This window comes from Adiantum capillus-veneris, chromosome 3 (genome assembly GCF_014529385.1).
Source record: "Adiantum capillus-veneris isolate H3 chromosome 3, ASM1452938v2, whole genome shotgun sequence".
NCBI classification, from domain to species: domain Eukaryota; kingdom Viridiplantae; phylum Streptophyta; class Polypodiopsida; order Polypodiales; family Pteridaceae; genus Adiantum; species Adiantum capillus-veneris.
In genome coordinates this window covers 134,968,611-135,040,699 of record NC_140933.1, presented here as the reverse complement: position 1 = coordinate 135,040,699, position 72,089 = coordinate 134,968,611, and the positions used below count along the sequence as shown (strand labels likewise).

At 42.4% G+C, this 72,089-nt stretch overlaps 2 protein-coding genes across 4 annotated transcripts in view; both read left to right on the top strand.

The window, feature by feature from the left end:
* EMB2799 (NAD(P)-binding Rossmann-fold superfamily protein) overlaps positions 1-12,094 on the top strand; it is a 40,726-nt gene extending 28,632 nt beyond the window's left edge. Inside the window, exons 3-10 of one of the 2 annotated variants that reach the window (XM_086509216.1) lie at positions 7,283-7,410; positions 7,491-7,663; positions 7,754-7,847; positions 10,734-10,845; positions 11,032-11,120; positions 11,196-11,281; positions 11,515-11,579; positions 11,665-12,094. In XM_086509216.1, the coding sequence (XP_086365342.1) occupies positions 7,283-7,410; positions 7,491-7,663; positions 7,754-7,847; positions 10,734-10,845; positions 11,032-11,120; positions 11,196-11,281; positions 11,515-11,579; positions 11,665-11,774 (857 nt within the window). In that variant the 3' untranslated portion in view covers positions 11,775-12,094. Of the gene's footprint in view, positions 1-7,282; positions 7,411-7,490; positions 7,664-7,753; positions 7,848-10,733; positions 10,846-11,031; positions 11,121-11,195; positions 11,396-11,514; positions 11,580-11,664 lie in introns of both variants that reach the window. The other variant, XM_086509215.1, reaches the window with a different exon arrangement.
* Positions 12,095-58,467: 46,373 nt separating this feature from the next.
* LOC147461759 (putative serine/threonine-protein kinase PBL7) lies at positions 58,468-66,870 on the top strand. 2 transcript variants are annotated; one of them, XM_086509213.1, is made up of 8 exons: positions 58,468-58,918; positions 59,084-59,273; positions 59,619-59,854; positions 60,001-60,190; positions 60,346-60,737; positions 62,372-62,488; positions 62,587-62,643; positions 65,638-66,870. In XM_086509213.1, exons 2-8 carry the CDS (start codon positions 59,156-59,158, stop codon positions 66,172-66,174), a joined length of 1,647 nt encoding a protein of 548 aa, XP_086365339.1. In that variant the 5' UTR covers positions 58,468-58,918; positions 59,084-59,155; the 3' UTR covers positions 66,175-66,870. The 2 variants fall into 2 exon arrangements, with proteins under 2 accessions (XP_086365339.1, XP_086365340.1); XM_086509214.1 differs by lacking the exons at positions 62,372-62,488; positions 62,587-62,643 and having other exon boundaries at positions 58,475-58,918.
* The last annotated feature ends 5,219 nt before the right edge of the window (positions 66,871-72,089 follow it).

Below are 72,089 nucleotides of genomic sequence, written 5' to 3'. Positions count from 1 at the left end.
GGCACATGCTTTGACGACATGATAATCTATTCGAAGAATGAAGAGGAACATAGGCGTCACTTGGCCATTGTGTTCGAAGAGCTGCGCACATGTTACTTGTCAATCCTAAGAAAAGTGAATTCTTCTCGGAAGAGATCCACTTTCTTGGCCACATAGAGTCAAAGGATGGTGTCCGAATGGATCCCGCAAAGGTTGGAGCCACTAAGACATAAAGAAGATAAAATCTTACCAGATGGCAGTGTTGTTCATGTACAATGTGTTTAAGTACCATAGTATGCCACAATGGATTGTCAGCGATCGTGATTCTCGCATGAAGAGTTTGTTTTGGGGAGGATTGTTTGAGAACATGGGCACTACGCTCAAGTTCTCGACTTCGTTTCATCCACAAACTGATGGACAATCAGAAGAGGCTAATTCTATTTTGTGTCAGATAATAAGAGCAAGTGGGAACAGTATTTACTTATGCTTGAGTATGCGTACTAGAATACGGTGCATTGGTCCACAGGCAAGGCACCTTTTGAGGTTGTTGAAGGGGGTAAAAAGGTTCCTCCCTTTTTGCATACAAAGGACAAGATCTTTGAGGTAGATCGATATGTTGAGAACATGGATGAAATGTATAAGAAGATTAAGCTTACCTTGGAGAAGACTCAGGCAAAGCAGAAAAGGGTTGTTGATCTTTACCGTCGTGAATTATTGTTTTCACTTGGTGATTGGGTACTTTTACGGTTTGAAAAGGCAAGGTTAAAGAAGATGAAGGGCAAGGAAAGCTTGTTTCCGAAGCTCAGCATGCGTTACTATGGGCCTTTTCAAGTGCTTGATAAGATCAACGATGTTGCTTATAGGCTGAAATTGCCTAACACTTGGAAGATTCATAATGCGTTTCACGTGAGTCTTATAAGACCCTTTGTGGGTGATGTGCCAGAAGATATGCCATAGGAGGATCAACCAGAAGTCGATGAACTTGATGAGATCTTGGTACGTGAGGAGATTTTGGCACATAAAGAAAGAAAAGTAAAGGGACAAGTTGCAAGAAGCTATTTGGTGAAGTTCAAGAACTATCCACCTATGGATGCAAAGTGGATGGAAGAGCATGAACTCTCAGAGTCACCAAATGTATTGCAGCTTTACCCTGAGGCCTTTGGGTTACAGCCTACGCATGCCCCAACCCAATGCGTGCAAAGGAGGGGTAATGATGGAGCTAGCACATCAAATGTACATACGGATTCAGTGCAATAGAAGTGTGCATCGCTCTTCAAGAGTTAAAGGTATTATGCTCACTTCTATTTAGATTGAAACGACAAAAGTATGAAGGTCTCATCAAGTCATTTGTATCTATGTGCTATAACCTTTCTTGCATGTACCTGTGATGATAAAAGCGTGCTAACAACACAAACTGATCAATGGCATTTATATATGGCATGCATCGAGGACGTTTGCGATTTCAAGAGGGAGATATGTCGCGAGGACGTGGCAAATGCTAACCTTAGTTGTTGGTTTCTTTCCAATGATTTTTATTGAATTTTTGGGACCCTCTTTTTAAAGTTGCAAATGGCCGGACATTGTGGCCAGTATGAAACGTCCGATGGCCGAGAGTTTTACCCGCAAACGAGAAGGCCTTGTTGCCACGATTTGGTCAGGCCGACCGGCACTGGAATCCGAGCAGTAAAAGGGTGTCTAGGCTCAATTCAAAGTCATTTAGGCCCCTTTGCTACACTTATAAGTCGGTGGGTACTAGGAAAATTAACTCAAAGAGGCATAGTGGACACTTGGCGGTACCAGAGCGTGCAGAAGACTTCCCACTGCCACCTCAGGCTGGAGATTGCGCAAAAAGTCATTTGGGGCTGCCTCTCTCTCATTGTGACTTATAGTGTGTGTGTGTGTGTGTGTGTGTGAGTAGTTGGTGCAGGTTCATGCGAGATTGCCAGAGGCAAGAGCCTCTTGCACAAGCACTGGATTAGCTAGTTGCTAATCCCCCGCAAGTACAGGTGAATCCGGAGAGATTCCATGCGAGAAATCTCGTCCGATTCAGCCCTACAGGTGCGGGAGCTCGAGGACTAGCTACGTATGCGACCGGCTCGCGAAACAGAGCCCAAAATAGAGAAATACAGCCCTCTGTGTATTTTTGCAGGTTTAGGGTTTCGGCCCTGAACGGTCCTTAATACCCCCAGGAGGTCCAGGGACTCGAGGGGATTGCCGACCTGGTGATCTTGCGCATTTTCAGGACAGAAAACAGAGAATTCAGCATGCTGCAGATTCTCGCCAGGTTTTGCAAAGTGTCCGTATGCGTCGGGAAAGTCACTTTTTGCGTGTGGATGCTGTCTGTGAAGCGTCCTAGTATAGTTATGTTGCCAAAATCTGGTCAAAAGAGGTCATTTTCAGTCCGGATTATGCAGGGCAGCTCGTAGGAAATCGCAGGTTTTATTCCCTCTTTGAATACAATAAAAAAATACTGAAAGGGGTGCCAGTCTTTGGGGCCAACAGGTGTCGGCGTATGCTTGGAGCACTCCAGCTTCTAAGCTGTGTGTGTTGAAGTGTCAATTCCCGTTAGAGGGTTTATCTGCAAAGTTTCTTTGTGTCCTAAAGTCTAAATTAAGGTTTTGGGTGAAATCCAAAGTCTTCCGCCGTACGGGCCGGTTTCAGGACCAAAAGATGGGTTGGTCCCCCCCCCCTTCCCCCCCCAAACAGAATCTTTATTAGGGAGAAACTTTTTTTACAAGTAGAAGAACCAGAGTGACCCCTCGGTTCTAGTTCATTAGTCTCGATGGTCAATTCCTTCCCTTGCGGGAAATTCCGGAGAGACAAGCACTCAATTCGGTTTCCGTCTGTTCCTAAGCGTGAAGCTCCACAAACCGTTCCCGATTCCATTCCCGATTCCTCTGAGCATAGGCCGAGGCCTCCTTGCTCCTTCTCCGTGATGGAGTACTTGCAAAAGCTCAAGCACGAAACAATAAACACATTTCACGAATTCACAATTGGTATCTGTAGCTCTGAGTACGTGAAAGCGAATTCCGAATACCGGCGTCTCTCGGTCCCTTGCAGATTCCCGCGGGTACTTCCCGTTGCTGCTAGCGCTGAGATTTCTGTGAAACTGAGAGAGAGAGCGGGTTGCTTTTATAGGCTCTTGCACCAGGCAGGAATAGCCAGTGCGGATGAAACCGGCCCGTGGGGCGGTAGACTTTAGCTTTCACCCTATCTTTAACACTTGACTTTATGATACGAAGCAATGACTTAAAAGGAACCTGTAACTGAGACTGGAATTACACTTCAAAACAAAAGCACGGCCAGGAAGCTAGAATGCTTCCAGGCAGATAGCGGCACCTGTAGGCCCCAAAGGTTGGCGCCCCTTTTGGTATTTCTTTATTCTTTAACAGAGGAAATAAAACCCGTGATTTCCTACAAGTTGTCCCGCACAATCTGGGCTGAATTCCATTTGTTCTGGCCCGATTTCGGCAGCATAAGTGTACTAGGACGCTTGACAGTCAGTATCCCCACACAATAGATGACTTCCCCGACGCATACGTACACTTTGCAAAACCTGGCGAGAATCTGCAACACGCTGAATTCTCTGTTTTCTGCCCTGAAAATGCGCCAGATTACCTCTACAGTGGTCCCCTCGCGTCCCTGAACCTTCTGGGGGTATCAGGGACCGTTTAGGGCCGAAACCCTAAACCTGCGAAAATACACAGCAGGCTGTAATTCCCTCTTTCGGGCTCTGTTTCGCGTGCCGGTCGCATCCATAGCAAGTCCTCGAGCTCCCGCATCTGTAGGGCTACTTGCCCTTTGAATCGGACGAGATTTCTCACGTGAAACCTCTCCGAATTCACCTGTACCTGCGGGGGATTAGCCACTAGCTAATCCAATACCTGTGCAAGAGGCTCTTGCCTCGGCAATCGCGCATGAACCCGCACAATTGTACATTGGTCAAATGAGAAGCCCACTTGAGGGGCATAACATAATTGCTCATAGGGGAGAGAGAGAGCAGTGCGTAGCGTGTAGGGCATCACCCCTGGCACCGTACTGTACATAAGAGGGAAAGGAAGCACTCCATAGCTCTTGCACCTGCTGCAATCTGCCTGTAGCTGAAAATGGCGCCCCCTTTCTCTTTTAGACTTGCCCAGAGTGGCAGAAGTGCTCACAGAGTGACACCTCGCCCAGTTTTCGACTTTGGCCAACTTGGCTAAAAACTCAAACTGTGCGTCAATTGACTTGGCAGCAGAGCAATAAAATGTTCCCCTCATCATTCCAGAGCTAATGACGCGAACACATTTTTAGGTCCAAAATAGCAATTCCCTAAATTTCAGGAGATGCTTCCATGGCACTCACACAGGTCGTCTGACCATCAATCACCACTGGAACCACATCGAAAAATGCAATGTCGGCCAGCTATCAGGTGATTTACACTCGTAGCCCCACCATGGCTAACCTTAGTCCATTTGCCCAACTTCAGTGCTCATTGGCCGTCCGGCCTAGACTCTCACTGTCCGCCTCACACCATGCAACTCGGGCATTGGCATTTCCAGAGGGGTGCTTTAAAACAAGTCAAATAAAATTCCCCCAAAAAGAAATCAACAAGTAAAGTTGCCACAGACTCGTGACAGCGGAGCCGACTGAAATGGGGGTAGCCAGGTAGCGCAGCGCTAGTGGCTGAATTTGGCGAGTGCAGAGAGAGAGAGAGAGAGAGAGAGAGAGAGAGAGAGAGATGGTTGCGTAATTTTCAGTCGTAAGCTTAGCATGGGCTTTTTTTGAAGAGGCTTTTATTATTATATATAAAGTGGGCGGCTGGTTACTTTTTAAATAAATGTGAACCTGGACAAAACTCAATAAAACTAAGTGAGCTGAAAATTGATGCTATACAGCCACATTCCAGGCGTCCCCGGATGGAGTTCTCAGGGCCCAGGCACAGATGCAATGTAAACATAGACTCCTCGCGGGAAAGCATTCACTTTTCCCGGAAAATACATAAAAAAACATTCTGCTTTTTAGAAAAAGCTTCTTAGAACCCATCTTTATTCTTTTGCTTGCGTCTTTACGCATATTCCTTTTTCAAGTTCGGATTTCGTGCCAGACCAAAGGAATATTCCCTTTTCGATTCCCTCTATCACCCACCATGTGACGAATGAGGAATATCCGTTTCCCGGTCTCTCCTACCGAACTAATGGTACAACCTCTTCGTGATGCTTAATGTCACCCATCATATGACACATGAGAGTTGTCTGTTCCTGATGGATTTTAATAATTCTAGTAGATCTACAATTCCTAAACTTACGGTTGAAGTGCACACATTTAAATATCCTCATTTCAATAAAAAGAAACTACTAAAAAAAAAAGAAAATAGTCTATTAGCAACATTCCTCCTGAAGGCATCCCAAAGTGTTGTGGGCCGCCATCTGTGAAAATGTAGATTCCTACCTAGAAATTCTTGGAAGGGTGACATTTGCTGTGTTTTGCTACACAAGATTGGCCACCGAGTTGGATCCTTCTTGTTACTCGACACTTTTGTTGTTTATACCTTCACTTTTGCTTTGTGTTGATGATTGATCATCCCCTTCCATTGTTGCATGGTTGTGTTCATTGGCTTGATCTTTGTATACTTGGCATAATGTTGGTTCCGAGAATAGGCAAGAAGATGCTCCATGAGGAATTTGACTTCGTGGGGACTTTGTGTTCCCCGCTTTGTCCACTTCAACTGGATGATGTTGTAGCTCCCACTCCCCCGCTTGCCTTTCATCCACTTCAACTGAATGATGTTGTGCCTCCAACTCCCCCGCTTGCCTTTCATCACCACTAGCCTCATCCTGTTCCTTCTTGTCCTCAACCTCTTGTTCCACTTCCTCTTCCATTGCTTCCACATCACTCATACTCCTCGTATCTTGATGATCAGGGGGTGCTGCTTTCATGGCCGATTGTTGTAGTTCTGGACCAGATTATTCTAAGAAGAATAATTGTCATTTGATCTTTGATACCACTAAAACCGGCAAGCCACCTAACAAGGCGATAAAACTGTGCAACAATATGTAGAAAAGATGCACAGAGTGGCGAAGTTCCACTCTTAGAAGCATTGGCCCCCTCAACAGGTGCCCTAGTCGGTATTTCTTTATTTTTTTGATGAATTGTAGTGGTTACAATTGATCAAAGTGCACACACACCCTGTCTAATAGAATCAGAGTCACAATTTGAGACTAATGGTACCATGGTCTCTCTTTTATAGGCAGTTGGCCCCAAAAGTGACTTTACAAAGTACATTTTGCTATTTTCATTTGTGCTAAAAGCACATAAATTTGATATTAATAAGTGGTACATAAAAACAGAAAGTCTTTTGCTTCAATGATCTGGCGTGCAAAAGCAACCTCCAGCGTAGAAATCAGCCTGATCCATACACGGCACATCCGTCACACCAGCATCCCTTGATCTGTGCCATGATTTGTGGGCAGCTCCGCTCAGATTTGGCAGGCTGGTTTTGCTCCAGTCAGGTATGGTCTTGCCACATCACCACTTTTTGAGAGCAAAGCTAGAGAAGGACCTTCCAAAGACCAAAGTTAAAGCTGTTCTCAACAATGTTGGAGTATCTTCTCTTGTCATGGGAGAACCAGAGGATGATATTTTATGAGCACTCTTTGTTAAAGAATTCCATTGTATTTTCAGTCTTCTTATGGAGATCAATCTCTGAGTTTGTGTGTTGGTGCTTTGAGCTAGGGGGAGGCTGTCATTGGAAGTGTATCCATGTAGGCGTTGTCTGCTGCTACTCGTTGTTTGTAAAAGAGCTTGTCTTGTGCTACCCTTAGTTCAATGTCACGTGCTCAGGCTGTGTGCGCCATGTGGATATGCTACATCGGCCTCTAGAGCCAATCTTGTGCAAAGCAATGTGTTAGCTGGCAATTTTGTGAGACTGTTTGCAGGACATGCATGTCAGAACAAGTCCATTAGATTACATTTCCCTGTTTTAGAACCCTCCTTGCATAAATGGTTTGTACACTTGTTTTGGTGGATATTATTATTGAGACAGTTTTTTTTTAACGCCATCAGTGTGTAGCAGGGATTAAATGTTGTTATAAACTTGAGAGCTGGACAAAGGACTGGTAGAGTAAGAGAGTAACCGTAAGGCTTCTTGGACATATGCTCCTAGCATTGGTTCTGGTGCATACATTTCTTCAAGCCTGGCCTGCGCAGTGTTTTTTTCAAGCTTGCCATCACATTCACTTTTCTTTTTTGTTATTAATGAATTGTCCTGTTAATGCTTACTGGAATTCAAAACTCTGACTCTTAATGGCAAATGATTTGGCAGGCTTTATGGCATCATTGTCATCTGCAACTTCCAATGCCAAGGAAGATTTAATATCTACTGCTTCCAAGGATCTTCTCGTCATTGGACCTGGTGTTTTGGGGAAACTTGTGGCAGGGTTGTGGAGGAAGGTACCATGATTCATATAGATTCTATCATCATCCTTTTTTGTAAAGTTCTGGTGTAATTCTTCACATGAATTTTCGGACAGGAATTCCCAAGCTGTTCTGTAGCTGGCCAAACAGTGACAACCAATCATCATGAAGAGTTGCAATCACTAGGAATAAATCCAGTATTAAAAGGCAATCACAATGAACAACACTTTCCATTTGTTATATTTTGTGCGCCCCCATCTGGAAGTGCAGACTATGCTGGAGAGCTCAGGCAAGTGCAAATGTCAGCCATACCATTTCTTGTTGAGTGTCAGCAGCTCTGTGTACGGTCTCACAGTACTGTTTTTTTTTCTCTTCATAGGCAAGCTGCACAGCAGTGGAACCGAGAGGGTGTTTTTCTTTTCACCTCCAGCAGTGCCGTGTATGATTGTATGGATAATGGGGAATGTGATGAGGTAAAAGATTGCAATCTGGCAGGGGCTTGCTATCAGGCCTTTGCAAGCAGTTGATAGGCATTGATGCATGATCCCATTTTCTTAATTGAGGGTATTCTGGAAGTTAATGATTTTGAGCACGCTTGTAGGTTTTGTGAACCCTTGCAATTTTTTTTTGGGAGGTGTAAATAGTTACACTCGTGCGACGCTCTAGATGCCATTGATGTTTACAGCATGCTACAAGGGCCCGAAGGTTGTGTGTCCAACCAAAGACTCTGGAAGACAATTTCACTAAATGACTTGCAAGGGTCACATATAACTATGAGCAGCAGGGCTATGAATTTGGGGGAGATTTGCACCAATTTGATGGCTTCACTTGGCTTTGACAACAGTGCCAAGGAAGTTGTATGGACCACCAACCTGTGTCTCAGGAAGCCCTAATAGTTTGATTGATTGAATGCTCCTAGATATAGGGTTAGATCAGGGATTTGATACGGACATCCCTGGTCATCACGGATGGAAGCATTGAAGATATAATTTTGATGAAAAGAGGCACTGTTGCCATTGTATCATCTTTTGAGGAGTGCCCACGTTCTGATTGCCTGTTATGCTACGCTTATCTATCCCCCTTCAAGCAGGATTAACATTATTTTAATCTCATTAGATCCTTTTGATTATCTATGCTGGATCATTAGGTGAATTCCCTCTGTCCTAATAGTTCTTATTGCTCGCTGTTAAGTGTAGCACCATTAGCTAATAAATAATAGGATATCTCATCGTCAAATAGGTAATCACTCTCCTCTTACAAATTAGGAAAATTGCACATAGCTGACTTCCTTTGCTTCTCTAGCTCAAACAATGCCGAGTTTAAACACTATCTGCCCACCTGTGTTTTGGACAACCTTGAATGTTCCACGTCCCTGCCACATTTGGGGAACATCTTTCCAGTTTGACCTTGCAAAAGTGGAATGCGTGGGCATTCTGGCCATTTTAGAAAGCTGGGGACATCTGGAACAGCGCTCCACCCTTCGGAGGTGTTGGAACGGCATTCTTTGCTCGTGGTATGAAGACTGATTATATTGGCCTTGAGGACAGATACAAGTTGCCTCCCTTTCCACTTAAACTATCTTTTCCAGGGCTAGCGGCTCAAAGCCATGCTATTTTAAAGAATTGCCTCTATCTTTAGGAAGCTTTTACCAGCTATATACAGCTTGAGTCGTTTGTGTCCTCCTTAGAGTGTCGATGGTTCCACAAAGGTGCCAGAACTCTTCCTAATCTAACTGAACTGAACCTTGTCATGAAGTAGCTTGTCCACGTATACATAGGGTTAGATGTGCACGTGACATAGTGTGGTCCTATAGGTCTCGCATCGTCATGCAGGGCGTCGCTCCAATATCACCACCTTTCCATCCCTGTAAAACGCAATCTTCACTTTTTCCTTGCTGCTCTAATTTCCGGCATTACTTCTTGCATATGAGCAATATGCGAGAGGGTGAGGTCATCTCCAAGAAAGATGCCAGTCTTCTTTAGAGTCGGTCTCTTCTTCAAGAAGTCCTTCTTCGCTTCCATGGAGGGGAAGCGGAGAATGAGTGCCCTTTCCTTCGAGGTTTCTCCATTGCTCCCACTTTTCTTAGTGCCCACTCTCCAAGCCCTTGTATGCGTGTGCACGTTGACCCCCCACCAGAGTCGTGAGTTCTTTCACCTCTTCATCCACATTATCTTGGTCTCTGAGGCCACATATCCTTACGTGTAAGGCCTGCACACGTCTCCTTTGCTCCTCTTCTAGTGTCAAGTTGATGATGGTTGGTGTGGGGGTGGGGGTTATTTCCTTGCCTTTTCCTTTCTTGACAATCTCGATCCATTTTTCGGTCTTTTCTGCTTTTAGTTGGGTCTTTGTGATGACATCTATCCACGAGGTCGTCATTTCTTTTTGTTGCTCCCCACCTTCTTTGATGGCCCGCACTTGTTCCTTGATCGTGTTAAGCTCTTCAATTACTGAGGATTGAAGCTCTCCCTCTTCAAGGACATTCTGCGATCGCACCTGTGCAAGCTCTTTGTTGAGTAGTCCGATTTCCTCATCTTGGGCCTTCACGCGATCCTCAAGTGTATGTATTGTGCTTTCCTGTGCTGCCACACGCGCGTCGAGTATATTAATAGTACATAGGAGGTGGCGGTTGATCTTGCTGATGGACTCGCTCAATTCTTCTTTTCATTGTTGGATGGCATCCTCCACCAGGTCATCCTTGCGATTCTGCTTTCTCATGATTGAAAGGCCGCAACAGGAGAGGGAGAGGGGTATAGAAGTGAAGAGGAGGTCCCCTCCCCCCCCCTTTTCTCTCTCTACACGGGCAGAGGCTCTCTCTCTACCCTTTCTCTCTCTATGCTATTCATCTCTCTCTCTCTCTCTCTCTCTCTCTCTCTCTCTCTCTCTCTCTCTCTCTCTCTCTCTCTCTCTCTCTCTCTCCACAACTTTTCCCCCTCTTTCTCTCTCTACAGTTTTCCTCCCCCCCTCTTTGTCTCTCTACGCAATTTCTCTTTCTACACGCTAGGTTGGGGAGTTGCAGGAAGAGGGCGAGGGAGAAGTAGGGAGCGGGGGCAGGGGCACAACTCCTGGGAGCACAGAGCGAGAGGGGGGAAGCGCGTGCGAGCAGCAGGGAGCGGGGGCAGGGGCAGCGGGCACAGGATCACGAGTGGGACTAGCAAGTGGGGGGTGGAGCGTGAGCGGGAGCAGTAGGGGAGCAGCAGAGAGAGAGAGAGAGAGAGAGAGAGAGAGAGAGAGAGAGAGAGAGAGAGAGAGAGAGAGAGGGGGCGGGGGGCTCTCCTCCATGCCTTTGCACTTTCTATGGAATTTGAGCGTGCACAAGCTTAGCTCTAATCCCCCTGTTTTACACATAAATCACCTTGCAGGACACACCCATTGTATCACTAGGACGGAGCCCACGTACAGACGTGCTTCTACGGGCTGAACAGGAAGTTCTTCAAGTGGATGGAACAGTAGTAAGGTTGGCAGGTCTATACATATCCTTATGCAGGAACGTTTTTTGAATTCTGGTTCTTGGGATTATTGACACGGTTGCTTAGGTGGATGGATGTCTGAAACGGGGATTCTCTACATTCTAACACTTGGGAAAATGAAAGCTGAAAGGGCTTGTGAGGCTACTTCTACCTGAATGCTTTTAGATTTGTCTTTAACACATGCTTTACACTAAGGAGCGTGGACCGCATGCTTATTGGGCTAAGAAAGGCATTGTTGATGCTAGGCCAGATCACATTTTGAACCTCATCAACTACGAGGTAGGGATACTTGCTTCGCTGCTGGCATATGCTCTGGCCAGCACCGTCTTTGATATATGATTGTTTTCGATGCAGGATGCAGCATCTTTGTGTGTGACAGTTCTGAAGAAAGGCTTTAGGAAGGAGGTCTTCATGGGCTGTGATAACCATCCCCTTTCAAGGTCAACATGTCTGTTTATTTTGGGAATGCAAGATCTTAAGAGCCCTAAGCATGAAAGTCATTTTTTACTCATTCTTGGAGGTCATCGTTTAAGCTGGGCAACACCCTGTACAGAGTGAGCTTCTGTCGAGAATTATAATCAGGATTTCTCACGTGCATCCCCTTCCAGGGTTCATATGCCTGTTTATATTGGAAACAGCTTCTTTCTATTGCGAACGTGTTTTGGTTTTGTAGGCAAGAGGTTATGGACATAATGAATGGGAGTGGAAAGTTCAAGGACAAGTTCAAAGCATTTACAGGTATGGGCTTTGCTTTAATGAGTTGTGTAGGCAGATTGGTGAGGATATAATCTCTATCCAATTGCAAGCATACATGGTCTTATAGGCAAGGACGGACCCCTTGGGAAAAAGATGAACTGTGACAAGACTCGAACCAAAACGGGGTGGCAACCGAAGTACACAAGTTTTGCTGAGTTTATTCAAAATGTAGCCTGAAAGCGTTGGATCACCATGGATTCATAGCAAGGAGACCATTATAATCTCGCTGAGTAACATTATCCTCTTTGTAAAACCATCTACCACAGGCCTTCCTCATTTTTTCCCATAATTATTTTGTATGAAATAGCCATGCCAAAAGAGGGCATGCAAGCATCTTATCCTCATTCCCTGCTGTAGGCATAGTAGGTCACAGCCTTGTAACATGCCACATGTGTTCTTGTGAAGTATCCCTATTGTTGAAAGACTAACAGACTCAAGCCTAACTTTGTCATGGAGCTTCCACTACTTTGTTATGGAGCTTCCATAATTTCCACACCTCTCTCTCTCTCTCTCTCTCTCTCTCTCTCTCTCTCTCTCTCTCTCTCTCTCTCTGTGCATTACATCAACCCGTAGACATAACAAGACAAACGCACTTGGTAGCGAGAAAATCCCTGAGATATACAATTACAACTAACCATAGGGAAAAAACTACCAGTGATATAGAGTTGCAAAAGATGGGTGACACATCAAAGGCTTGGAACATGGGAGTAAGGGAAGAAAGTAGCGTAAAGAGCTTCAGGAGACTCTCTCTCTGTCTCGAGTAGTCACAAAATGGGATTGTAAGCTTACCTGCTCTCTCTCTCTCTCTCTCTCTCTCTCTCTCTCTCTCTCTCTCCTCTCTCTCTCTCTCTCTCTCTCTCTCTCTCTCTCTCTCTCTCTCTCTCTCTCTCTCTCTCTCTCTCTCTCGCGCTGCTGCTGCCTGGCTTGCGCCCTGCCCCCCCGCCTCTGCCCCTTGCGCCCGCCCTGCACTGCATCCACGCGCCCGTCGTCCTGCACCCCCGCTTCTGCCCCGCGCGCCCGTCGCCCTACACCCCCGCCGCCCTGCCCTGCTCGCGCGCTGCACGCTGCCCTAGCCCCCCAACCTCTACGCGTAGCATGTCTCCCCCCCCCCCCCCCCCCCCCCCCCCCCCCCTCTCTCTCGTAACTACCGTTTTCACCCCCGGGCCGTATATCTACCATACTTATCCCCCCTCCCCCCCCTCTCGTAAATAACGTTTTCACCCCCGGGCCGTACCGCCTCCGCTCTACCACTCACCGAGACCGCTGCGTGTGTGGGTGCACACGTGCATCTAACCCCCCCCTTGCGGACATCGATCAATCATGAGGAAGACAAACGATAAAGCCGACCCCCTAGAGGATGCCATTCAAAAATGCAAAGAGGAAATGATGGAGACCATCACCAAGTTGAACCGCAATCTCTGGGGCACAATAAACATCCTCGAAGGACGTGTGCTGATCCAAGAGAGCAAGATAAGCACGCTGGAAGACCGAGTGACGACCCAAGAGGAAGAGATCACGTCACTCAAGAAAGAACTCGCCGAAGCCCGATCAAGAAACACACTGGAAGAGGGCGAACTGCAACCCTTAGTAATTGAAGAAATCAACACGATCAAGGAACAAGTACGGGCCATCAAAGAGGGAGAAGAACAGCACAAAGAAATGACGACTTCTTGGGTGGATGTTCTTACCAAAACCCAATAGAAGGCAAACGAAGCCGAGAAATGGATCAAGGTGGCCAAGAAAGGAAAAGACAAGGAGATAACGCCCACATCCACACCCAACAACATCATTAACCAGACACTAGAGGAGGAGCAGAGGAGAAGGGTGCGCGCTTTACATGTGAGAATTTGCGGTCTTACAGACAAAGGCAATGTGGACGAAGAAGTAAAAGAACTCACAGCCTTGATGGGGATTTATGAGCCGACACACACAAGGGCATGGAGAGTGGGCAACATAAAGAAAAGTGGAGGCAGTGGAGAAACCTCAAAAGAAAGAGCACTCATCCTCCGTTTTCCCTCCATGGAAGCAAAGAAGTCATTCTTGAAGAAAAGACCAACTCTTAAAGAGACTGGCATCTTTCTTGGGGACGATCTCACCCTCTCGCAGATCGCTCATATGCAGGAAGTAATGCCGGAGATTAGAGCGGCAAGGGGAAAAGGCAAGATCTCTTTCTACCGAGACGGAAAAGTAGTAATACTGGAGCGACGCTCCACATGACGGTGCGAGACTTATGCGACCACACTCAAAGTAGCTGCCTGGAATTGCAATGGATCTATGCGTCTTGATGTGGGTGCTTTTGAGGATAGCTTTACTCGAAGAGACATCATCTTCTACTCTGAGACACACCAGGCCTCGGGGCAATCCATGCCTCACATCAGTGGATATAGGTGGGAGACAGCCTACAGACAGGAGACACGCTTAGAGCACAGAGGGTGGGGCTCGGGAGGAGTGGCAGTGTTATTTAGAGAGGATCTGCAGCCACTGATACATATAGCCCGCAGGGACGAGCAAGCCAGGTACATGTGGGTGAGACTGAAAGCAAAGACAGGCAGATACCTCTATCTAGCTATTTGTTACTTTCCCCCGAGTACATCAGTTTATGCACCACCCAGGGGACAATCCCCTTTCTCTATTTTGGATGATGACATATGGGAGTTCTCTAGGGACGGTGACATTATCATCCTCGGGGACTTCAATGCTAGGACTGCCCATCACCAGGCAGTGTTTTATGATACTTCAGAGGAGATGCTAAGAGAGATAGATGTGGCAAATACGGGCCTTTCCAGACTATCACACGATATGGAATATACTGAGTATGGGCGACACTTGATAGACATGGGCACTGCACATGGATTAGCCATCTTGAACGGCCTACAGAGATTTCTTGCTGCGGGAGGTTTTACATGCTTCCCACACAGACATGGAGCCAGCACGGTGGACTATGTCATGGCACAACCGAATCTCATCTCTAGTATCCAGGATCTCACAGTTGGGCCCAGACCGGTCGGGGTGGCAGTGGATCATGCTCTGGTGTCAATGACCATCTCTTTCCAATTCAGTGTAGCACACAGGCCACGAGTAGCAGCCCCTACTCGATACACATTCACAAGGGCTACTCGATACACATTCACAAGGGAGACGGACTCTGTATACATGGACGGAATCTACAGACGCCTATGCACTGAGGACCCGGGGCGACTTCTGGGAGGAGCTAACTACTATACTGACACAGACATTACATGAGGCAGCAGCAGAAGCATACCCACACACCCAGCCTGAGCAGAGCTGCCGATCTGGGAGCATGCCTCAGAACAGCTGGTAGGATGAGGAGTGCTGCCAGACTAGAGCTAGACTTCAGAGGGAGGTGCTGTTGGGGGACGTCACTCACAGACAGTTACAGATCGACTTTCGACGCCTGGTGCGGCGGAAGAAGAGGGCTTTTTTGGCTCAACTCGAGTAGGATCTATATCAGCTATTCATGAGTCAAGACTCGCGTGAGGCGTGGCGGCTCTTTCATGAGCAGTCCCCCCCCCCCCCCCCCTGCTATTTCCTCCACAGAGACCTGGGGTCTGTACGCATCATCTTTCTACACAATACCTGAACAGCCGCCCCTCCCCAACCCCCCTGACCCATGCCCACATACATGATTCTTTTTCACCGTTGAGATGGTGAAGAAAGCTATTGACAGGATGAAGACTGGGAGAGCATATGATCATGAGGGCCTAGTAGCTGAGCATTTCATGCATGCCAAAGACCTAGTAGCAGAGCTTCTAGCAGTTATGTTTAACTGTGCCATGTGTGAGGGCCTATCGGACACTTGGAGCCTATCTACGATCGTACCTATCTTCAAATCAGGAGACCCCATGGAGCCTGGGAACTATCGCACTATTATGATCGGGCACACACTGGCACGGTTGTATGCATCCATTCTTGAGCAACAGCTGAGTAGATGGGCAGAGAGGGAAGGAATGCGTGCAACTGGGCAGGCAGGATTCAGGAGAGGCTTCTCTACTCTTGACCATATCCTAACACTTAGGGCCATCATCGAGGAAGGCAGATCTCATGGGAGACGGATCTATTGTAGCTTTGTGGACTTCCGCAAAGCTTTCGACACGGTACCCAGAGCTAGACTGATGCGCAGATTACAGGAAATGGGAGTACCCACAGAGCTCATTTGGGGGATCATGGCATTATGCAGATCAGTAGTAGGGCATGTACGCACCCCGGAGGGACTCTCAATACCGGTTCACTCCACTATTGGGGTGAAGCAGGGTTGCCCTCTCTCTCCTACTCTTTTCGGTATGTATGTGGATGAGGTTTCTGACTACATTGATAGGGACGGGGATAAAGGTGCACAGTTGGCAGGGACATGGATTCCACTTTTGTTATATGCGGACGATATTGTGTTGATCTCCGAATCCCCAGAGGGAATGCAACGCCAATTGGATGCTTTGCATACATTTGCCCACGAAAGTGGTTTGTCTGTCAACCTTGGTAAAACCAAGGTTATGGTGTTTAATACCACCCCACAGTGGATCAGGAGATCAGCACCTACATTCACATATGGCCAGGAGATTGTGTACACAGACGCTTACACCTACCTTGGAGTGGTTTTTACTGGACCCACATTCTCACTCAGAAGAGCAGCAGAGACCAGACTGACTAGAGCCCACGAAGCATTGGGTAGATTGGAGAGGATGTGTTCGCAGGTTCAGTTTCACGAACCCCGGACGAAGCTCTGGCTCTTTGACACCTTGGTGGCCTCAGCATTGCTCTATGGGGCTGAGATATGGGGACCTTCATTGGATCACCACGGGAGGCCGGGTCGCACAGACGGATGGGGGAACATGGAGAAGCCTCTTGTCTCTATGATCTCGCGGCTCATTAGAGCCAAGGCATCAGTACCACGGGCCATTATCCGAGCAGAGCTGGCGCCCCCCCCACTAGTGGTAGAGGCGCTCACTAGATCAGTCTCCTTCATAAACCGCACATGGGAACTTCCCAGAGACAGATATGCTCGCATAGCACTTGAGTCCTCCCGACAGTTAGCCATACAAGGAGATACAACATGCTGGTATGGGGAGATGACATCATGGTTTCAGGCGCATGGGTTCAGCATAGACAGGTTGCCACCATTCCAGTACTCATTGGATGCACCATCTCTCATTCTTACACAGTCGGAGATCACCAAGCTCATCCGCCAAGACTTGACCCAGCTAGACACCAGGAGGACATGGATACAACCAACACAAGAACTGGGCACGAAAATGGCTTTCTACAGAGACCACCTTCTCCAGCTTACGGAAGATGGTTTTGTGATGAGACCCAGATACATGGATACCCACCTGTCTAATGGGATACGGTGTGCTATTGGCCAGTTACGCACATCGTCTCACCAGCTGTGGATTGAAACCGGGAGATATAGCGGAGTACCAGCAGAGGCCAGGACATGCCCCTTGTGCGACATGGAACCTGAGACAGAGCTGCATTATACATGCCGCTGCCCCATCTACTACGAGATACGAGGCCGCTTCCATTGCTTGTTCAGAGAGGGTTTTGGACCACTCTCAAGAGTAATGGGATACGAAGATCAAAGATGCCTAGGTTTGTTCTTGCTCGAGCTGCGCAGACTCAGAGAAAGCTTGATGAATGGCGAGGCTAACTAGTCTCAAAGACGGATTACAGACTTCTTCAGAGCAGACACGGGACAGCCGCAAGAGCCACTCCCACAGCAGAGCTTCCCCCCGTCTCACACCAGAGGCACACTGATTGACCGAGCGATTGAACTGGGGAAATCCAGGCGCCCACGACTGCGCATGACTACACAGCATCGACGGAGGCTACGTCAAAAGATTCAAAGCACGCTGGCCAGGCATGCACGACGCCCGGTCAGACTACTAACCATGGAGGAAATTGATGAGATTCGCCAACGATCGATGCTAGATCTTTTGTGATTCAGCTATCCCAACTAGCCGCCCATTTTTGCTTAGTTTTTCGGCTTAGCTCACATCGACCTATCTAGAATCCCATAATATATATCTTTGTTCTGTACTGTTGATTAGGTTATTTTGTTACTCTGACTTTGTATCAGATCCACCACCTTGTAACTTTCTGGTCTCATAGGTCACTATGGCCTTTTGAAGACGTTAATATAACATTTCATTTTCTCTCTCTCTCTCTCTCTCTCTCTCTCTCTCTCTCTCTCTCTCTCTCTCTCTCTCTCTCTCTCTCTCTCTCGTATTCACATATGGCCAGGAGATGGTGGAATATACAGATGCTTACACTTACCTTGGAGCGGTTTTTAGTGGACCAGCATTTTCTTTGAGGAGAACAGCAGAGACTAGATTGACCAGAGCCCATTCGGCATTGGGGAGACTAGAGAGGATGTGTTCAGAGGTTCAGTTTCAGGAGCCTCAGACGAAGCTCTGGCTCTTTGACACTTTGGTGGCTTCTGTATTGCTCTATGGAGCTGAGATATGGGGGCCTTCATTGGATCATCACGGGAGAGTAGGTCGTACTGATGGATGGGAGGACATGGAGAAGCCTCTGGTCTCTATGATCTCGCGGCTCATTAGAGCCAAGGCTTCAGTACCATGTGCCATTGTCCGAGCAGAGCTAGCTGCCCCCCCACTATTAGTTGAGGCGCTCACCAAATCTGTTTCCTTCCTACACCGCTTGTGGGAACTTCCCAGAGACAGATACGCCCACCTTGCACTTGAGTCCTCTCAACAGTTAACCAGGCAGGGAGACACAACATGTTGGTATGGGGAGATGACGTCATGGTTCCAGGCACATGGATTCAATATAGACAGATTGCCCCCCTTCCAGTACTCATTGGATGCACCCTCTCTGACTCTTACACAATCCGAGACCACCATGCTCATCCGCCAGGACCTGATTCAGCTAGACACCAGGCGGACATGGATAGAGCCAGCACAGGAGCTGGGCACGAAGATGGATTTCTACAGAGAGCATCTTCTCCAGCTTACGGCGGACGGTTTTGTGACGAGGCCCAGATACATGGACACCCACCTGTCTCATGGGATACGGTGCGCCATTGGCCAGATACGCACATCCTCACACAAGTTGTGGATCGAGACTGGGAGATACAACAGAGTGCCAGCAGAGGACAGGACATGCACCCTGTGTGACATGGAGCCTGAGACAGAGTTACACTACACATGCCACTACCCCGTCTACTACGAGATACGAGGCCGCTTCCACTCCTTGTTCAGAGAGGGCTTTGGACCACTCTCGAGAGTCATGAGGTACGAGGATGAGAGATGCCTGTGTTTGTTCCTGCTCGAGTTGCGCAGACACAGAGAAAGCCCGATGAGAGGAAGGGCGAGCAAGTCTAAGAGACACATCATAGTCTTCTTTAGAGCGGACACTGGACACCAAGAGGAGCTACTACCACAACAGATCTTGTCGCCTCACACCAGAGGCACATTGATCGATCGAGCGACTGAGCTGGGGAGATCCAGACGCCCGCGATTGCGGAGGACTACACAGCATAGACGGAGGCTACATCAAAGGATTCGGATCACTTTGGCTGGACATGCACGACGCCCCGTCAGACTACTGTCCATGGAGGAGATTGATGAGATCCGCCAGCGAGCGACTGATGCTGGATTTCTTGTGACTTGTGATTTAGCTATCCCAGCTAGCTGCTTAGTTCACACCTACCAGTTTAGGATCCCATAGTACTTTTATTTTATCATTTTGTTACTCTGACTTTGTATCAGATTCACCACATTGTAACGCTTTGGTCTCAAAGGTTATTTTGGCCTTTTGAAGACGTTAATATAACATTTCATTTCATTTTCATTTCTCTCTCTCAGCACAGTCGTGCCCTAGCTCTCTCAGCTTCCCGCTTACACAATCTCCCCCTGGGCGAGGGCAGCCCTATGGGGGGGCGTTAATCATGAGCCTCGCCCTCCCCTCCCCAGCCCACGACCTTCAACCCTGAACTGCCGACCTGCTCTGCCCACTGGTCGATGATTTGCCTCAGCTGCCGACCTCGTCACTTCGTGTTGATGCTCCGCCGACTTTGTCCTCGACCCAAGGGGTGTTGGTGACCGGCCGACCTCGACCCAACTGCATCCTGTGTCGATTCTCTGTGAATGGAGATTCCCACACAAGACCTCTCAACATTTTAACACAGAAACCCCACTCTCAGCGAATCGGAGTTTCCCACACAAGTTTTGAGCCTCATTACACAGAAATACCCCAACATTCTGGTTCGACTCTCTGTGAATCGGTGCCTGCAGACTTTCAGCTCTCCAGAGGAAAGATGACGACCCCAAAGACCCTTGTGAAAACACGGCCGAGTTTTGCGCCATTTTAGTAGCTCCGAACAAATCCGATCGAATCGAGCGCCTCCAAGCAACCCTTGACCGGGTCATGGAAGAGAATCGCGACCTCAAAGCTCGCCTTTGCAAGCTCGAGGCACGATTTGACTCCATGGTCGATCTCGCCACCAACAAAGTGAAAGAAGTCGAAGCGAAGGCCATCGAAACCCACTCGGCAACAATTGCGAAGGTGAAGACATGCGTGGCAGTAGAGCTTTGAGAACGACAACTCCAAGAAGAAAATGCCCTCAAGGTCCGCATTGGTGGACTACCTCAAGCATGGGATACGACCGAGAAAGACTTCTCGGCGCGCATCAATTTCCTCAACGAAACTCTCCAACCGATCAAGCTGAGTACAACGCAATAGAGTGTATCACTTCGGGAGGCCCTAACAAGCCCATACCAAGTGGACACGCCATCCTTGAATTCGAAAGTCGAGAGGGTCTGCTCAAGCTTCCTTAACAATCACGTCTTCTCAAAGATACCAAGCTTTGGATTACAGAAGAACTCACTTCGTTACAACTCAAACACAAACGTGAAGAGCTCAAGAAGGTACATGAAGCCCGCAAACAAGGCAAATGGGCAGTCTATCGAGGCGGTAAAGCCATCATCTAGGAGTTTCGAAATCCCAAACCGGCCCTCCCCACAGTTGACTCCCCCTAGGTTTCTATTTCTTCTCTCATCTCCCTAACGGACCCTGAGTCCTTAACTGGTATGTATCGTCATCTTTGGCTTAATGCGCAATCGTTGTAATGTCTGCTTTTGGTCCCATAGGTCATATTTGACCTCCGTAGACGATAATTCAATCTCTCTCTCTCTCTCTCTCTCTCTCTCTCTCTCTCTCTCTCTCTCTCTCTCTCTCTCTCTCTCTCTCTCTCTCTCTCTCTCTCTCTCTCTCTCTCTCTCTCTCTCTCTCTCTCGTCACCTAGTGCGATGAAAGAAGAGGGCTTATATATCTCAGTTAGAGCGGGATCTGTATCAGCTATTTATGAGTCAGAACTCGGGTGAGGCATGGAGGCTATTTCAGGAGCATTCACCACCACCACCCATCCCTCCATAGAGACATGGGGGGAATATGCCACATCTCTCTACATTGCATCAGGGTAGCCACCTTTGCCGGACCCACCAAAGACATGCCCAGAGACGTGTACTTTCTTTACTGCTGAAAGGGTAAGGAAAACCATTGACAAGATGAAGACAGGGAGAGCACATGATCATGATGGTCTGGGAGCGAAGCATTTCATCCATGCCAGAGATATGCTTGCATAGCTTCTTGCTATGATGTTTAATCGAGCCACGTATGAGGGTTTTCCTAAGACTAGGGGTATGTTCACGATTGACTCTATCTTCAAGTCAGGAAATCCCATGATTCCTTGGAATTATGGCACAATCATGGTTGGTCACACTTTGGCTAGGCTGTATGCATCTATTCTTGAGCAAGAGTTGAGTAGATGGGCAGAGAGAGAGGCCATACGAGCTTCAGAATTAGTAGGATTCAGGATAGGTTTCTCTACTCTTGACGAGATTTTGACACTCAGAGCTATTATTGAGGAGGGTAGACACCATGGCAGTAGGATCTATTGTAGCTTTGTAGATTTCCGCAAAGCTTTCGACATAGTGCCGAGAGCCAGACTTAGTTTGGGGATCTTGGCTTTGTACAGGACAGTGGTGGGCAGAGTACGCACTATTGAGGGCATGTTTGACATGGTCCACTCCACTATTGGGGTGAAGCAGGGATGCCCCCTATCTCCGACTCTTTTTGGGATGTATGTGGATGAGTTTTCAGACTATGTAGTGCGAGAGGGAGACAGAGGTGCTTAGCTAGCAGGGACATGGATTCCGTTGTTGTTATATGCTGATGATATTGTGCAGATTTCAGATTCTCCAGAAGGGATTCAGCGTCATTTGTATGCATTACATGTGTTTGCCCAAGATAGTGGAATGTCAGTGAACCTTGGTAAGACCAAGGTAATGGTGTTTAACACCATGGCATAGTGGGTTAGGAGGTCAGATCCCACCTTTTACATATGGTCGAGAGACTGTGGAGTATACAGATGCATATACCTATCTTGGGGTGGTCTTCAGTGGCCCAATATTCTCCTCGAGGAGAGCAGCAGAGGCGAGATTGAGCAAAGCTTACGCAGCAATAGGGAGACTGGAGAGGATGTGTTTGCATGTTTAGTTTCAGGAACCTCGAACAAAGCTTTGGCTTTTTGACACTCTAGTGGCTTCAACTATGCTTTATGAAGTTCAAATATGGGGACCCTCGGTGGATCACCACGGCAGATGTTGGTAGCACTGATGGATGGAGATGTATGGAGAGGCCTCTAGTCTCTATGATTTCTCGAATGATTCGAGCTAAGGCTTCAGTGCCACATGACATTTTTCAAGCCGAGCTAGCTGCTCTTCCCCTTGAGGTCAAGGCACTTACCAATACAGTATCCTTTATGCACAGTTCATGGGACCTCCTTAGAACTTGGTTGGCCGTTGAGTCCTGCAGACAGCTAGCGTTGCAGGGTGATACAGCATGTTGGTATGGACAGATGATATCATGGTTTCAGTTACATGGATTCAGCATGGACGGATTGCCCCCGTTCCATTACTCGGATGCACCTTCCCTATCTATCACGTAGACAAAGATCACTAGACTCATACATCAGGATCTGATTCAGCTAGAAACCAGGAGCACGTGGATACAGCCAATACAGGAGTTGGGCACGAAGATGGCACTCTATAGAGAGCATCTTCTCCAACTCACGGAGGACGGATTTGTGACGAGGCCTGGATACATGGATACACACTTATCTCATGGGATACAGCATGCTATTGGCCAGATACGCACATCCTCGCATCAGCTTCAGATCGAAACTGGTAGATTTCGAGGAGTACCAGCAGAGGGCAGGATATGTCATATTGAGCCAGAGACAGAGTTGCACTACATATGTCACTGCCCTGTGTACTATGAGATCCGTGGCCGCTTTCACTGCTTGTTTAGAGGGGGTTTCGGACCACTTTGTAGAGTCATGAGATACCTAGACCAGAGATGCCTAGGCCTGTTTTTACTCGAGCTGCGCTGACACAGGGAGAGAGCCAGACTTATGAGGCAGATCACAGATTTCTCTACACCAGACAATGAGCAGCCAGAGGAGTGCTCACCACAGCAGAGCTCAGCTTCAGATCACACCCATGTCAGAGGTACGTTGATCGATCAGGCAATTAAGCTAGGAAGATCCAGACGACCACGATCGTGGGGGGCTTCATAGTACCGGAGGAGGCTGCAACAGAGGATCCATATCACCCTAGCTCGACATGCAAGGTGCCCACTCAGAGTACTGAATATGAGGATATTGACGAGATTCGCCACCGACCGATGAGGGATTTCTTCTGACGACCCCCCCCCCCCCCCCTTTTTTTTTAGTTGTACTTGGACATTGTACTAGATTCACCACTTGTAACATTTTTGGTCTCATACGTCACTTTGGCCTTCTGTAGAGATTAATATATCATTTCATCTCTCTCTCTCTCTCTCTCTCTCTCTCTCTCTCTCTCTCTCTCTCTCTCTCTCTCTCTCTCTCTCTCTCTCTCTCTCTCTCTAAAAAGTGGGGACAGAAATCAGCCAGAAAACTATCGCACTATTATGGTTGGTTCATGCATGGCAAAACTCTTGGGTAGCATTTTGGAAAAAGAGATCAGTGTATGGCAAACGTGCAATTGGTCAAGCAAGCTTTAGATGTCAATAGAGCACTATAGGTCACCTCATGTTGCTCAGAGTATTGATGGAAGAAAGCCGATTGAAGGGCAAAACTTTGTATTGTTGTTTTGTGGACTTCAAAAAAGCGTTCGACACAGTTTGCAGAGATGGTTTGTGGAAAAGAATGGAAAACATTGGAGTACCGATACACCTTAGAGCGGCGGTGGCTCGTCTCTACAAAAAGGTGAGATGCATGTTGAAAATGCAAACGGGTTTCTCCCAAGAGTTCGAAAGTAACATGGGAGTGAAACAAGGCTGCCCTCTGTCCCCAACACTTTTTGGATTACGCATAGATCAGCTTGAGGACTTCAGACAACAAGCACTCGCACAAGAAGAAGATAGACCAAGTATTGGAGCTTTCATACTTTGGCTTCTCATATATGCGGATGATGTAGTCCTTTTTGCATGCAGTTTACAAAAGATTGAGGATGAGACACATGTGACTCTAGAATGCCCCGCATACACCGACATACGTGCTGATTTTCAGCAGCTTACAAGGGGATGCACTACTATTGAGGAATTGCTCTCTAAAACCGACCCATCTCCTACAGCTCTAGGCATACACCTAGCTAGTATTCTAGAACATCACACACTACTCATGGAAAAGGCAAAGGGTGCTACACACCACACACCCTCGCAAGGGGAGTTTGCTTAGAGTTTTCGAGGGTCCCATGGGTCATTTTGGCCCCCCGAGGACGTAAATATCAAGTCAAATCAAATCTCTCTGTGGTACTTCTTTGGTACATTGTGTCAGATTCACCACGTTGTACTTTTTGGTCTCATAGGTCATTTTGGCCTTTTGAAGAGGTGGGTTAAATAACATTTCATTTCATTTTCATCTGTGTGTGTGTGTGTGTGTGTGTGTGTATGTGTGTGTGTATCACACACACACACACACACATTGCAGGTATATTTCATGAGATCTGTTTCTTACAAGTATCAATTTTATTTAGATCCACTTTACTATGGATGGATTTACAGCATCATTTAATATCAAGCACTATCTTCACACACACACACACACATTGCAGGTATATTTCATGAGATCTGTTTCTTATAAGTATCAATTTTATTTAGATCCACTTTACTATGGATGGATTTACAGCATCATTTAATATCAAGCACTATCTTAGGAGATTACTGTTCCAAGTTTTGTTTCCATCACATTTAGTACTAAACATACGCGCTGTTTCCTTGCATACACTATTGGGCACTGCAAAATAGCAAGGGAACATGCTCAATATTGGTTGATGAACGCTTTATTGTAGCACTTAAAGGTGATTTTCTTGCTGTTTATACTCAATACATTCAGCATGACATGTTGGGTACAGGAGGGGATTTTCCGAGTCCTTAGTTCACAAACTATTAAGTACGTCTTGATTAATCAAAATGTTTTCCAGGATATATGCCTTGAACACATGTAATATAGTGGATTTACATTTAGTAAAAGCTCTAAGTGATGAGTTTAGGCACTCTATAATTCACCCACTGATTTTGTCTTTTTAATAATATTTGTAAAAAATTTATTAGTCTCAAAGTTTAGTGTTTACTTTTTCTCCTTTTTTCTCTTTCAAAAAGGTTTAGAACATTTCTTGGAAGCCCAACCCCAATGTAGCAAATTCATCACATGTGGAGTAAAAAGTGGCTTAGCTACATAATTAGAGGCTTTGCCCTTAGGTGCCCAGCAAAACCAACACCTTTAAAGATAAAACATATTGTAATTATCAAGTTGCAAGTTGCTTCTGAATCCATAAGCTCCTATAGCCATATTTAGTTCAGCATCTTCAAAAAGTTGAGATACTAAGGCTCCATTTGACTCAAACCCTCTATTTGAGCATAAGATTTATGGAGGGAATATGGGAACTAGACATATTGCAAGACCACACTCCTATAAAATACTATTCATTGTGGGTTTATATGATGCAACATGTTTTTGTTGTGGAGGGCTTAGAGAACATTGTGTAAGTTTTTGATGTATGATGCAAGCTTTTGTGGATACAAGGTCTATTGAGGATGGTGCAAGTTTGACAATTATGTTGCTAGAGTCATTTTGCTTAGTGTTGAGCAAGCACACACATATGCATAGATTCATATGTTGATTGCACTCTTTGTTAAAAGTTCCTTTACTTCACACATTTGTTCGACAAAGACAACTAAATATTTTAGCTTCTTAGTATGCATATCGCATCAAGACAAAAACTGCTTACATGTGTAAAGAGTTAGAATCCAAACTATGTAGGAGGATGATATGGATAGATTTCTTGGAGAAATTAAAGATTTGAAAGAGAAATTGATTGTTGGTTGTAAGGTCATTCTTGATAGTTCCCTTGTACAAAAAGTTCTTGACACATTACTAAATTCTTTTCAAACTTTTGCCTCCACTCTTGTGTATTTGTATTGCATGAGGCTTGATCTAGGAAAAATAGGCCTAAGCAACATGCTATTCATAAAGCCTTTGTAATTGCTCAAGAGAAGAGAAGTGATATTGCCACCTCCAATGCACCTTCAACAACAGTAAATTTTCAGAAATATGGTGATAAAGGCAAGAAAAGCTTAAATGCATTCATTGTAAGACAAAAGATCATGTGATTATGCAATGCCCTAAGCTAAAGGCTTAAGAGGTCATAAGGAAGAGCCAAATGCAGGTATTGTAGATTTTGCTAACGTCAGCAGGAAACAAATGGGTGTTTAGTGCACTGTAAGTATGACCCTTCTAATCATGATGCATCTATGGCACTACTATGGATTCTCATGTATGATGCTTTGATAGTGATGCTACAAAGCAAGTTACATCTCATGATGATATGTCCCCTTCTCTTGCTGCCCTCTCTAGAAGGAATACATTCTTTTGTGCCGACAATGTGAAACTAACAAAATTGCGCTTATTTTTACAAGTGGTTACGACTCCACACTTTTTCATGCATTGTATTATACCTAGAATCATGCATAATTGATTGTCTATCTTTGCCTTTGCAAGACCCAATCTTGTTGCCAAATTTTAGGCCAAGGTAGATAATGTATATGGTATAAGTTTAGGTGATACGATTATGGAGTTGGACACCCTATTTCATGGGCTATATAAGCTCATTGCATATGACCAATGAATTTATTATGCATAGTTTTTTATTCAAAGGCTATTGTAAATGCAAAATTGTGGCACACACATTTTGGTCATGGTAGTTTTTCCCACTTTGTGAAAAGGCTAAAATACGATCATTATAATGCAAAAAATCACATTGTTATGAAATGCCTTAAGCCAAATGCTCAGAGGGCCACCACAAGAAAGAAGCAAATGCAGATATCATAGACACTTCTTGTAATACAGATTTGGCTAATTTTGAGTTGGCTACAAAATGGGTGTTTAGTGTAGAGTGAGTTTGATACTTTGATAGTGACTCTACTAAGCATATTACATCTCATCATGGCATGTCCACTTCTCTTGCGGCTCTCCCTAGTGGGAATACTCTCATGGGGGCCAACAATGCCTCTTATTGAATCAAGAAACTAGTAAAATTGCGTTTATTTGCAAGTGCTAATTCTTTCACACTTTTTCATGCATTGCATATACCTAGAAATCCAGAAGAATTTATTCACTGTCATTGCTCTCACATAACTTGGTCATTTTGTCAAATTTTAGCCTAGTAAAGGTAATGTTTGTGATGTAAGTTCAGGTGATACAATTATGGAATTGGACACCTTATTTCATGGGCTATATAAGCTCAATGCATGCGACAAATGCGTGGAAGAATTAGCATGCACCATTTTTCTTCAAAGGCTATTGTAGATTCAAAATTGTGGCATATGCATCTTAGTTGTGATTTTTTCTTATTCTATTTAATTTTAGAAGTCTAAGATGGTTGTTTTGTGGCCTCTCCGTGGGACAACATTTACATGTGTATGTGAAGGCTACATTTTGGACAAAATGCAGCGTTTTGAAGTTTCCACGGGATCATTCTATGTAGGCTACTTAAAAAGTAAAGCTCATTTATAGTGGCGTTATAGTTCAATGCATACTCCAACTCTTGGTAATGCTTTGATTATGCAAATTTCATTGATAATTACTCTGGTTCGTCCATGGGTATATTCACTTAAGGAAAAGTCCAAAATGTGAGGAATAGATAACTTCAACATCCACGGACATGTTAAAGCTATGAATGGCTTCCACATTTGAGCGTAAAAAGTGTACCATGTTAAAGCAATAGACAACTTCAACATCTACGAACATGTTAAAGCTTTGAATGACTTCCACCTCTGAGCTTAAGAAGCGGACCATGTTGGTACTAAGGAGAGTGGAGAACAATTCCTAAGTTTGGGATAAGCCCAACATGTGAGCTATCGGTGGTGCTTAGCTATGATCCTTGCATAAAATTGGCTATATCGGAGGTCCTTACACCCTAAAGTTTTGGTGTTTGGATGGTTAGACCAATTTGTGGAACATCGCACTTAAGTTATATACGTAGGAACAATATTGGGACAAGGTAACCTCTCACAAAGTTGTTTTCCACGTGTACCTTTAAAGTCGTTCCCTTTTCTTGATGGGAGCATCAGTGGGTAGCACCAGAGGAGAGATACGTTGTGTGCTCCCCCTTGAATCTTATTCCTTAATCTACCAAAGAATGAATAAATATGTGTAAACATGATTGGGGTGTGTGTGTGTGTGTGTGTGTGTGTGTGTGTGTGTGTGTGTGTCTCTCTCCACACAGGGCAATCAATCACTTGGCCTTTAACTTCAACAACCTTCCCCTTGAAGGCCAGTGTTCCTTTAAGCGAGAGTGCCCATGAGAGACCTCATCCTCATGATACAATCAAAGAGCCTCAAGAGATCTTCGAAAAATCACTTCCAAAGGACACATAATAGCCCAAAGCATCCAGATAGCCCACTAAGATCAAGCTCTTTGAAAACATGGGTACATGTCTAACATGCTTCAACACCAACAAAGAACCATGAAACATGGACTTCTCCCACACCTGCGACTTTGCATTTTGATCACCTAACTTGAAGAAGCCCTTCTTGTGGCATCATATGATGCAAACCACCCTTGATGTAGAGTAACATGAAACCACGCTCCAAAATCCAATCATGTGTCAAGCCATCACCCATGGCTAACAAGAAAGCATGGGGATACATGGGATACATAGATGCATACAATGCAATGATGACACATATCCTCATCATTGCCATCACTCAAGGTAGCATGCATATGCCCATCCTCACCCTTTCTAATAACTATCAAAGAAATTTCATAATGTTTTTTTTGTCTTTTTTGCTACCTCTTAGCCTAAAACAACACCACCTAATGTGCCCTCTTTGACCACAATGCCAAGCAAGTCTACACAAAAGTGAGACCACTCATGCAACCATACATGGAGCATAAGCTCATCCGCATATCATGAGATTTTTCTCTCATGCACAATGTCAACAGAAAGGGCCTCTATGAAGTGCAATCTAACTATAGCCTTAGCTAATGCATCCAAATCATCCCAATTATCATAAGGCATAGACTTAGGCTTTAGTGAATTTCTATGGAAAGGCATCAACAAGTCACACCTCTAAGAAATCTGACAATAAAGGCAAGAAGAAGGAGAAATGTCATTACTATAAGGTGAAGGTCATCTCGTCAAGTAATGTCCTTAGCTTAAGGCCAAATAGGCTCATAAGACAAAGGAAAATGCAACCATTACAGATGCTTCTTCTTCACCAAAAATCAAGAAAAAAGGTGGGACGTGTCAAAAATTGATAGAGATTGGACAAGCATTGATGGAACATGTCTAAACCATTCTACACCTTGACACAAAATGGAAGAAAGTCAAACCAGAACCATAAAAGGAAGTGGCTATAGGTGACCCCCTGAGTACCTAGTCAATACATCAAGCATCTCCATAGGCACATGCCACATCCTTATTGCACAAAGCATATCAACCTTGAAGCCACCATGCTTGATATTGAGTTCTTCAAGGGGCCCTCATTTAGTACACATGGAATTCTTGACTTTAGGTGCCATCAAAGACCAATTTATGGCTATCATATTGGGCATCTTGGCACCCTACCCATCAAAGGATTGCCTTTACTATAGCATAGTTTAAATGGTATTTCTTAGAGAAAATTCCTTGGAGGAATACCTTCACATTAGAAACATCTTCTTTCTTATCCTTAGGAAGTGGGGGTACCCTAACAACTTTCTCCTAAGAGTCTTTAGCTCGATCTCTTATAAGGAAAGGATGATTCTCTTATGAAAAAGCCCCTCCCCCAATCCCTCCACCCTACCATCTTTCAAATTCCCTTCACACCTAAAACTAGGAAATTGAACCCTCCTTGATGATTGGGAATCTCTTATACCAAGCCTGCTACCTCACCCTTGCCCTCTCCTAGCTCTCCCAACCTCTCATTTTTTGAACCACGGGTCTTATCCTACATGACCTTCTTGCACAAGTTGTAATGATTGGTTGGAATCTCTTATTCCACCTTGACTACTTCTCTGTTTTTTCTCGCACGGTTATGTGGCTAGCCCATGATGGAGGGGATCTCCCTCCACATGCATAGATGTTTTTCCTCATTCTACATCCCTAAATCGCCTATCATTTTTTATACCCCTTCTCCCTCCTTGTTTTGGGTTACCAAGAAGACCCAATGCCCCTAAACCCACTTTTTTGGATCTCCCCATCCCTCCCATTTTGAATCCAACAACAGTAGTATGTTGATTTTTTTTTTGCTTCCATCAGCAAATGCAACCATTTTTGGGACTTTCACGTACAGATTATAACCCCCCCCCCCCCCCCCCCCCCCCCCCCCAAAAAAAAAAAAAGGCTATATCCCTCTTGTCCCCTCAAAGAAAGCTCTTATACATAAGTTAGCTTTGAAAGAATCTATTTACTTCCTTGCTCCCCCTCAATTTCAAAAATTATTTCCTGCCTCTCCCTTTCTTTCCCTTTTGCTTCCCTCTCTCCACCATTGATAAGCTCTCTTTAATAAATTAAAAAATGTTTGCTTAATCCCCACCTCCACCTTCTATTGTTTACCTTAAATTATATCTATCCGCCACATCAATGAGTATTACATGTAGCACATAGAGATGTTTAATGAAGATCCTACACCAGTATGGAAGAAGAATCTTACACCACGATAGGTTTTTAGGTGAATGAAGAAGAGATTTTGATGGTGCTTTCCCCTCTCTTTCAAGAAATCTTTTTGTTAAACTCTTTGTCGATCTACTCGCTAGGGCCACAAGTCCAACCTTAAAACATGAGATAGATCTATGAAAATTGCATATCAATTGATGGTTGCTTCAAAAATCAATTTTCAACAAGGGGGTGAGAAGAAATTTCAAGCCCATGGAAAACAAGGATCGAAATGAAGCTAAAGGGAAGAGCAAAGCTCAAAACTCTTTCCAAGGCAACACCAACAACAACAAGGCCCAAGAAGAAAGGAGCTTACAAAGGTAAAAATGAGCTCTCTCCCGAAGAATTAGAGGCCTTTTGTAAAGATCATAAATGCTTTAAGTGTGGGGAGCAAGGACATGGTTATTGTTTTTGCCCCAAAAGAAATGTACCCAATGACACTCCTAGAGCTTCCATGGTTGAAGCTCCAAAAGAGGATACTCATTGCAAAGGCTCATCACTCTCCTATTCTTGGGGAAAAGGGAGCATGATGCCTTCATCTTGTTTGACCATGGCTCTACTCACAACTTTATATCAACGGAGTTGGCCACTAAGTTGGGCATTCAAGCTTTCGAGATGGGAGATATTGTAACTGCCGATGGAGCTTTCAAGGGACAGCAAGCCTCCATTACTCCCTTGATTGGGAAGTTGAGGCTTCATGTCCAAAGCTACGTCGACAAAGAAGATTTTTTTTATCTCTCCTCTCCAACATGAGGATGTTATCCTAAGGGCACCATGGTTCAACCGCATAGATTCCAACATGAAGTTTCCTGAAAGGAGAATCTATTTCACCTCAGGGAAAAGAGCGTGTACATAGATGCTAACGAATTGGGGAACACAATATCCATGGTAAATATGCTTGCTTTTGATAAGTCAATGAAAAGCTCTATTTTTGCATATATGATTTTTGTTAGAGAATAAATAAATCATTCTAATGTTTTCACAAGTAGCAATAAAGGGAATCTAGAGGAATTAGAGTTGTCTAATTTCCTAAATGGATTCCAAGATGTTTTCATTGATGACATCCCTAGTGAGCTACCTCCAAAACGAGGGGATGATGACCATGCAATAGAGCTTCTACTAGGAAGCTCACTGCCTAATAAACCTCCTTATTGAGTTTCACAAGCTCAACAAGAGGAGATCATGAGGCAAGTGCATGAATTGGTGGAAAAAGGGATGGTGAGGCCTATCTCCTCTGCAGTCTGTTCACCAGTACTTTTAATGCAAAAGAAAGATGGCACATATCACATGTGTGTCGAGTATAGAGCACTAAATAGGATCACTATAAAAAAAAGATTTCCCATGCCACGGGTAGAAGATCTATTTGATAAGTTACAAGTTTTGGCCTGGCAAATGCTCCAACCGCATTCAAACTCACAATGGACAAAAATCTTCACGCCACTCAAATTCTCTTGAGGAGTACAAGTGACACCTCTTGATAATCTTTCAAGTTGTGAGAGAGAATAAGTTTTTCATTAATCAAAAGAAAAGTGATTTTTTTTCCTACAAGAGGTTCAATATTTAGGTCACATTATCTCTCAAGATGGTATCTCTATGGATCCATCAAAGCTGGAGGTAATAAAACCATGGCCTAGTACAAGGAATCTACATGAGCTAAGAATCTTTATTGGTATGTCTACATACTATAGATGCTTCATGGCAAAATTATCTCAAATAGCAGGACCATTGCATGACTTAACAAAGAAGAACGTTAAGTACTCATGGACTGCTAAAGAACAAAATGCTTTTGACAAGCTCAAAGAGAAGCTTACCTCTCAACCAGTTCTCATGCGTACGGATCTCTCAAAGCCATTTGAGGTCCAATGTGATGCGTGTGGTGATTGCCTTGGAGTAGTTTTGGTTCAAGAAGGGCATGCCATAGCATATGAGAGCGGAAGGCTCAATGCCGATGAATGGACCTTGGGCATATACAAAAAAGAGCTTTTAGTTGTTCTACATGCCTTAGACACATGGAAGCACTATCTCTTGGGCGCTCCATTCATCCTAAGAATGGATCACAAAGTTTCAAGAACTTCATGATGAAAACCAAGCTCTCCGACAAACAAATGAGGTGGGCAAATTTTCTTTCTCAATTTAAATTTCATATTGCTCACATTGCTGGCAAGCACAATCAAGTGGTCGATGCACTTTCACGACGGCCAAGGGTAAATGTGGTGTCTATAGCAACTCACAATGATCTATCTTTTATGATAGATGAGTATGCTATTGACCGAGACTTTAAGTACGTAACTACAGTCTTTGCAGTAGGAAAGAAAAACAAGAACCATTCACCTTGGAGGATGGTTATCTTCCAAACGGCAATAGGCTATGTGTTACTCACCCATACAATAAGAAAGTCATGTATGAATCCCATGCTTCTCATTATCCGAGGCAAAGAGGGATTCCATAATCTACTATTCGAGGAGTAGAAATGTATTTCTATTGGTCTACCATGAAAAGTAAACATACAAGAGTATGTTTCAAAATGTGTGGTATACCAAAAATTGAAATTTGATCGAGGGAAGCAACTTGGATTGTTTCAGTCGACAGGCTTAGCAAGAAAACACACTCTATGCATGTCAAAAAGACTATTAAAGCACATCAAACAACAACCCTCTTTAGATCTCAAATTTTCAAGTATTATGGCTTGCCAACATCCATAGTGTTGGACAAAGATCCTAGAATGACTAGTAATTTCTAGAAGGGTCTCTTTGAGAATCTAGGAAGTATATTAAATTTCTCTTTCAGCTTATCATCCACAAACGGATGACCAAAGTGAAATAACTAATCTAACGATTCTTGAATCTACAAAAATCTACCTCGTGGAAGTAGATCAACCTTCTCAGTCGGAGAAGTACCTACCTCTTATAGAGTATGCATACAATGACATTGTACATACTTCTATGAGGAAAACACCTTTCGAGGATAAAGAGGAAAGATTCAAAAGTCCCTTACTACTTAAAGTATATGGAAAGATATTCGCTACTGCTGATGAATATAGCCGAGACTTACAAGAATCTTTTCCAAAGATTAAAAAGGTTATATCCATCTCACAGCCAAGGCAAAAAGGGCTGCTGCTAATAAGCACAGAAGAGCCTTAGCCTTTAAGAAAAATAATTGGTTCTTGCTAAAGTTTCTCAAGGCTCATCTAAGGCATACAATGGGCAAGAATCCTACAAGCCACCGGGAGTATTATGTTAAACTAGCAAAAAGATACAATGGTCCTTTTTAAAAAAATTCTTAAGCCAATCAATTAGATGGCTTATTGGTTAAAGTTGCCCAACCATTAGCTCATTCACAATGCTAACCATGTGAGCCTACTCAAGCTTTACAAAAGAGAGCCACCAAAAGAACCAATAATGGTGGAGGACCCATCAGAGATCGAAAATCAAGAAGAGGTGCTGCAATACGAATCGATTCTTCGACACAAAGACAAGGTATTAAGAAACGGTAAGATCATCCGATGATATCTTATTAAGTTTAAGGATTTTAAAGATGCTAGAGGGATGCAAGGGAACCTAGCTTAAGGATAATATGAACCTTGTCAATGCTTACAATGCTACACTAGAGGAAGCAAATGAAAATGCATTATAAATTAACAATGTTTTTGTCTTATAAGACTCATTCTCTTTATTTTATTATGCACAAAATTTAAGAAGTATGCATGCTTAGGATCATATTTGTGCAAACGACGTCTCCCAAACACCAAGTAGAACTTATCACTCTACTTTGGAAGTATGATATGGACTAAAGAGCAGACATGCTTGCGGCAGCTAAGTGTCCCGAGCACCAAATGGATTAGTCATCCATTCTGGAATGATGTCGTAGGGTAAAAAGGGATCCTCTATCCGCTAAAAAACATGGACTAATGACTAGGCTTTATCATCTCTACCTCATAGTCGACGACAACTATGATTTCAAGAGAGAGGTAATGTCATAAAATATAATATCTAACTTTATCAAATGATTTTCTGCTATTGATAGGTTTTAAAGGGGTCCAATGAGAATTTAGATATATAAAAATAAATAATTAAGTTATGTCTCTCAAAGAGGAAAAAGAGGACACGTTTCCAAATGAAATAATTAAATAATACAAGAGAGAGAGAGAGAGGTGTGGACCAAGTATGAGAGCGCGGTATACTATCTCCCACACACACACTCTCTCATTGTATGGAGTGCAAAGTGCAAGAGCTCCATCTCCTTCTCCAAGCTTGTTGAGAAGTGGAGAGCCTACACCAACACTCTTGGCTATGGAATGCAAATCCAACCAAGAGCCATGCTTTAATGCTTAAGCTTGTTATCTTCTTCATCTTCATTACTATGCTATTATGCTATGCTAAGCAAGAAGAGTGATGATAAGTGAGGAACTGTTTCTTTCTCCTATGGAATGTTTCTTCTTCCTCTTCCCTACCCTCATTCCCCGCTAGCTCTCTCCACCTTCGAAGGTGTTTGAGGCCTTGGGACTGAAGCTTATGATAGTTAATGCTTTTTGCAAAGTTTATGTTATGCTCGTGATGCATGAAGCTTTCCATCTTCATAGCATCACCAAGGTCACAAGGAACACAAAGATTGTATTGTAACAAGTCTCTCTTTATGGGAGAATCTATAATATAAACACCTTTTGAAGGGGGTACTAGCTCCAAGTAAATCCGGTCATCAACTATTGTCATGTTCTCTAATACTTTCTCTCTTGCAAAAGTATTGTTCGTGCCAAGTTAATTAAGTACTATGTTCATGTTGCTACCATCAATTAAGTTCACCCTCTATGTTCTCACAGTAATCTCACAAAAATTATCACTCTAATTCTCTTAATTCTGCTATTCTCAAAGTTCATAGGCCATTCCCGTTACAATATTTATTGTTGGTATTTGCAATTTCAACTTGCAATTGCCATTTTAGTGCTTATAAGGGTCTCTAAAAGCAAAAGACTAGTATTTTGGACCATCTGATACCCAAAAAAAAATGGTGGTGCTATGTGTCTAGTCCCTTGGGAACTCTGATACTCCTTCCATATGGAGTTTGTCCCTGTTATAATCAATACATTTAGATTGATTTAGTTTAACACTCCAAAGTGCAAAATTGTGTGTGACTTAAATTAAACATTGATTCTACGACAAGAAGGATCTTTCGTTCATCTTGACTCTACACTCCTAAGTATAGGAATCACCATGTTCACCACATCCTTCTAAAGATGCTTTATGACTATCTTCATTCAAAGTGTTGGAATTAGTGTTGCACAAAAACACACACAGCTTGGAGAAGACGAAGAAAGCTCAAGGCACACAACAGAGAGTATATTACTTAGTGTGCAATGGAAAGCTAAGTTAGCCCTAGAGTGATGGACGTATATACAATGCACAGGGGAAAAAACCTCCTAGCAAGGGAAAAAATGCCTCGGTGGTCCTAAGTGTGTTCACACACATCACTACCACATGTACATGGTAACAAATCCCCCCTAGGAGTGATGCGGTGAACAAGAGATGGCACATAGAGTATAGGATGGAGTTTGCATGGGCCCACAAACATCACTACACACAAGCTGCAACGTGCATGTGGGCCTAACTGAACCATCCTTTGGAAACTTTGAATGCTGCATCTTACCCAAAATATAGCCTTCACAAACATGTTTGACATGTGCTTCAAGAGGCGGCAAAGAAGCAACCATAGCAAATTTCTGTAAAGGCAGTAAACTGGCAAAATTCAGATGTCCAAAATGTGCATGCCAAAGTTTTGGGTCTAAAATAGCCTTCGAATCCACAACTGCATCTGTAAAATTCTGCCCACACTTGTCATACAAAGTGAGCTTATACAACCCACCACATAAAATGCCAGATGCAACAATTTCATCACCAAAACTGAGATCATGTACTGTGCATCTGTCATCCACAAACTTGACTACAAGACCAAGTCTAGAAAGTGCAGATACAAACAAAAGATTCTTCTTGATCCCACGTACATACAATGCATCAACAAGTGTGAAAGAACTGCCATTTGCGGCAGTAAGCACAATCTTTCCAACTCCCTTGATCGGATAAGAGGCATTGTTGGCACAAGTGACAGAATTCCCATGAGGGACATCCTTGAGAGAGGTAAACAAGTCACGATGAAAGGTAATGTGCTTTGTAGCACCATTATCAAAGTACTACACTTGAGCATCTGTAGCAATTGACAAACATGCATCATGGACAGAAGGATCATAAGTGCACTCTACACTAAAAGCCCATTTTGCATCAACATCAGTATCACAGTCTCCTTTCACAGAAGACTCAACAATAGCTACATTTGTAGTGGAACCAGCAGCTGCAGTGGAAACAACCTCTTTCTTCTTAGCCTCTTTGGCCTTCAACTTACGACATTGCTTGATCGAATGATCATTAGCTTTACAATAATGGCAACGCATCTTTTTTTCCCCCTTATCATGAGAATTCCCAGACGAATTGATGGCAACAGAAGCATTAGAAACATTTGATTTAACACTCATAGAAGAACCATGAAAGTGGTTGCATTGCTGTTACCACCCTTTCTTTGAGCAGCAATAAAAGTATGTTCAATTGCACGTTGTCTAGTCCTCTTTTTTTGGAAAGTGACTCTTGCAACCACAATGTGCATAATGCATCAAACTTCACAACTTCAAGATTTCCTTGGGTCATAAGTCTCCAAGTACTAGCAAAAGTCTTGTAAGAATCTGGCAAAGCATCAAGAACAATCTGCACAAGGGAATTGTTTGAAACGATTTCACCTGCAAAAATAAGTTGCTCATTGATATCCTCGACACTAGCAAGGAAAGTGTCCATATCATCTTCCTCATGCATAATCTTTGACTCCATCTCTTTACACAACAATGCAATGTTTGCCTCATTGCGACTTGCATAAAGACTAGCCAGAATATCCAAGCCTATTTTGTAGTTTTGTTGAACGAATGTGGGGAGTCATAGTGCGCTTCACAGACAACACGATCAATGCATGAGCTTGTGCATCTTTTAAGTCCCAACGAGCTTGCTCAGCCATAGGCAAAACCACTCTAACAGCTGCAATCCTTGCAGCAAGACTTGCAACATTCTCATCACTAAAAGCCCACTCTACATCAACATCATAATCACAGTCTCCTTTCACAAAAGACTCAACAATAGCTGCATTTGTAGTGGAACCAACATCTTTCTTCTTAGCCTCTTTGGCCTTCAACTTAGGACACTGCTTGATCAAGTGATTGTTAGCTTTACAATAATGGCAACGCATCTTCTTTTTACCCTTATCTCCTAAATTCCCATGAGAATTTTGGGCAACAAAAGCATTAGAAACAAGTGATTTACCACTCACAGAGGAACCATGAGAAGTGGCTACATTGATGTTACCACCTTTTCTTTGAGCAACAATAAAGGCCTATTCAACTACACATTGTCTAGTCCTTTTTTTTTTTGAAAAGTGACTCTTGCAACAGCAATGTGCATAATGCATCAAACTTGACAACTTTAGGATTTCCTTGGGTCATAAGTCTCCAAGTACTAGCAAAATTCTGGTAGGAATCTGACAAAGCATCAAGATCAGTCTGCACAAGGGAATTGTAAAAAATGACTTCACTTGCAGAAATAAGTTGCTCATTGATATCCTTGACACCATCAAGGAAAGTGTCTATGTCATCTTCCTCATGCATAATCTTCGACTTCAGCTCGTTACGCAGCAATGCAATTTTTTCCTCATTGAGACTTGCATAAAGACCAGCCATAATATCCCAAACCTGTTTTGCAAATTTTGTTGAATGAATGTGGGGAGTAATAGTGTGCTTCACAGACAACACAATCAATGCATGAGCCTGCGCATCTTTTAAATCCCAACGAGCTTGCTCAGCCGTAGGCAAAACCACTTTTACAACTGCAATCCTTGCAGCAAGACCTGCAACATTCTCAACGTTGCCTGCATCTTCAGAACCAAGACGTACATCAATGCCCTACACAATGTTCCAAACTCCCTTTGACACAAGAACATGTTGCATCATATAAGTCCACATAGGGTAATTGTCCCCATCCAATCAGTCCTCATCAACAAACATCTTGAACACATCTGTCTTGTTGTCGTCCATGGCAAATGCTGCACCTGATGTGAAAACTTCCCAAAAAGAGGAGAAACAGAGTGGGAACATCACGTGCTATATAACACAAACCATATAAGATTGTAAGGACTTGTTATGCAAAAAACGACACTAACAAAAAATTTATGGACAAAATGACAAAATAGCCTACATAGTACTGTCTATAGTGGAAACGGAGGCCGAAATGAGCCCTAATAAAAAATCTGAGCAGGCAAAGCTCTAAGAGCTTGCCCATAATATTTATTGACTTGCGAACGCTCGCCAAAGCTCACAAAAATCGGAGAAAGTGAGCAGACGTATGTTGGAGCTGCTAGTGACTAAGCCCAGGAGGACGCAACCTGCTCTGATACCAATTGTTGAAATTAGTGTTGCAGGAAAACACACACGGGTTGGAGAAGACGAAGGAAGCTCAAGGCACACAACAGAGAGTATATTACTTAGTGTGCAATGGAAAGATAAGTTAGCCGTAGAGTGATGGGCGTATATACAATGCACGGGGGGGAAAACCTCCTAGCGAGGGAAAAAAATGCCTCGACGGTCCTAAGTGTATTCACACACATCACTACCACATCTATATGGTAGCACAAAGTGTTTCTATAATTGCTATCTTGGATATCAATTTGACATACAAGGTCTTGTAAGATCACTTGGGCATTACTTTTCAAAAATGAAAACTTAGTAAAGACAAACAATGCATACAAATTTCCTAGGACATTACTCTTAAAGTCGTTATGAATAGAAATCATGGAATGTTGGAAATATTGAGAGTACAAAGAATCAAAAAACGTGTTGTGAAAAATTTATCTTATTGGTTTGTTTCTTATGAAAGTACTTGATACATACCATGAAGGTCACACAAATTGACTCATATAGTGCTCTCCAACACCCTGATAGAGAGAGCCACAAATTAGATAGGTTTGTAAGCACACAAAACCTAGATGTGTGATGTACAATTAATGTGTTCATTGAAAACAATACACTCCAATTTTACAAGAGTGAAGAACTTGAGACAATCCTAGTGGAGTGTGTTTCAATGTTAGAAATGCTAGCTCAATAGATCTTAGGGATTAAGTATGCCCTAAGCCCATCATCCAAAACTTTTTAAGGTACATATATGAGATCATAAAAATTGATCATAGCCTGTTGAACATGTCATTCATGCATTCTACATGTTATAAGCATGAGAATTCACCTATATGTAGCATGAGAATTGGGAGCTAAGTAGAGATTCATTCCACCAATCAAGAGCAATCTCCTACCCTAGTTGATTCTCATGGCAATGGAGGCCTTGTGCACATACCCATGACAAAAAGAAAATCAAGCTCCATTGTATTGACAATTAAAACATTCTCAACTACTACGATAACCCATCATAGTAGGTAGATTGTGCTAGGTAAAGGACCATTGTGCCTTGGCCTGATGTGGTCAACTACTCACTTATTACTAATGTGACTTAACCATTAGACTATTCTTATATCTACACAAATGAATAAGGAGCAAACAATGACACCTAACTTTAGTGATTCCAAGAGTAAAGGCTTGCTCTGCCATCTCTCTCTCTCTCTCTCTCTCTCTCTCTCTCTCTCTCTCTCTCTCTCTCTCTCTCTCTCTCTCTGTGTGTGTGTGTGTGTGTGTGTGTGTGTGTGTGTGTGTGTGTCACCGTAGCTGCAACAATTGGTATCGAATCCAAAGTTTTTGCCTAGGCAAAAAATATGGATTTTGACAAAGCTTGGGAGCCTTGCAAGACTAGAATGGGATATTGATATCTCAATTTAATAAGAATATGTGCAATTGTCTATTAATTGAAATTGTGTGTGCACAACATCACTAGATTGTAGATCAAATATTTCCTTGGAAAATGAAAATCTCACAAAATTTTCTGAGCTAATCCCATCTATTTCAACGAGATCTACAACTTTGTAGAAGAAAGTTTTTCAAATTGCACACCATTCTTCAGATATTGTTTGTAGAGTGATTCTATGCAAAAAAATATTTCAAAGTCGTCATCTTTACAAGCATGAGAGAATCGTGATCAAAGCAATACCATAGCTATGATCTTCGAGCAACTCCCTTGAGCTCTCATCCCTGAACCCATAGATTATTGTATATCGAGTCACCATCCCATTGTCCTACATACATTCTCAGCCTATGTATACTCCCCTTGGGATATGACCCTTGTCTCAAAGGAGGCTCCACAAAAACACTTGCTAGCCTTATCAAAAATGAAGAACGACTTTTGTGTCTAACGTTGGGAATTGTTGTTTGAATTAGTACTGCAAAGTAGAGGGAAAGGTTATTAAAATACCTCAATATGTGCACTAGATTACACTAATAAATGTTTTCCATTTGTTTTTCAAGTCCTTTCTCTCCCTAAAAAGTTTTCAAAATTCCTAATTGTAGGAGGAGAGAATTCAAAAACTAAACTATGCAAGAATAAAAATTTTATTGTTGCATAAGGTAAAACAAAATCAATTTTTTTGTAAAGAGTAGAATTTATTTGATGTAATGGAATTGAGAATTTATTATTTAATGCAGCCCCAATGCAGCTGAGAGGTAGAAAAAGCTAACCGAGCTATGGACTATGGCACGAGATATATATTTTATGTACATTTTTTATTATTTAAGTGCTCTTTATGATCTTTGGCCATTTATGATCGGCCGGCCAGTTTGTACTCATTTAGAGCATTTAAAAAATATACAAGTAAATACGTGCAAAAGGAAAATGTTCACTCTTGCATGGGGGGAGATTGCGCCCAACATCTGCATTGTTCTTCTCTCCTCTCCACTCTTCTCTCTTGTTGTGCTGGCATAGCACTCCGCTCTAGGAGGTGCGCTTGGACGTGCTCTCTCGCTCTATCTCGTTCGTTGTCTCTCTCTGTTCGCGTACATCGTCGATTATGTGCGAGATTTACGAGATATGCAGATTTATTGATTTTATGGTTTGGAACACGTTTGTTTTGGTATTTTGGAGGGCCACCACATTCTCCATTTGTAGCAGTGGTATCATAGCTAAGGCTACGTTCTCGGATTTGCCACAATCATGACTATGGAGATTGTCATGATCCCCAAGATAAGTCATGCATACCTACCACTTCATTCTTCTTGTTTAAAATTATATGTATGTGATTATTATTAATCTACTAAGTTCACATGTGTGTTTGAATTATTTAGGAATCATAGAATTGTCATGGTGTGGTGAATTGGAGTGTAATGATCGATTATAGTAACAATTTACTTAGAGAGAAAGAGTTAGGCTATCATATTGCCTACAATAGTTAGACCGACGACACTCGAAAGAATAAGAATAAGAAGATCAAAATCATCTTAGGAAGAAACCCCAAGAGCAGTAGAAGAAGCGTTACGTCATAAGAAAAATTTCGAGAGATCTCAAAGATCTACCCGAAGAGGCTTTGATCCTATAAGAAGCTAGACTCAAAAAACTACTATACTAGGGTGATGTATGAGGAGAAGAGCAAAGAGAATTTATTTACAAGGAGCCCTCCCAAAATATTTTTGACAAATCCCCAACTCGAAACGTCTCCTTCGAGGATGCTCCATTGCGACTCACAATTGGGGGAAACCACCCCAAGACTAAGAATGAATGTATGTATACACATTTTTAAACAAAAATGTGAACCCTTGCTATTATTTGCAGACATCCATGTGATCACAGCATCGTTAGCCAAATTATTACAGTCGACATCAACAAATTTTGCCACGGCGTCATCAGTAGAGTTGGCGCAACAACAAATTTTGGTGGGCAGCAGTAGCAGCGCCATGCAGTAGGTGGCCACCAACCTCAGCCAGAGAGATAGTCTCTCTCTCTCTCTCTCCCTCTTTCTCTCTCTCTCTCTCTCTCTCTCTCTCTACTAGCCGCCATGCACACACAAAAATGAGAGAAACTTGAGAGTTTGTCACTGGGACTTCCCTCCCTTAGCATGCATAGAGCACTAATTTTATTTGACTGACCATAATCGAGCATTTGGAAACCACTAACTCTCCCACACAAACACACATTCTCGTTCATCGTCAAACCAGTCGCATCTCTCCCTCGCTTTCTCTCTCTCCCCTTGCCATCCATTTCTCCTCTCTATCTACAACGGCCGCCCATTGACACTCTCCCTTTCCCTCTTGCATGGCGGCGTCGATGCCATATATCTGTCACTACCAGTAGTTGCCACAAGAGATCAACCTCACGATCATTGAAGACACACACGCTCTCTTTCTTTGCCCCTCATTTGCACAACTATACACACACTACCCCACCAACCAACCTCCCTTGCCCCACTTTCCTCTTGAGCAGCTGGAGGAAACAGTTTCGCACCACCCCATGAAGTAGGCCTCCCACCAACTTTTGCTTTCTCTTTCTCGCCCTCTCGTTTCCTACTGATACACACACACACACACACACGCACCTACTTTGGCCACCACTAACCTCCATGCAAGCTTTCTCCACTCTCTGCCACTACCTTGCAAGAGCAGCCACATTGGTGCCAACAAGTTCTCCCTTCCTCCCTCTCTCTCTCTCTCTCTCTCTCTCTCTCTCTCTCTCTCTCTCTCTCTCTCTCTCTCTCTCTCTCTCTCACAATACGGCTACTTGCAGAGATGGACATTGACGACGTGCTTTAGCAAATGGAGCCATAGTCTTTTTCTCTATCTCTCTCCCCTAGTACGACTGCATACAGAAAGCGGACATTGACGAAGCTCTGCAGTGGCCGATCGTTGCAATACTTTCTTGACAGCGCCCGATGCAAGTCATCCTCAAACATTGATGTTCATTTTAACCTGTATTTTACTTCATTTTATTTTGTACCTAGACACTGTATTAGATCCTTAAGGATCGTATCAGTTTGGTCTCGTAGGCCTTTGGAAGACGGGTACTATAACATTTCATTCCGTTTCTCTCTCTATTTTCCCCCTTGTCTGCTGCATCTCATGCACACACAAATATAGCCCCCCCCCCCCCCCCCCCCCCCCCCCCCCCCCCCCCCCCCCCCCCCCCCCACTACCTACAGAGTCGGATACATTTTTAAGGTCTCTTGTGATAGTTTCCCACGGCATTAAATTATTCTTCTTCTTCGCTCTCTCCTAGTACAACTACCTACATAGGCAAGCATTGACGAAGCGCTTTGCAACTGGTGCAATACTTTCTCGCACAACGCCCTTTGCTAGGCATTTGTTTAGATTCACCAGGATTGTATCAGTTGGTCTCATAGGTCATTTTGGCATTTTGAAGACTTTTAATATAACATTTCATTTCATTTCTCTCTCTCTCTCTCTCTCTCTCTCTCTCTCTCTCTCTCTCTCTCTCTCTCTCTCTCTCTCTCTCTCTCTCTCTCTCTCTCTCTCTCTCTTTGCTCCCATGGATGCTCCCCGCCTGTGTGCACGCCATTGGGCACCCTTAACTACAAGCAACCGCATAAACGTTCCCCATTACTTAAGATAATGCAACATTACATTTCTTTTAACCTATTGCATACACATTTTTCACCAAGCACCTAGAAGAGCAAACCAAATTCAAGGATAATCGGACGAGGGAATTCTCTTGTTTGCTCTCATAACTTTGCGAGCATACCTTGTTTGCCTGAAGAAGTTCACCATAAAAGTACATCTATTGGCCGGTGCGATGACGATAGATCTTCATAAACCCAATCAACATAAGCAAAGTCACAAAAGACAAAGTGATCATGATAGCATCGATGCATATGGAAGAAATCAATGCCAGAAGGATCGTGATTGAAGGTGCATAATACATCATAACTACCATAATAGACACCATGGGTAAGCTGTTGTATTTTGAGTAGCCCTTATCATCACGAGTATAGCAATTTTTATTTTTTAATTTCTTTGTATTATGGATCAAATCACCTGTCGGATAACCACCACGGCACTTGATAATTGCAACTAACATATGTATCACTGATGCCAACTCATAGATAGCTCTCACACTCACTCTCACATACTACTTTGTAATCAATCACTAAACACACATGTTCCTAATGATGGACACCCTCCCATTCAAAAGAAGAGCATCACAAAAGGCAATCGAGGATAGCTTTCTAAGCATTTTCTTCCTACTCGACTTGGGAAATTGAAGTTTTTGTAAGTATGATTGATTCTTTTTAATGAGTAGTTGAGTGAAAAGTTGTTGTAGTATTGTGGTGGATGATAAATAAATAAATCACTTTTTTTTAAAGTGGGATGGCACTATCTATCTCGAAATTCTCTTGCAATACTTCAAATTTCGTGCCATTTTCCCTTGGAATTGAAAAGAGATGATCATAAAGCATTTGAAGTTCACCCTTCTCATGAACTTTGTGTTAACAAGATTCATACATCAACATTACTACTTTTCAATTTTAGTGATTTTACTAGTCGTTCCTACCTTTAAAGGCTATGTTTGACAGTGTTTGTGACTCTTTAATTTTCTAATTCGGATATACATAGTCATAACAATCCTCCACGTGAAATCAAACACAATATGTAGTCTTTTATACATCAGTATCACTGTAGAGACCAAGTGGCACTGCTATTATTCTAACATAAATTGAATTATCCTAAACACGTTGCTATCTTGTTTTGTTTCATACCCAAATTATTAGCACAAAATTGACACATTCTGGATTTGTTAACTATATCTTGGTGCAAGTTTGATAGTTGCAGCTCTCTGTTATTTGTACCTTTCCCTACACACACATTGGTGTATACATTTTCAAATACAGTATATCATCCAGGTACGTGCATCCAATACCTCCCTCCTCTTTTCAGATTATCTTTTGAGCTATGAACCCGGCCATATCTCATATTATGGCTTAAACTTTGCAGTAAATGAAGTTTTAATTGAGATCATTTGACATTACATAGCTCCTCACATGAGCTAAGGTGTTTTGGATTCATAAATAACAGTTTGTAAGTACTTTTATGTACTCCAAAGTGGTGTCAAACAAATAGTAAATACTTTTCTCTTTTATGTCTTGCCTAGTCCATTGGTCACATGCACATAGATTCGCCGATTTAGGCAGTGTGTAAATGCTCATCTTGGTATAGATTTATCGATTTAGGCAACACCAGTTGTCCGTGTAGATCCGTCGATTTAGGCAGCACGTTGACAAATTACAGATTCGTTTTTTTTAACAAAATTAAATGCAAATCTGGCACTTTAGGCAACGTTTGTGTAGATTTGTCGATTTAGGTAGCACGTCGCAGTGGTGTCAATTCGCCGGTTGAGGCAACACCGATCACAAAATCATGCTACAGTGGCTGGTCCCCGCTGATCCTAGTATGATTTTGTTAGTCGGGTATAAATTGACAGATATTTGGATTTGGATTTATATTTTGGATTTGGAATTGGTATACGATGATTTGCTATCGCGACAACATTTATAAAATTAAAATTGAGATTGATGAGAATTGATTATTAAATGATGAGTGTGACCCCAATGATATCTTGAATCATCAGGGTCTGACATATGCTGCTTATTCTAGTGGTATGGGACACTAGATTAGATAGTATGTGGATGACGGTAGGCATAAACAATGTTGTTTACTTTCATAAATTTTTCTTTTACTATGTGATAATTTTTTACGCAGAATACTAATCACTCCCTTTTTGACAAGTATGGTTTGTAGATTTTTATTTTCGCAACCGAGGACAATTGCTTTCTAATGGAAAGGTATGTAATGGGATTGATATTTTATTATTTAATGCAACTGACAGGTGGAAAAAGCTAGCTGAGGTATGGACTACGGCACAAGATATATATTTTATGTACATTTTTTATTATTCAAGTGTTCTTTATGAGCTTTGGCCATTTATGACCAGTCGACCAGTTTGTACTCATTTTCAGCATTCAAGAAATCTATAAGTAAATACGTGCAAGAGGAAAATGCTCACTCTTGCGCGGGGGATATTGCACCCATTGTATTTGTTGTTCTTCTCTCCTCTCTGCTCTTCTCTCTCGCCGTGCCGACGTAGCACTCCACTGTAGGAGGTGCGCCTAAATGTGCTCTCTTGCTCTATCTCGTTCATTGTCTCTCTTTGTTCGCGTACATCGTCGATTTTGTGCTACAGGATTTGCGAGGTATTCATATTTATCGATTTTATGGTTTGGAACACATTCTTTTTGGTATTTTGCAAGGCCACCGCGTTCTTCGTTTGTAGCATTTGAATCTACAAAAATGAAGGAAAGTAAAAGGTTTTTATGTGCATATATACTCAAATTAATCTTTGTTCTCTCAACTCCAATAATTCATTCTCTCGTGCAAACATGCGTTGTCTAAACATATTTTTTCACAACATGGGAACTCGATAGTTTAACACTTGATCAATGAATCACTTCCAATGTAGGTTCTTATCTACTCAAAATCATAAGATCTTTAAGACTCTATTTTTTGGGTATGCTTGTAATGATTAGTAGAACTTTATCTTATGTTTTGTTAAGATCATTGCAACGAGGAGAAAAGAAGAAGAATCTACAAGGTGATTAGAATCACTATCAAGGCATTAACGTTGGGACAAAATTTCACACCTTCATCATATGAAAAAAGGTAAATTTCCAACACCACGATGATGCTTAAATGATCAAGATTTCTAGATGAGTTCTCTCTCAAGGGAGAGACTCTTCCACAAGTTGTATTTGGCTCTCTAAGAGTCGTTTACAAGATAGGCTCTACTTAAAATAGAGTAGAGCAATTGATTGAATACCTCCAAAGATACCTATGTATTGTTTTTAAAGTAAAATACCTATTTTTCAAGTAAGAATATTTCAATCCTCCTTTTTGGTTATTCTAAGTGAAAGATGCATTTCTACTACTAATGTTTATTTTCATGGTCCAATGAGTACTCTTAGTTATTCGATTGCAACATATTCATTCAAATGGAGATACAAGACGGCAAAGGTACTTGCTAAAAAATAAGTAAAAAATTACCTCAATGAAAGGTATAGACTAGTAAAGGTAAGGAACTTCCTTCTTTCTCATAAAAATGAATGGAATCAAATCCAACATGATAGCTAAAGGTGAGTACGTCATACTAGAAGTTCTTAAATTTCTTTTCTCGACTATATACATGCTCAATACGGAACCTCCAATGTGTACAAGTTTTCTAATCATGAGGTAGACCAAGGTTACCAACTTTTATAAAATTACTTCAAATATATTCCTCTGAATTACAAAGGATAGCGTGGTAGAAAAAGCAATACATACACTAGAAACTAAAGTCTAAGATGGCTTTGTCTTCCAATCTATTCAATTTGTTCAAGCTAAGCCTTGAGAAAGCTCATTCAAATGATGATTATAGTTTTTTTAATCTATAAAAAATTAATGTATGATTTTATTACTTAAAATAGCACAAAGTGATCTTCATTCCTCTCGTGATTATGACTCTATGGATCCAAAAGATGAAGTTTTCTTTCCACGCCCTTCTTGAAATTATCACACTTTTGTTTTGCTTCTTACACAACAATGATTTTGATAAGGCATCATAGGTTCATATATCTAAAGTATTACAAGTTCACGAACCTACAATATTTAAGTTCATGTACCTAAGTCACTGCATATTCGCATGATCAAATTATCGCTTCCATACATACCTTAAGCATTTGAGCTACACATGATATATAAGTGGTAAAATGATCCTCTTTCTATTGAGGATAAGGTTGCTGATGTTTATGGCTGCAATCTTTCATATGTTCTTTGGGAACATATAAAATATCTTCATCAATTAATTGCAACAAAAGAATAAAGCTTTTTTCTTTAGACTAATGATTCAATGAAAGACTTTCAAGTTCCCACTTGCAACCTAAAAAGTAAGTCTTTTAGGGATCAATGCATATCCTCCTTTGGTAATACCATAACTACAATACGACATGGTAAAGATTCAATATTTTCCTAACAACACGACGTGCTGTTATTACAAACAAGTACTCTTTAAGATTTATTTTTTTCTCTTTCTAAACAAGACAACAATGTGTCATATTGATGCCAACCCAAGTCATATTAAGACATAAAAATCCCCAAGGAATAACAAAAAGAACCATTTAATCTAGCAATGTGACGTGACAATGAAATCAATTTTGCTCCATGTTCTTAATGTTTTTTAGTATTTGTAAGTTAACAATATGCATACTCAAAGGACCATGCTTGTGGCAGAGTATGTCTCTCAAGCACCACATAGATTTGCACCCTATGATAGGATGGTATACATGATATATGTGATGACATGCTTGTTGCAATAGATTGATTCTCTCAAGCACCAAGTACACTAGCCATCTATTGTGAATGATTTCTATGTGCGAAGTGGATTTAATACAATATGTACACTCTCCCCTTAAGAAGCTCGTAGATGAGGATGATTATGATGTTAGAGTGGGGTAATGCCTGTTAAGTATGGAGCTTGATTTACCCTTGTAATTTTCTGTGGTAAAAGCGCACATTTGTAAGGCCCCCATTATGAGGAGAAGCCATCGTGCGTGAAGAAAAATCACTTGTCGGAAACCAAAATTTTCACGGCAAAAAATAAGGGGCAACTTTAGGGGCCTCGGGGGCGGAAGCCCCTGAGACTTTTCTTTTTCCCTCGCCGGAATATTATGGCCGGACAACGGCCAGAAAGTGGTCGGAAAACAACCGGTCGGTTGGCCGGTGGCCGGTAGTCAATGGCCGGTGTGGCCGGTGGTCGGAAGTCAATGGCTTGGCCGGTGGCCGAATTCAAAAGCGGACTTGTCTTGTCAAGGGCGGCCACACATGGGCGGATTGAAGGGTCCGATTTAGACTTATTCACACAAGGGCGGCTACACATGGCTGCCTCTCATAAGAGAAGGCAGCCCTTTTGGCCTATAAAAGGAGGCCATTTCTATACACATTATATAGAGTGAAGTTGATGCAACAAGGTGAGTGTGAGGTGGTGAAAGTGAAGCAAGGCGAGAGCTCCATTAAGGGTATAATCCCTTTGTAAACTACTTCTTGTTTTGAAGTACTAAAGCCATTGAGTGGCTGCTTTCCCGTGGACGTAGCCTACATTGGGTGAACCGCGTATATCGTGTGTACTCTCTCTCTCTCTACTCTATAATCTCTTGTGTGTGAAATCTATCTCTCTCCATTAAGTAATCTACTCAAATATCTATTTAGCTACGTCATATTTCCTAACAACTGGTATCAGATCAAGGTTTGCTCGTAGCTAAGTTATCTCAAGGAAAGGATTCCTTGAATTGAGTGGGAGTTATGGCGGAGGAAGGGAAGCTCAAGATTGAGAAGTTCAACGGCAAAAACTACCAACATTGGAAGATGCAGATTGAAGACTATCTCTACCAGAAGGACCTCTATTTGCCACTAGGAGGTCTTGCAAAGAAGCCCGCAACGATGGTAGATGAAGCATGGATTGTCCTTGATCGAAAGGCACTGGGAACAATCCGGTTAAGCTTAGCATCAACAGTGGCCTTCAATGTTTCGGAGATGAAGACCACGGAGGACTTGATGAAGTCTCTTGATGACTTCTACGAGAAACCATCGGCATCCAATAAGGTATTTCTTATGAAGCGCTTGTTCAATCTAAAGATGGCAAAGAATGGTTCAGTTGCAGAACACTTAAACAACTTTAACACAAACATAAGTCAACTTCGATCGGTGAAAATCAATTTCGATGACGAAGTGCGAGCTCTCCTTATACTATCATCTCTACCGATAGTTAGGACAGCCTTGTGATGGCTGTAAGTAATTCTATTTCTGGCACAAATACTCTTAAGTTTGATGATGTTGTGGGTGTTCTCCTAAGCGAGGAAATACGAAGGAGAAGCACAGGAGACTCATCAAGTGCTGCACTGTCAGTAGAAACAAGAGGAAGGCCTAAGGAGAGGTTCAAAAACCAAAAGGGTCGTGATCGCTCAAGGCGAAGCAAGTCACGCACAAAGTCGGTTCTTGAATGTTAGAACTATGATAAGAAGGGCCATGTCAAGAAGGATTGCTGGTCCAAGAAGAAGAAGGAGATAGAGTCTCAAGACAACAAGCCAACATCGGAGGCCAATGTGGCAGGTAAAGTAGAGCAAGATGCTCTAATTCTCTCATTAGACAATGTGTCTAATTCCTGGATAGTAGATTCCGGGGCTTCATTCCATGCGACACCACACAAGCAACATTTCCAAGACTACACCAAAGGTAATTTTGGGTATGTATACTTGGGAGATGATGAAGCTTGTGAGATTGTCGGCAAAGGTACGGTTTTGTCAAAACTGCTAACGGATATGAATGGAAGCTTAAAGATGTTAGGCATGTTCCTTCTCTTCGCAAAAAATTGATCTCTATAGGACAATTGGATGATGAAGGTCACAACATTGCATTCGAAAACAAACGGTGGAAGATCTCAAAGGGATCTTTGGTGGTTACCAAAGGAGAAAAGGTCGGTACACTTTACTTGTGTACTGTTAGCACGCAACCTTCAGCTTGTGCAACAACTATAGAAGTTGACAGTGCGGTGTGGCACTACCGGCTTGGGTATATAAGTGCCAAAGGAATGCAAATCCTTCAAACAAAGAAGCTTCTACCACGTTTGAAAGAAGTGGACTTAGAGTTCTGTGAAGATTGTGTTTATGGTAAACAAAAGAGGATGAAATTTCAAAAATCAGGAAATGAAAGAAAAAATAAAAAACTTGAGTTGGTTCATTCTGATGCTTGGGGTCATGCAAGTACACCATCACTTGGTGGCTCATTGTACTATGTAACATTCATAGACGATGCGACTAGAAAAACATGGGTTTATGTCATGAAGAATAAGTCCAATGTATTTTCCATATTTCAAAGGTGGAAAGCCTTTGTGGAGAATGAAACAGGTACCAAGGTTAAATGCCTCAGATCCGACCATGGAGGTGAATATTGCAGCCAAGCTTTTGAAAGCTTTTGTGCTAGCAATGGCATTCGGAGGCAAAGGACAACCCCAAGGACACCTCAACAAAATGGGTTTCAGAAAGGATGAACATGACAATCATGGAGCGAGCACGAAGCATGCGGCTACATGCTGGCCTACCGCTTGAGCTTTGGGCGGAAGCTGTAAGTACGTCTGTGTACTTAATCAATCGGTCACCCTCAACGGCATTGGATGGGGGAGTTCCAGAAGAGTCATGGACAGGTAAACCCGTGAATTATGCATTTCTCAAAGTGTTTGGGTGTGAGGCTTTCATGCACAGAGATAGAAGCCTAAGATCAAATCTAGATGCAAAGTCCAAAAAGTGTTTCTTCATTGGCCATGGAGAAGGTGACTTTGGGTATCGCCTATGGAATCCTGAAGATGGTAAAATCTTAAGGAGTAGAGATGTAATTTTTAACGAACAAAATATGTACAAAGATTACTTGGAAAGAAATCAAACAAAAGAAACAGGTGATGAGTACATGGAGCTTGAGGACGGTGAAGACTCAAGGACTGCAAACGGTGACAATGTGCAATAACGTCAACCAAATGAGGAGCCTCAACCTATTCCCCGAAGATCTACAAGAGCAAGTAGACCTCCAGAAAGGTTTTTTCCTTCCTTCAACCATCTCTTGATCTCAGATTCTGGAGAGCCGGAATCATACGAAGAAGCTATGCAACACGAATCCAAAGAAGAATGGACGAAGAGCATGCAAGTGGAGATGGACTCACTACATCGCAACCAAACATGGGAATTGGTTGAGTTGCCTAAAGGTAAGCGGGCACTTCAAAACAAATGGGTGTACAAGGTGAAGGAAGAAGAAGGTGGGAAGAAAAGGTACAAGTCTAGGCTTGTGGTAAAAGGTTTTTCTCAAAAGAAAGGTATTGACTTCAATGAAATATTTTCTCCTGTTGTAAAAATGAACTCAATTAGGCTTGTCTTAAGCCTTTGTGGCTGCTCATGATCTAATCTCGAGCAAATGGATGTAAATACGGCATTCCCTCACAGTGACTTAGAGGAGGAAATCTACATGCTTCAACCAAAGGGATATGAAGTAAAAGGTAAGGAGAAAATGGTTTGCAGATTAAAGAAGAGCTTGTATGGTTTAAAGCAAGCATAAAGACAATGGTACTTGAAGTTTGATCGATGGATGTTGGATCATGGATTCACAAGATGCAACTCGGATCACTGCGTCTACACGAAGAATTTGGGAGATGGGAAATTCATCATCCTAATGTTGTATGTGGATGACACGTTGATTTGGGAAATTCATCATCCTAATGTTGTATGTGGATGACACGTTGATTGCAAGTGCTAACATGCAGGACATCAAAGACCTAAAAGAGGAGCTGTCTAAATCTTTTTCAATGAAAGATTTAGGTGTTGCAAAGAGGATACTTGGTATGAAAATATCAAGGGACGGGACGAAGAAGACAATAAAGCTATCTCAAGAAGATTTCATCAAGAAGGTACTAGAAAGGTTTGCAATGCAAAATGCAAAACCAGTTTCTACACCTTTGGCTGGTCACTTTAAACTAACAAAGGATAAGTGTTTCAAGACACAAGAGGAGATAGCCTATATGTCTAAAGCTCCATATGCTGCAGCGGTAGGTTCTCTAATGTATGCTATGGTCTGGACAAGGCCAGACATTGCACATGCAGTGGGAGTTGTGAGTAAGTTCATGGACAACCCAAGTAAAGAGCATTGGCAAGCTGTGAAGTGGATACTTAGGTATCTAAAAGGGACAACAACAAATGCTTTGTATTTTGGAGGAACTGATATTTTTCTAGAAGGGTATGCCGATGCAGATATGGCAGGTGACAAAGATACTCGAAGGAGCACTAATGGCTATGTGTTCACAGTTGGAGGCACAGTAGTAAGCTGGGCTTCAAAGCTGTAGAAAGTGGTTTCACTTTCTACCACGGAAGTAGAGTATGTAGCAATGACGGAGGCAAGCAAAGAAATTCTGTGGCTCCACAGATTCTTAGAAGAGCTTGGATTCAAACGAGACAATTGTGTCTTGTACAATGATAGCCAAAGCGCTATCCATCTTGCAAAGAACTCAGCCTTTCATTCAAGGACAAAGCACATTGAGGTGAGGTATCACTTCATACGCACTCTTTTGGAAGAGGGACAACTAAAGCTAGGAAAGGTGCATACAAGTGAAAATCGTGCAGACATGTTTACAAAGGTGGTCAACAAGGAGAATTTGAGCTTTTTCTCATCTTCAATCGGCATTCAAGGATAAGAAGCCAGGATGGAAAGCAGTCACAGGTTTGGTTTGGAGATCAGTTTCCAAGTGGGAGATTGTTAAGTATGGAGCCTGATTTACCCTTGTAATTTTCTATGGTAAAAGCGCACATTTGTAAGGCCCCCATTATGAGGAGAAGCCATCGTGCGTGAAGAAAAATCACTCGCTGGAAACCAAAATTTTCACGGCCAAAAATCATGGGCAACTTTAGGGGCCTCGGGGACGGAAGCCCCCGAAACTTTTCTTTTTCCCTCGCCCGAATATTATGGCCGGACAACGGCCGGAAAGTGGTCGGAAAACAACCGGTCAGTTGGCCGGTGGCCGGTAGTCAATGGTCGGTGTGGCCGGTGGTCGGAAGTCAATGGCTTGGCCGGTGGCCGAATTCAAAAGCGGACTTGTCTTGTCAAGGGCGGCCACACATGGACGGATTGAAGGGTCCGATTTGGACTTATTCACACAAGGGCGGCTACACATGGCTGCCTATTATAAGAGAGGGCAGCCCTTTTGGCCTATAAAAGGAGGCCATCTCTATACACATTATATAGAGTGAAGTTGATGCAACAAGGTGAGTGTGAGGTGGTGAGAGTGAAGCAAGGCGGGAGCTCCATTAAAGGTATAATACCTTTGTAAACTACTTCTTTTTTTGAAGTACTAAAGCCATTAAGTGGCTGCTTTTCCGTGGACGTAGTCCACATTGGGTGTATAATCTCTTGTGTGTGAAATCTATCTCTCTCTCCATTAAGTAATCTACTCAAATATCTATTTAGCTACGTCATATTTTCTAACAATGCCACCAAATTTATTGTGAATGATTTCTATGTGAAAAGTGGATCTAATACAATATGAGCACTCTCCCCTTAAGAAGCTCATAGTTGAGGGAGATTATGATGTTAGAGTGGGGTAATCCCACCAAATAATTATTTTAGTAAAGAAAGTATTATTTTGATCATTTATACTTTTTTTAATGTGATCAAAACTAAAGTCAAAGGCTTGACGAGCAATGTTCACTCTTTAGGATAGAGAGAGAAAATTTTTGCCCTAAAATTGGACCACAAAAGTAATGGGAATGGCAATTTTAGAGCCACAAATTTCTAAAGGGCTTTGCGCATTCACAAGTCGCTAAGGTTAGAGAGTCATTGTGAATGAAAATTTTGGATGTTAACAAAGTTGCTAAAAGGATTCTGGAGATTCACAAGCCGCTAAGAAATCTTTGAAACATTCACAATCCCCTAGGGACTCCAATTTAATTTTCATGGGATCACAACAACCTAAGAAAATACCTCAAATGAGTATTTTGAAGTGGGGGAACAAGGTCCAAGAAGGATATGATTATATATGGATCAAAATATAGGGACCCTTAACCACCCATGCAACATGAAACTCATAAAAGGAGAGAGGCATGCTGAAGTGCGAAAAAGCAAAGGAAGAGGGCAAAAAGAAGTGGGACTGCCAAAAAAAGATGTATAGGAAGTATTTTATACTTATCTAAAATGGGACACTCTACAAAAATAATTCACAAGTCTTATCTTATCTGAAATTTCATATATGAACAACTTTTCTATCTAGTGGTTTTTCATTAGAAGACTATAAGAGGGAGTTGTGTTTGAATTATTCATGCAAATACTAGATTTTAAATGATGTAGTGTAAGGGCTTCCTCCTAATACACATGGTTCTTCTTCTTCATCTGGGTATGCTTAGGCTCTCTAGTATCTTGCTCTACAAGGTAGCTGTTGCTCTCTTGTAACTGTACTTAATCACTTATTTTTTGTTGCAAAGAAGAACCGAGGATTTTCCTCAGGATTTCTTTGTTCTCAATATGGTTTCTAAAGACAAGAGTATTCATTATACTTATTCATAAGTTTTTCATCAAGAAAACTTCTCTCTCACTCTTTGCAGGGCTACTCGATTTGTATAATCAGATTTATTTGGGAGTGAGACTAGGATAACGAGTACACCCTTAACAAAAATCAAGCTTTGGATTATGCGATTTATGAAGTACTAAGCCTTAATGATTTGTACTTATGAAAGAGCTCCACACATTTCAATTTCTTGATACATTTAATCATGAGAAAAGTTATAGTGAAGGATTCCTTGGGGGGCAGGGGGGACGACCTCATAAAATCTAACCCTCAATATCGCGTTGCCCCCTTCAATTCTTTGGCCCAGTCTCCAACTTGAGCAATGCCTAGCAAAAGTAAAATTCTATAGCAGATCCAACAAAAATAAGAAATTGGGCATGTCTAAAGTGTAATGATACTCATTAGAACCATGTATAAAGCCCACATTCATTCATTGTCCTCAGGCTTGACATGTTATAAATTCTATGATAGCTAATTTGGGAAGCTAAATATACCATAGCCTGTTTATTAAAGTATGTGTGAAATACTTTGATGAAACAAGTGTATATGATTTTTTTTTCTAATGAGATACCAACAATAATTGATAATGATTGCTAAAATTGATCAACAGGTTGGTGAGAACAAGAAGACTATGCCTCGTAAAGGACACACTACCCTCTCCAAATGCATAAGGCATGCCCCATATGGCAACAACCAACACAACTACTTCATTGGTAACCTTGATTTATGCATCATGGCTCTTCCTCCTAGAGTATCTCCACACTCTAAATTTCCAAAGTTTTTCACACTTTGTGCTAAGAGTTACATGTTAGATGTGTTCTATCAAATACTTTGCTCAAGTTCAGAGAGTCAATGTGTGTGTACATGCCTTAGAGTTACATACCGCCAGGAATATAACTAACTCCTTGCTAATTCTAATTCCCATACCCAAAAACTTGTGAACCTACGTGCGCATGCACGCACGCGCGTACGCGCGCGCACACACACACACACACACACACATAAACCCTTTCCAAGAACTCTTAAAGAGAAGGATGACTATGAAAGGAATCTTCAAAGAGAAACATTCTACAAAATTGCAAATGCTCTATTTCATTAAAATTTTATCAAATTTTAGTAGCTAAAAGACCAAGATCATAGATTTCATGTCTTCGGATCAACACTATATGCACCCCAAATACAATGCATAATATGAGGACGAAACCTCAAGGCCTAGCTTTATACTACGACCTTGGGTGGCCTCACCACTGAAATTTGGACAAACTTGGCATCCACTCTTCAATGGCCTGCTCTAGGTGCTCAATCGAGCTCTACCACCATAGTTGGTGGCATCAGATACATCCTTATAGGCTACACGACACTTTGGATATGGTGGTTCTAATTCAATCTTCCTCACTAGTGTTTCTCTTCATGTGATCCTTTTTTATAAGGATGTTGATGCTTCCAATCTAGCCATTCCTAGTATCTTGCCATTCCTATCTACCACCATCTCTATGTTTATTCCTATTGCTCTAGTATCTTCACTAACTATTGTGCGGTGGAGGTGCTTTGATAGAACAACCTATTGCTAATTGCTCGATCGCGTTATTGATTTAATAAATGTGAGATATAAAAGATCTTCTTGCAAGGTAGCAAACGAGTGTGTTTCTTAGCTCCTCCTCCCATTCCTCATCCATTTGACACAAACCTTCCACCTCGATGTGTTGCTTACCTTGTCCTTAATCATCACTTTTTGGCTCCATTGTACCCATCTCTTCAATCTACTTTCCTCTCTCTCTCTCTCTCTCTCTCTCCAAAAAAAAACCTTCACTTTCCTTGTGTCCTTTGACAACAAAGGGATGTAGAGCAATAATATTTTATTGAACTTACGCTAACCACATCCTCCTTTAAATTCATTGAAAAGTAATGGATTGCTAATGACCAAATCCCATGTTTAATTAGATCTCTTAAAATCCATATAGGAGTTCAATAAACACTTCTATCAAGCCGTGTGATATGATGAGCAATACATTGCCTGGTTAGGGGGGGGACTGACATGACACTTAGTGCATGTCAAAACTTGACAAGATCAAATTTGCTTGTGCCCCTTTCTTGGCTATGTATATACATTGACAAGTGGCATAGATTGTTTCAAGGATTTTGCTAATTGGAAGCTTTTGTTTCGTATATTGCTACAAAACAACCCCTTGATGCCACCTTAGATATTAGCCCTTTCTTATGTTGCTACAAATCAAAACTTGGGACTTTTTTAAAGAGCTCGTTGTTTGGTTTAGGATGGCAATATTAGGACCACTAAAGGATGTGCATTGTGTATATATGAGTGAGAGGAGAGAGAGAGAGATTCCTCAATGGAGGCGAAAATGAGAGAATTCTTTGCCACGTGGAGAAAATGGGGACAAAGAGGGGGAAATTCCAATGGGGGGTGATGTGGGGTCTTAGATATAGGGTTGGGTGTGCCTTATATAAAATTAGTTAAAAGGCTTGTGAAGTCTTGCATGCATAGTGAAAATGTGCGTGTGAGAATAGCCTAGTGCTAGGCGAATTCTTTTATGAGAACGGAGCAAAGGTAGAAGGAGAGCAGTGACAAAATGACATGAAGCTCTGATGAGCTCGAGTATCAAGACTCACCCACTGACTCCCTAGGCCTAGTCCCTCTCATACACGCAACTTTTAGTTCTTGCTGCTTTGTTCCTTTGCTGTTTTTACTGTGCTCGTGTATCTTCCCGCTTCTCGCCTGCCTGCTTGCCGACTTCTGCGTCCTCTAGCCCAGTTCCCTCCTCCACCCCTACAGGGGCCCTTTCTGTGTTTTTTTGAGGGTTGTACATCCGATCGACCACCTAGATGCTCATCACGGCCATCGCCATTGCTCACCGCGTTGCCCCATTTACCCGTTTGGGTTTTTTCCTTTGGCTGATCATCTAAACAGCGTTGCGGATTTTTAGAGGGCAGCCTCTGCTTTGCATCTGCTCGCGGGTGAGTGTTTTATGTGTCTCTCTGTGTGAGGGCTGCTTGGATCTGACTATATTGCGTGCGCAGGCGATTTTGGTGCCATTCGCCTTTCCTTTTTTGTTTTGTTTTTTGGGTTGGGCTTTAATGATGTGATTTGCTTCCTTATCTGAGAGCTTTATTGTTACGCAGAGTGTAGGTGCGGAGGGAAAGTAGTAGCTCAAACTTGTGTGAGGTGAAAGTCAGATATAACGAAGTGGGAATATGGGCTGGTTTAGCTGCCTTGGCTCTCGAGGCAATAGCACAAAGAGGTTGCAGGACACTGCTGGAATTCGTAACGCCGCTCTCTTTGCCACTTCGGATGCGGTTAAAACTCATCCAGGTAAGGTGTAAGATGAAGACTCTGTATGTTATTTTTTTTCAGAAAAAAACAAACAGACAGTGGATGTCTGCCCAATGCGATGCCTGCAGTCTCATCTATGGTGATTTTCGATATCTTCCATTAATGTTCAAATTTTATGCCCTAGCTAGAAAGCTGCACGTTGTGATTTGCATTAGTGGGACATGAATGCAGCTATGCATACCTTCAACTGAGTGCTTATTTTTGTGCATTGAACACATTTTGAGCATTCGATGTAGTGCAGCACATTGTCCGTTTCTATGTAGAGATGGCCGAGTTATTACATGTCTGTTTCTGATGCTAATGGCATTTTTGTGTGCTCTTCAGACCTCATGAAGGTAGCAGCTCCAGCAGATAGAGTGAAAGAAACCCCAAAAGATGCACAAGAAAGTGCACCCACAGAAGGCAATCCTTTAATGCAGAATCTGGGTGTATTAAATATTCGGGCTCAGACTTTTACCTTCAAGGAACTTGCGACAGCTGCAAAAAACTTTAGAGCAGATTGTTTGATTGGTGAGGGTGGGTTTGGTCCTGTATACAAGGGCCAGCTAGAAAATGGACAGGTGAGAGCTTGTTGCAAGTAAGCTCTTTAAGTTCCTTGAAAGGTAGCCGGAAATCTTCAAGCATACATGCAGGGAGGTCAAGCTTTGCATGTTTCACACTATATAGAGGTGACCCGAGACATTGTTCCTTGATTATTTTTTGACAGGTTGTTGCAATAAAGCAGCTGGATAGGAATGGTTTGCAAGGGAACAGAGAGTTTCTCGTGGAAGTGCTGATGCTTAGTCTCTTGCATCATGACAATCTTGTAAACCTTATTGGGTACTGTGCAGATGGTGATCAAAGACTCCTTGTATATGAGTTCATGCCCTTGGGATCTTTGGAGGACCACTTGCATGGTATTGCTTTGCTTGTGATGGGATTGATACTTGATACTGGTACCTAGGGTGTGGATTAACTGGAATAATTAGTAAAAGAGCAGTTTTTTGATACTGAACTTCTTATTTTTATGCATGGCTTGCTTTTCTTCCGATGCTTACTTTTTATTATGCAGACCTTCCAGTTGATAAAGGACCGCTAGATTGGACCACACGTATGAAAATAGCTGCAGGTGCAGCTAAAGGTTTAGAATATCTGCATGATAAAGCGAATCCTCCTGTTATCTATCGAGATTTGAAATCCTCAAATATCCTTCTAGGTGAAAATTATTATCCCAAATTATCAGATTTTGGCCTGGCAAAGCTTGGACCAGTTGGAGACAAGACGCATGTGTCAACCCGTGTTATGGGAACTTATGGCTACTGTGCTCCAGAGTATGCAATGACAGGTCAGCTAACCTTGAAATCAGACGTGTACAGTTTTGGAGTTGTTTTACTCGAGTTGATCACAGGAAGGAAGGCCATTGACCAGGCAAAACGATCAGGCGAGCACAATCTAGTAGCATGGGTAAGATGTTTTTTTCTGGCATAATAAGTGGTATTTGAATCTTGTTTACTTTTCATCATCTTTCTGCTGTCTATTTAATACTTGAATCTTTAAGTGATTTGTAGCTTTGACATCATATCAAAACAAAACTGCGGTAGGGGTTGTGTTTTCAGCAAGATAGCTGCTCGTCTATGTACTGCTAAAAATGTTTGCTAATTCAGTACGTATTTCTGGTGTTGAGCTGATGCTTTGGAGAATTCTCATGCAGAGGGGGGGACAGAGAATGGCAGGATTGAATTAAAGCCTTTCAAGAAAGGTTGTATGGTCAGAGTTTTGCAGGCTATTGTATTATATTGTTTCTAGCAATTGTATGACTATCTGATTGAGTGAAATAGCAGAAAGAATCTTTCCACGCCTTCTGTGGTTGCCAACAATACTAGCTCAGACTACTATTTATAACACGTGGGAATGATAAACCAGATCACATGGCGAAACAAAATGTGTTCTCAGAAAAGTAAAAACTTGGAAAAGAACTTCAGCGTTTTGCTGGACTTTTCAATATGAGCTTAACCGTGGTTGAAGCTTTCTAGGGTGACCAAATTGTTTAGATTCAAGGCTGAAGCTTCCTGGCATAGAGACATTGCTGTAATATGGTTTGGCATGCCACATTTATGTTCATCAAGGTGGTTGATACGGAAGCCCTTGTTTACAGGAGAGAATAGGCATTATTGATGTCGAACCTTATTTCTATTTTGGGGTAAATGGGAGAATAGATACAGTTACTATTTCAAAGCATTTGCAGCTATTCTGTACTTCATGTTGAGATGAGTGGAGGTCAATTTAGCATTGAAGAGCCTTTCTTCTGGATTGTTCCCATGGCTGAAGAGGTGCCTTGCAATGATCATCGGATCGTACATTTTCTCATGCAGAAAGGAGAATGATGATGATGCTCCACAATGTGTATTGCATGTCGATATCAATGCCTGTAGATAAGGGAGTTGTAAACATGCCAGGTGCTTACGAGGGCAGCACATGTTGTCCAATGCTATAAAAATGTGAACCGTCCTCTGCTAGATGCAGGTGATATTTAGGATACCCAATCTGTTCTTTGCCTAGATTTTTGGGTGTTTTGAGCTTCTTTTACTGGGCTCAACAGAAAACTATGATTGGTTTTGTCAGACTAGTGCTCTAGATGGCTGCCATTGATGTGTATGATGTCTCTATTGACATTTTTCATTGTAATGCATCTCCTATGGATACATACATATATAGATAAATACATAGATGGATAGATACACATGCCTGCGTACTCAGGCATAGATGCAAAGCTGTTTGTTTTTTGAGTTGCTACACCACAAATTAAGCTCCTGGATGATGCTTGTAGAAGCTGAGTTTTCCTATCTTGACGTTATACTATGCAGCATTCTTTTTGGACAATGATACCTAGAAAATTCTTTCTCGTGCTCAGACATGGCAAAGTGTCTAGGGAGATGGATCTTGTGCTTCTTGTTTCTGAATGATTAGTAAGGAAGTAAGGTGCGTGGTGTATGCTCTAGTCTTGTCTACGTGTCTTCAAAGAGATTGATTTCTGAAGGCCGCATGGTATTAATGACATCTTAGCAAAAAGCTTTTGTTGATGTTTTGTTTGGATAAAGAGAAATACAGTCTTTTACCAAGAGACCATGCACATGCTGAAGGAGACGTGGCTCGTTTTAAAGCATTGGGTTCGCCTATTTAGCATGTGGCAGACTGTGGGATGCTTTCACCGCAAGGTGCTGATAAGGTTGTTTGTAGTTGTATCTTTCTTGTCTGAGCATTCTGACTGCAAGCATGGCAGGCAGGATTTAAACTGTCTGTGGCTGCTGTGCAGAGTTTTGTGAGAGGCCATTCCGTGTTGCCATCCTGCTTTCTTGCCCTTGGATGCAAGGTTTGGTTTCATATTCCTTAAAGAGAAGTAGGCTAAAGTGGTTAAATGATCAAACTGTCTAGTAAAAAAATAGACAAATCTTAAGGGAGCCAAGGGGACAACGGTTACCTTTATAATGTGCAAAATTTTTATGAAAGTGCAGCCAGATATTGTGTTAGTTCCTTGCCTGTGCACTTGAGAGGTTGCCTTACTGTTTTGCCCGTGGCTATATCAAACTCAAAATCTGTCCTACATAACAAAACAAAAGAAAGTGTAAATTCGAACGATGAAGGCCGGGCTTCTGCATTTGAAGTTCTTTGACTTGAATGACTTCTCTTCAGTTCTTTAGTATTGGGGACTGCTAAACTCTTAAGCAGCATTGATGGGGAAGACAAAAGAAACCTTATGTTTGGTAAATGAAGGTGAGGAAAACGTTATGTAACTGCATACTTTTGTCCAGCCTAGTGACTACTTCAATATAGCTGTCTGTCCTTGTACTCCAAGGTCCAAATTGGTGCCGAAAGCATAGAGAGGCAGGTGCTAGAGAAGCACAGACTGGCTGACAGCTAGGTGCTGGAATGTGTTAAGCATTAACACATTAAAACATTAAGCATGGAATACGTTCTCTTTGACTACATCCTCAACAAAATTAGGATGCTTTCTTCTTTGTCAACTTCTGTAAGGGTCCGAGTTTTAGTACTTGGCCACTGGTGGCAAGGTTAATCTCCAGTTCTTTCAGTTATTAAAGATACATGCACCCCTGTGCATGATTGAGTATTCAGTATTCGACAAAATTGTGATCGCACTGAACTTGAACCTCCTGTCCCTGCCATTGGAGCTGATCGTGCTGTTGATTAAGGCTGTTAAGGGTAACTTTCATTATTTTACCCTCTCTTCTCACTTGAATTCAATTTCCAAGACTTTCAATGGACTTGGTAGTGCTGACCTCTGTGAATGATTTCCACTGTTTGACAAAACATTTTTCTTTCCTGGTTTTTACAGTGTGATGGGTCATTCAGAGCCATTTTTTTTTCCTGGTTTTATGGCGATGGCTCATAGAAAGCCACGAATGTTAATGAAAGGTTACTAATTCCTTCACAGCAATTTCTATAATTGGGAAGGTCGCTGGTTATTCCCCTTATCATGGTTCTCTTTCTTGAAGGAATTTAGGAAAGTTTCTTCCTCAGTTCTTTCTCGTTATCTGGTTTTCCATTGTTCCTTTTTCAAGGATTGAAATACAGTTGTCTTTTGGGCTCTTGCAAAGTAAACGGAATTGCTAGCAGACATTTTGTAGGTCCTGCTTTTTTCTAATCCACTGAAAGGCTGTTTGCCTCTTACTATCAATGGATCAACATTCTTGGCTATCCTTTTTCTAATCCACTGAAAGGCTGTTTGCCTCTTACTATCAATGGATCAACATTCTTGGCTATCTTGTCAATACCGTACATTGTTTGTATTTCAGCCTAGGTTCCTCTTTTCCATGTCTTATCAAAGAGGGCCTTGTTGTGGCTGTGTGAGGAGCCATTTAAGGATTGATCACTGATTTATCCTTGCGTGTCATTTTCTTGTTTGTGTGTGGATGCGTGTACTCAATGCAGGCTGTATGAGGCGGGCCCAGGCTCCTTGTTTGATGAGCTTAGTTGTGCCCTCCCATCATAAAGTTTGGTCTTCATGGTGTCTCGACTGGGGGTCCTTGCCTTCACGCTCAGGGTTCTCAGGTGTATTATTGTGTGTTCATGCTTTATTGTTGGCTCAGTACCTTTTCTCTCTTATGAGCCGCCATCTCCAGTTTTCCTCTCAGCAATCCAAGGGGCCTGGGAGTGCTGTTTTGGTTTTGCAGGAGGAGGTTGTGGCAGGTGGTGGGTTCACTGTGTTTTGAGCAGGGAGTTGCACTAGTGTGTTGGCAAAGAGGCAGGAAGTTGCTGTGCAGGATGTGTTTAACCTTGTGGTTTGGACCCAAGGGAATATAATCCTTTTGGATGATCCATTTTGGGTCTGTTGGATAGCCGACTTGTGGTCATCAGCAAGCCAATTCCCGCCTTCTAAGGTCTGGGGTCCATCACTGTATCACCTTTGTGAGTGGCGGAGGCTGCTTTTTTTTTTTTTCACCATCAGCATGGGGAAGGTAGTAGGGAATATACTTTATACATATCTCTGTCTTTACCACCGGACTTGCTATACACACAACTCCTTCAAGGGGCCATATGGTGGGAATCACATTGGTTACACCCATTGAGTGCAAATCGTGAGCCTTGAACGCTCAACCTTGGGGTTACATCACAAAGGCTCAACCAACTGGAGCTATGATCTTTGGGTGGGAGGGTGCTTTTGGCCTGGCGCTTGAGGTGCAGACATGGATTAGATTTTGCTATGACCAGATTTATTGTAGGTAATTGCTCAATTTGGAGATTGGACTGAAAGATGTCAATGTATATGATCCTTGGACCTCAAGTACAGTGGAATATTCTTGGTTTGTTAGACTAGTGTTTCAGTCTGGGCCAAGAAAAGGTGCCAGCCAGAGAGCAACAACATGGGAAGAAGCATACTCAGGGAAGAGGTGCACTGTACACAAGCTGGTTGAAAACGATGGGTCGCGATTTTGTGCATGCTTGAATTGATGTTTCGTCAGGCCCAATAGGTGGTCTTAAGGCTAGTATAACATCGAGTGTCCCACTTACCCTACAAGGAAAGCTCAATTAAGGTTATCTTTAGCGTTTTATTCTCTGTTATCCAAGCTTACGCTTTGGTGATATAGTGGTGTGGCCGCCTGCTTGCCTGATGATATTGGTGGGGATGTCTAGAATATTGTCAAGGTCAAGAATGTGTGCATGATCGAGCTGATTGTTTCAATGCCCTATGGATGCTGCCATAAGGCTTTAACCAGGTTCTTGGTATTTGTGATGGTGAGTGAAATTATGTACATGTGCTTAAAACATTAAATATCCTATATATCTATGGAAGTGCAGGTTTGATGCTCTTGATTTTGATTTGAAGTGTGTTATTTGGTTTTACCAGGCACGCCCACTATTCAAGGACAGGAGGAAGTTTGGTCAAATGGCTGATCCAAAACTTAAAGGGCATTTCCCTGTCAGGGGGTTGTTTCAAGCATTGGCTGTGGCAGCAATGTGTCTTCATGAGCAGGCAGCATCTAGGCCGTTGATCGCAGACGTTGTCACCGCACTAAATTTCTTGGCTTCTCAAACTTGTGATTCCACACCAGCCCATAGTGGGCCTGGCCAGCCAGTGGCCACCAGACCACCCCAAGAACAGGTGAAGGTTGATCAATCCAAACCAGAGGCACAAAGAGAGCAAGCGTTGGAGTCTGGAGAGCAGGTTGATGATGATGGGTCTGAAGAAAATGGGGGCACATTGCAAACGGATGCAGATGGTGAGAAACCTGCTGGAATCCAAAGAAGTAGCTCGAAGAATGCTGTGTGGAGAGCTCCAATGGAGGGTAAAGAGAGAGAGCAGGCCATTGCTGAAGCAAGGGTGTGGGGAGAAGCTTGGAGAGAGAAAAGAGGAGGCTCCAGAAGGGAAAAGACAGATGAATGAAAGGAGTCGCAATTTACTTGCTTAAATATACACTGACAAAGTTTATGAGAGGGATTGCATATACCCCTTTTGATTGGAGAGTTTTGATTTTGCGGATCCACATCGATGGTTGGACCTGGAAGGGATGTTTGTGATGACATACAGGGTCAGTCGGATGTGGCATGTTGCCTGTTTCACCAAAGCAAAGGAGCGTTTGTATATATGGGGGATGAATAAAGAGCACATTGCATGGTGTGCTTTCACCCTTTCTAGGGGTTTCATTTTGACAAAACCACTGCTGCCACTGGAATTGACATCTTTCTTAAGTCGTCTACATGCACGACTTTCGGGTGCTCTGTAGGGGCATCCTTCCCTCGGGTGCACTGTAGGGGCATCCCTCCTTTGGGTGCGCTGTAGGGGCATCCCTCCTTTGAAACGATACGGTGTCTAGAGGTGTAACGTTTCCCATTGTGAGAATCTGCACATACGCATGTTGTACGTACTTGAGAACCTCTTCTTTGATGCATACATACTGTTCTGAAGTCACCTTTCTGTTTATCGACATGCAGTGACGCGTCATCATCTGGCATCTCTAAGGTTTGCCCCTTATACCCAAGTCCTTGCATCGAGGTGCGCTGATGTGCATACTTTGTCCGAGCAAAGTCAATTTCTTTCTTCAAACTTTTTGGTTGATGAGAGATATGGTGGTTCATTGAATGTCTATGTTGATGGGTTGCAAGAGGCCGCCGGGAGGAAGATTCTGCTGCAAGAGTTTCAGCCTAAAGTTCTACTTGTTTTCTTATAATTGGGAGGTTTTGCCGAGGTGATTCGATTATCAATAGTAACTGCTGTAAATATAACCAATGCTTATGAGCTACCTTGTCCAACGGAGAGTTTTCTAATCCCTTTGCATAGTCTGTACATATTTGATGCAAGATCTCTGGATAGAATCTTCCATTAGCATTGAGATCTTACATAGTCAGTGGTCACATTTAACTGCTCCATATGAAGGGATCCATAGCTTTACTCTATACTTTTCACTATTTCGATCTAGAGCTGGCAAGGGGAAAAGAGCCTCCAGCCGTCGTTAAGCTGGCGGGAGTAGAAAGCAAGTTTCCTAATTGGGGGCGCTAAAAGACTTTTCATGCTATGTCTTTTATCTGTTGGTGATTTGTATTCCTTCACATATGCCTCTTATCATCGATCGCATTGTGCGTTGGACAAATCTTTATCAATGGGTGTGATTGACTTGTTTGAGAGTTTTTTGGGTCATCTTGAGGAAAGTGCCCCATGCACTTTATTAATGCAACTCACAGAGGAAGTCAACCTGTAGCAAGATTTGTTACTAGTTATGTGTGCACAAATTATACAGACTGATTGTCAGGATATAGGCTATAGAAAAGGTCTAGATTGATTATTAGAATATAGATGATAGAAAAGGTCTCTGTTGCAACTTTGATTCACATGAGATATATTTTCATTGGAAACGAACAATAACATAAGCTCACACTTGGTATACAGAGTTTAATGGATGGAAAGCTACATGATCAGACCTTGGACATGTGAGACAAGAAAATAATCCACTGGAAGCATAATGAAAGATGCAAGAAGACACCGTATGGCCTTCATACAGAGTGATTGGAGAATGCAACATATATTTGGCACCCAATGAGTGAGCTTTTTCTACATTTGTAGGATGTAATAATGTGTCCTATGTGAGCCTTTTGAAAATTTTTAAAAACCATCAGGGTGGGGAAGGTAGTAGGGAGAAACTATACACATGTCATGTATTTACAACTGTACATTGCTGTACATTACACCATCATATGGAAGCATTGCAAAATTGACATGGAGATTCCATTGCCATTAAATTTGACTGTAAGGTACAAATTTCAAGGAAGATGAATAGTGTTGGACATTAGTACCTGGCCTTCTTTTACTGTTTAGTCAATAATGCATCCCTTTATCTAACATTCATTTATGTTTTATCTACCGTTTTGTGATCAAATAATGTCTAAGACAAACTTAAGAATTTAGAGAACATGATTGAGAAGGATCTTTGAAAGCCCTTTTCTTGCTACACCTAGGTTCGATTTTGAACTTTTGAATGGACAAAACACAATCCTATTTCAAGCTCTTTTGACAATACATCTATCATAAATTGCAAGCCTGTGTGATACTTGAGTGACATAGCACACATGACTTGAATGTAAAACAAAATGAATTCTGAACATAAAACAAAATTTTGATTTATTATGTTAAATAGTGTATTACATTGATGTGTTGCATTCATTTATCCCTTCCATGTAACTCATTATTAACTTACTGTGCACAGTTCATGGAGTTTGGCTTCCACTTAGATTTATCAAATGAAAAAGTGACAAGAATTCACAAAGAATCTTACCCTCAACAAATATTATTCCTTGACTTCATCAAATTCAGGTGGGTCATAATGTGGGAGGAGAACCCTTTTACGCGTTTAATAGACTTAAATTTAAAGCATTATGAATATTCTAGTTTACTGGGAGCTTTAGGATGAAATCATTTAAAACATTTGTGAGCCCAATGGAATTACAATATTTTCATATGGGCTTTGTGACTTTGCATCTTTGTTAACCCTCTCTTGGCCATCTATTTTGTATATCGGGATTCACCGTCTCTTGTCTACTCATAGCGTATGTAGCAGTCGCTACTCATGCAGAGTCGCGCAGTTTATGTGGCATTGCCTACTTGATATGGAACCAAATACACTCCCATCTTTGTAGAGGAGCCAAATGCACTCCCATCTTTGTAGAGGAGATTTATTCTCTTGATTCGTGTTGTCACATTCTAGTCCTAAATGTAATCACTCTCTTACATAAGAAGCAAGCTTGTACACACTTTTGATCTATAAAGAAAAGCTACTTTATTTTTTGTGATATCATTATCTCATTAAGTACTCTTAATCATAAACTCTAGTTAGATTAATCCTCCATAGTCTCTAAAAAGTGGTAATAGAGCTTGAAGTCGATTAATTCCTCTTAGTTTTTTTAGCACTAATACTTAGAATACTCTCTCTCTCTCTCTCTCTCTCTCTCTCTCTCTAATCATTAGTGATACTAGTTGAGCTTGGGCATGTTCTTTGCACAATAATTAGCCAATATCCTTCTTGATTAATTAGCTATGATAAGAAGAGTTTAGGTTTACATTGGTGCATTAGGATTTGATCTATTGCTCTCACAGTCTCCCATTAGCATTCCAATAAATATCTTGGTAAACCTCCTGAGTACACTCTTAATTGAGCTATTTCTTGGATCAACATTGATTCACCATGGTCATTTAGTGGGTGTTTGGATGCATTTACTAGAGCAATTTTTCGTGGACAGACCTGTTAGAAATAGAGTGTAGGGAAACACACACATCTTGGAGAATATGACGAAGCTCAAGGCACACAATAGAGTAGTATTGCTTAGTGCACAATGGAAAGATAAGTTAGCCCTAGAGTGATAGGCATATATACAATGCACGGGGGAAAAACCTCCCAGTGAGGGAAAAAATGCCCCGGCGGTCCTAAGTGTATTCACACACATCACTACCACATATGTATGGTAATAAATCCCCCTTGGGAGTGATGCGGTGAACAAGAGCTGGCACATAGTGTATAGGGAAGTGCCATGTCCTGAGTGCATGATCAATCCACAAAGGGGAGTAAGCCCAAAGATTTGCGGAAAGCTTCGAACTTCTCATGAGGCAATGCCTTTGAGAATAGATTTGCAAGGTTGTCCTCTGTTGGCACATAACCCAAGCTGATCTCTCTTGCTGAGAGTCTCTCCTTGACATAGTGATAGTGTACATCAATGTGCATTATCACTATGTCAAGGAGCATGACAAACTGGGTTTCTCGCAACTCCCAATGCGCTTTGGCTGTTAGTCTAGATGATATTGATGGTGTCCTATCCAACACCCAAATCATCCATAAGGTGTCTGAGCTATACACACTTTTTTGTTTTAGGAGTCGGGTTGGGCACTTGGGCACTCCCGACCGTTCCCCTCATACACCAAAAAAGTGCACAAGAAGAACGACTAGGACTATGCACCCATGCTCCTAGGGCAGACGCTTTTGTCACTAGTTTTCTCTGGACTACGTGCTGAGTCATACACACTCAACTCTAGCTGTGAAGACTGCCCTGTACTCAACCCCACAACTGGAAGTGGCCATAGAAGTTTGCTTCTTGCTCAACCATGATATACATGAATTGCTAAGCATGAAACAAAAACCACTTGTAGACACTTGTGTGTCAAAACAACCAGCCCAATTTGAGTCCAAAAAAGCATGTTTATATGGTGGCAATGATCCCTCCTTTGGATAAAACAACCCAAGATGTAAAGTGCCACTCAAGTAGCAAAAAATCCTCTTGACAGCCTGCCAATGCTTAGACCCTGGGCTATGCATAAATCTGTTGACCTGTGAGACTTCAAACTGAATATCAAGCCTCGTATTGTATACATAAATAAGACATCCAACAACAGTTTTATAAAGAGTGACATCAACATGATCACCAACGTAATGAAGACTTAATTCAAATCTATTTCCATGGGAGTAGAAATAGGTTTGTAGTCCTCAAGTCCAAACTTACATAGCAATGTTCCTATGTAACCTAATTGACACAAGGCAATACCGCCATCACACTGCTTAAACTGTATGCCCAAGTAATGATGCAATAGCCCCAAATCTTTCAGCTTGAAAGTAGCATTCAAATCAATCTTAAATTCAGCAATATGTGTCTCATTTGATCCAGTGATCAGCAAGTCATCAACATGAAGAATGACGATGAAAAATACATCACCCTTACGCTTTACATACAAAGTGCTTTCTGTTGGACTGTTACGAAAGCCTTGTTTAACCAAATGAGCGTTAGCTTTCTCATACCAAGCGCAAGGAGATTGCTGCAACCCATACAAAGGTTTTTTACATTTGCACACTTTACCTTCTTGTCCTTTTATGGCAAAATCGTGAGGCTACGTTACATAAATTTTCTCAAATATGTCCCCATTCAAGAAAGCAGTAACAATGTTTGATTGATGTACATCCCATCCAAAATGAGCTACCAATACATATAGAAAATGCACTATAGTCACATGATAAGCGGGAGCAAAAGTCTCTTCATAATCTATGCCTTTTTGTTGTGCATAATCTTTTGCAACAAGTCTAGCCTTATAGTGATCAATCTCACCATCCGGCTTACGTTTCAACTTGTAAACCCACTTCGTACCAATGGCCTTTTTGCCAGGAGGCAAATCACATAAAGTTCATTTGTCATTTTCTATAAGTGCATCATATTCTGATTGCATGGCAGCCAATTTTTTGAATTTTGTGCTTCATCAAAAGATAAAGGTTCCTCTACATCATAAAAGCTAGAAATAGCCAAAGCATAACAATCTGATGTAGCATGACGACAATCTGAACGAGTATGACTAGACAAATGTGCATCCAATTTTACTGTCACGCAAAGTATGCACTAGCCATTTTGGCATACCTCTAGCCCGCTCATTCTCAACCCTTTCCACATCAAGTACATCATGTAAATCTGCATCAGTAAGTTGATCCGTAGCATTTTTTGAAACCCTCATAGGTTGTACATTTGCCTCATTGGAATTTACATTCAAATTTCCATTATTGAAAAGAGGCAACAAACTGTCATAAATGTTCCGTGGGCTTACATTACTGTCTCTAGTACATGTTAACAACGGACGAACATAATCTTCCACAAACACAACATCTCGTGAAACCAAGATATGTTTTGTTTGCGTACAACCTATAACCTATTCTTTAAGTACTGTAACCAACAAAAATACATTTAACAGTCTTATCATCTAATTTTCTCTGCTGTGTTTGTGGCACCAAAGCATAAGCCAAATAGCCAAAAATGCGCATGTGATGAAGAGATGGTTTCTTA

Coding starts and splice junctions, on each gene's coding strand:
- LOC147461759 (XM_086509213.1), top strand. CDS start 59,156: ATGGGCTGGTTTAGCTGCCTTGGCTCTCGAGGCAATAGCACAAAGAGG. Junction 59,274..59,618: donor TGCGGTTAAAACTCATCCAG/GTAAGGTGTAAG, acceptor TGTGCTCTTCAG/ACCTCATGAAGGTAGCAGCT. Junction 60,738..62,371: donor AGCACAATCTAGTAGCATGG/GTAAGATGTTTT, acceptor GTTTGGATAAAG/AGAAATACAGTCTTTTACCA.